Genomic DNA, 72,089 nt, shown 5'->3' on the forward strand with positions numbered 1-72,089 from the left:
AAAATGAGAACCGCTGAGAATGCGTGAATAAATGATAAAAGTAGAAAGCAAGAAAAAATTAAAACATAGGTCTAAAGTTTAAGAAAATGTGGGGAGAACCCAGAGGATGGAGGTGGCCTTGGGAGCCCTGTCTGCCTTCCTCAGAGCACCCACTGCAGGGCACTTAGGCTCTGCAGCAGACCCCAATGCTGACACCAACCCTGTGCACTGGGCCCTGCCCCTTTGTCTCACATAAGCTCAGTCAGTTGGTCCGGGGTGAGGAAACAGATGCACAGGGTAACTAAGATAAACTCACAGAAACAGAGTTCGCATTCAAACCAGGCCACTGCCTTGTCAGCACTAAGGACCATTCAAGATCTTTCATTGCCCTTCACTCAGGGCTCCAGTTCTCTCTTGAAAGGGGGCAGGAAAGTTATTAGAGGCCAGAGAACTCATAAAGCACTTTTACAAGTGGAGGATGCTCTTTCTAGGAGACACGCACACATGGTTTCTCTTTGTGATGGGCAGATGGGATCACTTGGCAGATGGGATCGCCAGGGTCAACGGAACAGTGGAGGGTACAGCTTGCTCACCTCATCTTTAGTCTTTCAGAACTGAATTTATATATATATACATATGTATATATATGTACATATATGTGTATATACATGTATATATGTACATATGTATATATATGAATTCTTATAAATATATAATATTATGTGAATGATATTTATTTATATAGTATTATAATTATAATATAATAGTTTATTATATAATAAATTATTATATTACAAATATAATAAATATATAATATATAGTAATATATGTCTATATATGGATTATATTTATTTATAAATTCATATAAATGTATAATTTATATATAAATTCATTTATATATGTATATATAATATATATTATATATATATATGCATGTGCTGTGTAAAGTGCTTACACCTGTACTACAGATCTCTACAAAAGCGACTGACAGGGACTGCACCATGCATCCCAGCACTGTTTGAGTTAGCTACACAGGGACCTATCTCTGTCAGATTTGATTCCCAACAAGGATCGTCTTCTTTTGTGCCCTGGATACCACCAGGTCCCTTTGCAGACTTCCAGCTAAAGTTAGCATCATGGGCCGGCTGGGTGGACACTTGTCCCACTGACTAGGTGGTCTGGCCCTGGAGTCTCAGCCTGTACCACCTATAACACAGCAGTGTGGTAATCACACATGGGGTCTCTCAGTGATTTTCCTGTTGCCACTCAAATTTTCTTCATTTCTGCAGTGGTGATCCATCTTCTAGAAGATGCCAACTGAATAGGTTAAAAAACAAAGAAGCCATAGTACCTTAACAACCGGTGGTATTTTATCAGAATTAACAAGCAACGCAAGGAGTCAGCTGTAATGCACAACAGGATCCCAGAGAGAGGCTCAGAGTACCCTACAGCTGCCTCCTGCATGCTCTCCTTAAAGAGACAGAGCACAGGCTTGAAGAGAGAGCCACTGTGGGGGAATCCTCATTGTTTATGGTATGGTCGGTGTTTAGAACCCTTTCTGCTTTCACAGGTTGTTTCTTTTCAAACATTTAGAAACTAATGGACAGACATACATTTTGTCCTTTTTTTTTTTTTTTGGTCAAATAGATTTGATACAAAATATCCTTTCCTAAGCTCCAGCTATTCAATTCATTTGTATTTCTCTCAAATGGCCCAAGTGCAGTAAGATTCAGGAACTGGAGGGGTGTGTTGTTTTGAGCATGGTCTTACCTCTTTCTAAAACACTCATACATTTCTGGGTCAGCTGTGGTCTGATGGGGGTGGACATGTGTCCATTTCCATCACGACACATGGCAGCTCACCAGCCCGGCACAGCACCTTGCTTGGAGTGACGAAGGGCCCGGTGACAGAGGGAGTAGACTCAGGATGCCGTTCCTGCCCAGCAATTCTGACCTAGCACCATCCTGTCATAATGATAAATTGTAGATACACGATATGGTTGGAGCAGACGAAAGACTGAAGGTTATTAAAATCTAAACCGGATTCCTGAACAAAAAGAGAATTGTTTATCTCCCAACGAAGCATAGATTTTCTTTTTATAAAGGAAAATATGATACCCCAGTTTTACTAACTAGTGCAGGTATACAAGTTAAGGACAACTGGACTCTAATACTAGCCACAGCCAGTTCAAAATGATATTAAAGAGAAGATAACTGTTCTTCTGTTCCTCCAGCTAGCCAGGTTTGCAAGAAATTGTGCTGGTAATAAGTAATATTTCCTACCCACTGAACAATTTGTGGGTAATAAACACCTTATGATATGTGGCCTGAGTCATGAAGCCACTAGCATGAAGTCTTTTTTTTTTTTTTTTTTTTTTTTTGGTTCTTTTTTTCGGAGCTGGGGACTGAACCCAGGGCCTTGTGCTTCCTAGGTAAGCGCTCTACCACTGAGCTAAATCCCCAGCCCCACTAGCATGAAGTCTTAACGTGTGCTATAGAAAACCAAGAAGGACACATTTTAGCTTTTGTAAAACTAATCACAATTTAATGCTAAATGCACCAGTCTTCTAGACGACATAAAATAAGGTCACCAGTAGTAGAAAGTTAACATAAAATGTGAAGTAAGTCCAATATTTATTGGCCCTTGAGTTTTTGTTTGTTTGTCTTGATTTTGGATTTTGTTTTTATGAGAGGGGGTTTCTCTGTATAGCCCTAGCTATTCTGAAGTCACTCTGTAGACTAATCTGGCCTCAAACCCTTGAACCCATCTCTATCTCTCATATGCCAGTATTAAACATGCACCACCACCTCATGACACTGAGCAGTAGGTTTTATTCCAGATACAATTAAACTGAAATCAGGGATTTCATATATAACTTTAATGATTTATTCCTTTATTCCTAGCTCAGGCATTAGAAATCGACCTCCAAATAACAGTATGGAAACGTCTCAAAAAACTATCACTAATGCTCCTAACTGCAAAAGTCATCTTGGTTCTAAACCTCCACTAGGCAATCAGCCTGCCCTTGTGAAGATCAATGACTCAGCCCCACTGTCTCTGCGGGCTCCAGGGAAGCTGCATTAAGAAATTAACAAATTTCCCTGCAGGTGCTGGGCCCTTGTGATTCATGGCCATCTGCCTACATAACATTCCTGATTGCTTTTCATGAGGATGAACAAACCTGTGGCTTAGGCAAGGGTTTGTGCCCAAAGTCCCACTGCTATCAAGTGGCAGGTCAGAGCCTAGAACTCAGGTTTCCCTGGGCCCACATGTTCTCATTTTATCCCACCTCAAGGTTTTTCAAGAGACCTAAGCCCCCCACCCAGACCAGAACACGGCCCAGACTCTGAGTGCCTTCCGAAGAATTGGGTGGTTCAGCTTGATGATATAGATTTTTCCTCAGTGTGTAACAGTTCAAGTATTTTGTTTCCAGAAACTGTTAACAGTGAATTCCCTGTGGACCAGCACTTGCCAGAAGTTACAAAGAAATACTTGGAGGGATGACTTAAGGTCAGTTGATTTACATAAACTTCTAGATTTTCTGAATTGTATTCCTGAAAAGCCATATCATCAAAAGTGTGAGCAACCAGATTATGTCGTCTTCGCTCGCTTATGAAAATTTGACCATGCGCAGTGAATTTACTGTACTATCTAGGAATCCAAGGAGGCTATATGCAAAGAATACATTAGAGTTTTTCACTCATTAAACATCTGTAAGCCAGCCCTGCACCTTAGATCTAGTAGAGTCAAAGCAGCCCTGGTGACTGTCCTCAGTGATTGCATTGTGGGCTGAAGGGAGTGGGTTGCTTAAGAGTCCATATTGCTCTTTCAGAGGACCTGAATTCAATTCACAGTACCCATGTTTGGGGAGATCACCATGGCAGCTCAGGAGGGATGTAACAACTTTAGCCTTCAAGGGTATCGGCACTCACTTGAACATACATATTCACACACACACACACACACACACACACACACACACAATACACTCACACTCACATACACACACACATAATTTAAAGTAACAAAAATAAAACCTCAAAAATTCATAATCATTTAGTTCAAGGCATGACAGTAATCATACACAAACTACAACCCCAATAAATTCCACACAGTAGAAAAACATGATGCAGTATAGATAGATGATAATGGGATTGACCTTGACAGGAAATTGTCCTGCAAAACAATGGTCATGTGTTTTGGGGGGATCCATATCTGATGTATACGTCATGGAATCGAGTCAATTTAAAATGTCCAGATGTAGGGGCATAGACTTGTCATCAATACTGGAGAGGTTAAGGCAGGAAGGTTGCCATCACTTTAAGGCACCTGACCTGGAGTTAGAGCTAGGAGGACCAATTTCAACATTACTTCCAGCTACACAGTGAGTTTGTACAACCCCAAATACCCCCACAATAACCAAGAAGCGGGCTTGGTGGTGAAGAGTAGCTGGTTGGAGTCCCAGTGTCCAAGTGGTAGCTCACAACCACCCAGGACTCTAGCTCCTGAGGGTCCAACGTCCTCTTTTGGCCCCCATAGATAGCAGGCATGCACATGGCACACAGACATACGTAGAACAACATGCCCATCACACAAAGAAAAAGTTTAAAAACAGTAACAATAATTGAGAGTACTTCTACTACTTTTGCCTCCTTTCACTTCATTTAACAGGATGAGTTCTCACCTAGCACAATGTAACATTTTCTAAAACCTCTGGAACGGAGTGCTGCCTGTCCCTGTTGTTGATGGTGTCTACTCTTCGCTACGTTGTATTTTCTTTAGGCTATAATTGTTACACTTTACATATAACTAAAGGGTTGATCTTCTTTGAATGTCTTTGTGAATTAATAAGTGAAAATGTATAATTAAAAAATAGTTTCCACTGTCACCTTCTACTTCCATTTCTCCCCCCCCCCCCCTTTTTTTTTTGGCTGTAAACCTACTTGAACCTCAATTAAAAGCTGCGAACTCTTTTTGATTTTTGAGACGATTTCAAAGGGGCTTTAACGGGTGACTTCCTAGAAAACCCCGGGGCAGTAAACAGTTTTTGAACCGTCAAGACAGAAGATCTTAGATACCCTTTCGGGAATGAGAGTAAAACTTCACACAGTCTACCTTTTGCTCTCCATCTTCCCCGGGACCAGAAGGAACAGAATTTAGAATTAAAGGACACATCCTCTCAGTCAGTCAGCATTCCGCCTTCAAGTAAAATGCACACAAGCATGATCAAAGCCAACTGCTGATTTATAGCTTGCCCAGGCTGTCCTAGGCAGGGAGGGGCAGAGGAAGCCAGGCCAAGGAGGCTTGTGGAGGAGGTGGGACCCTTTCAGAAGATGGAGAGTGTGGAGAGAAAGTGATATCCACATCAGCACCATCTTACATCATTAACCTGACCGAAGCCGGGGCAGAAGGTACCACTCACTGTTCATTCTTCTCAGGGCAGAGGAAGGTACTGTGAGACAAGCTGCTCAGGTCCCAAAGGTCAAACACATGGTTGGAGAGCTGCCTTCTGCACACTCAGGGGACGTAAGAGATTTACAGTGTGTCTGTATGCTATCTACCCCTACTGAGGAAATATTTTATTTACCTAATAACCTTGAAGAGTTTTTTTTCCCTTCACTACTCCATTTTAATTTTTATACCTCAATCTAAAAAAAAAGAAAAAGAAAAACAAGCAAATGAACAGACAAAAGGTCTCTGATATCCTTATACAGTGACCTTTTGTTGGCTTTATGAGACATGATGATTAAAAAAAAAAGAAATCTTTTCCTTTACATCACAAAAATCCTTTCGAAACATTTGCCCTGTTTTGTAGGTACTGTGTTTTAAAACTCAATCCTCAGATCAGAAGGGGACGAGGGCTATGTGTGAATTTTTCCAGTCTTCCTTGACATTAAAGATATTCCTATAAAAGTCCAAGGCTCTCTGGAAATGACCAGAGAAGTTTGAACAGCTGCCAGCTACCTAATTCCTCACATTCTCCCAGTAGCTTGTTAAAATTACATTTTAGCCACTGAGGTGAGCATTAAGAGTGTGTTCCCTTTCATCTAAAGAACAGGAGGGTTTCTCCATCAATGCATGCTTCTGACACAGGTAGAATTTGGCATTTTAGGAACTGCATGGAGATATTTAATTCAAGCAGATTGTTCCTATTCCAATCAAAGTTCATTGTGTTGCAAAAAATAAAAAAAAGGCCTTTCCTACCTTTATGCACTGAGCACACAGTTAAGACTAAATGGATCTCAAAAACAGTAGAAAAACGATTCTACACCAAGTTATAGACATATTTCATTTAGAACACAGCAACGTCTTCCTTGGTGCAAAGTTCATAGAAGGTTTTCAAACAATGTTAAGAAGCCGGTCTACCTCTTTCCAGGATTGCTTGTCAACAGCTGCCTTCAGGTCAGCTACCACACCAGTGAGTTCATCAGAGGGCAAGATCCAGCCCTTTATGACACAGCAAAACTCGTCTACTTTCTCTTGGGCTATGTGCCATTCCTTGTTCAGGGGTCACTTTCCCTTACAAATGCAGTTAGAGTGTATAATTTCAATGATTATAAGAGAAATGTCGAGGTGGTTTTCAGAGATTAAAACTGGTCTTCCATTCCCAAACCAAAACACAATAAATCAATCCAGACCCCCACGTCTGAGTTGATGATGATTTGAGGTCCAGGCAAGGACCATAGACGGCCTCTACAGATTAAGACTTGGTGGTCATCTTGGGAGCAGCATCAGGAAAATGGCCTTGATGTACACGTTCCTTCCATTTTTGAGCTTGCACGCTGACCATGAGTCTCACTAAGAGTCTTTCCGACCCTTCCGAATTTTCTCAGGAGGAACGACCATCATCCATTTCAGAGAGTCAACCTGATAGTGAGCCACGCTGTTTGCCCATGCCTCAGTCTTCGTGGACGTGCTTCAAGGGCCACGAAGATGAATCGGCGCCATCAGAGCAGGGATGTGGAGGCAAGGTCTCTGCTCAAGTTAGGAAAGCCATGGGACAGCTAAGAAGAAGCAGAGCTGCACCTTCGGGAACTGTCAAACACATGGAATAATACGAAATGGTAAGAGGAGAACTGAGAACAACTCACCATTGAGCTTCCTCAAGCTTTTCTCCACAGTGTGATATGATCTAGTCCTCCCAAGAAAATGGAATCCATCCTAGACAGACAGATGATAGCTCATTTGGGAAGAGAGAGTCACAACCAGTTAACAGAGAAAATAAACACAAACAGGTATGGGGATCAAAGAAGAGAGAGAGTGGCAGTGAGCAATCGAATTTAGAAAGCATCCTGGAAGACATGGTGGCTGTCAGAGGATGCAGGGGCTCCCACCCTCCTTGCTGTGGGGGTGCCCCCCCCCCAAGAAAAGTAGCAGAATCTCAAGAAAAATAAATTCAAGTCCAGGGTAACCTGTTCAAGAACCTCCTTTTCTTGTATGTGTCAAACTCCCTCACTTTAAACTTTCCTGCCCCCCTTTCGTTTAAGTATATACTTGAGCTTCGATATTTTTAAACCTTCAGCCTCTCTGGAGTGGGATTTCCAAGGAGAGGTTCCAACGGCTCTGCCTTGGCAGTCATCCTTTGTAAGTCTCCATTCTCCTGTCAGGTGCTGTGAGACTCCAAACAGCAGATGATGATCAGGAGGCAGAGGGAGGTCACCCAGAGAACAGCTGCCAGTTCATTGCGAGCAGTTATTAATGCTTGTCTTAATGTTCACTTGGAATGACCTCCAAAAACCTCAAAGCTCAATATGCACTAGCGAAATTAGGATAAATAGTGTACACCTTGGAAGTGCATGGTTGTCATGTAGAGGTCAGCATGTGTGCTGGTCTATATAGGTCTTTATGTGAGTCCGTGTCTGTGTATGTATCTGTGTGTGTCTGTATGGGAGTCTATCTCTGTGTGTAAGCCTGAGTGTATGTGTCCGTGTGTGTGAATCTGTGTAAGCCTGTGTGTATGTATGATTGTGTGTGAGTATATGTATATGTATGTGTATGTATATGTGTATATTATATATATATGTATATGCCTATGTGCATGTGTATGTGTATGTGCATGTGTATAGGATGATATATATGTATATGTATATGTATATGTATATGTATATGTATATGTATATGTATATGTATATGTATATGTATATGTATATGTATATGTATATGCATATGCATATGTATATGATGTATATGGTGATATATATGATGATGTATATGATGATTTATATGTATATGTGCATATATGCACGTTGTGTAAGTTTCCATGCATGTGTCTCTGTATGTGTGTCTGTTTGTATGACTGTGTATGAGTCTGTGTATGTGTCTGTGTGTCTATATCTGATGTTATCTATCTGTCTCTGTGTGTCTGTCTCTGTGTGTGTCTTTGTGCGTGTGTATACTCAGGATCATACAGTGCAAACAGCAGGGAGAATGGACACTGGTAACATAGTCCTTCTTCATTCTTTAATGAGTCAGGAAGTGTCTGTTAAATCCAAAATGGGAGAAGGCAGAATCCATTGCATCTGGGGACTACAGAACTTACCAAGGCTGTTTGGCAACAAATGGTGACTGTATCTAAGGGATGGATTTGAGGTTGCATTCAATTGTTTTAAAAAAAAATACAGAAAGAACGTACAATGCTAAGTGGTTAAGAAGAACATTTGCTTCTCTTTCAAAGGACCTGAGTTTGATTCCAAGCACCCGAGTTAGGCAACCCACAACTGCCTATACCTCCAGCTCCAGGGAGTCCAGAGGGCCTAATGCCCATTTCTGGACCCCAAGGGTACCTAGACTGGTAGAGAGAGAGAGAGAGAGAGAGAGAGAGAGAGAGAGAGAGAGAAACAGATACACAATACAGCAGGTGACACAAGGGGACACATTTTCCAGCAGGAAGGCTCTTCCTGAAGACAGCAAACAGAGGATGAAGCAATGCTGCTGACTCCAGTAGAGAAGACTATGCTATCCTGTGGTGTGGTGTGTGCTAACCCATGACTATGGCTTGTGGAGAGTACAACTCTATTTCCTGCTTCCATTGCTAAGCCCTCTGCTTTCACGTGGCTCCTCATAGGTAGCAGCTTTCAAGGGTGTAACAATATGGCCCATGTAACTTTCGGTGGAGCCATTTTATCTTCTTCAAAGGTTCTGCATGCTCTTTACATGTTTTGGCAATTAGTCCTCTGTCAGACGTGTGCTTGGTGAAGATCACTTCCCATTCTGTGGGCTGCCATTTTGTCACTTGACATGTGTTCTTTGCCCTACAGAAGTGTTTCTGTTTCATGAGTTTCCATATACTAATTTTTGATCTTAGTGCCTGCATTCTTGGTGTTCTGTCCAAGAAGTTGTCTCCTGTGCCAATGCATTCAAGGCTGTTCCCGCTCTGTCGTCTATCAGGTCAGTGTATCTGGTCTTTTGTTGAGGGCCTTTGATCCACTTGGACTTGAGTTTTGTGCAGGGAAATAAATAATGATCTATTTACATGCAGACATCCAGTTGGACCAGCACCATTTGTTGAAGACGCTTTCTTTTTTCCATTGTATAGTTTTGGCTTTTCTTAAAATCAAAACTTGGGTGTCCATAGGTGTGTGCATTTACATCTGGGTCTTCAATTTAATCCCCTGGATCACCCTATCCAGTTGAATCCTATGGAAGAGAGGGAGGAAGAATTGTAGGAGTCAGAGGGGTCAAGGACACCACAAGAAAACCCACAGAGTCAACTAACCTAGACTCATAGGGACTCGCAGAGACTGAACCAACTAGGAAGCCAGCATGAGACTGACCTAGGCCCTCTGCAGGCATAAATGTTATAGTTGTCTAACTTGGTCTTATTGTGGGACTCCTAACAGTAGGAGCAGGGGCCATCTCTGACTCTCCTACTTTTAGGACCCTTCTCCTCCCACTGGGTAGCCTAGTCCAGCCTTCATATAAGGGCAGGTGTTTAGTCTTATTGCAACTTCGATATGCTATGTTTGTTTGATATCCACAGGAGACCTGCTATTCATGAGAGGAAAAGTAGATGGGAGTGTATGGAGGGGCTGGGAGGAGAGTAGGGAGGGGAAACTGCAGTTAGGACATACTATGTGAGAGAAGGATAAATAACAATTTTTTTTAAAGTTCTGTGTGCTGGCTGGAGAACAGGCAAGTCAGTGGTAAAGGACGTTGGAATCGAGGGGGCTTTTGCAAGTTGGAAGGAGAGTTGTGTGAATAAACCAGTTTAATTTAAATTAAAAAGAGAGGAAAGGGGGCTGCTGGGCAGAGTCTGGGCTCTGCAAAAGTCCCATAATCAGAGAACTAAGTCTGATCAGAAAGTATGGCCGGGTTAACTTAACAAAGGGCCGGCCGGTGTGGATTGAATAGTTCTTCTCAGCTCCCATTCTGAGGCATTTTTGTTAAGTATGTTTTCAAAGAGAACACGCAGACACAAAAATAAGATGCCAATTGCTCCCAAGGGTGCTTGCATGTCTCAGAGAAGTGTAGGAGGTTTTATTCTTCTGCTTTTACACTTGCATCTTGTCCTTAAAAGCCATCCTATGTTTTACGGCTCTCCAAGGGTGAGAAGTTGAAGCTGCTTCCTCTTAACTGAGCCATCTGACTTGATTGAGTATTTGGGGCTGGTGGGGAGGCTCTTTTGTTACTTCAGCATCAGCTGAAAGCTCAACATCAAACGGAACTGTGGGGCTCTGTCTCTATGCTTTGTGGAAATCAATGCACAGACCTGGGCTACAGATACAGTTTCTAATGGGCTATAAAAAAAATGGGTAACACAATATCTTCCAACATGGAGAGTGTCTATTTAGGAAAAGTGACACTTTCTATTCTTCCGAAATGTCCAAAGTCCCTGTGTATTGGTGGAAGTTGGCCGTTGCCAGCTGTCTTTGCTTTTGATACTGTATCATGGTTTGGTTCCTGTTTACCTAATTATGGGAAAAGAAGGTTATTGTGAAGCCCGTACAGATGTTTACATAACTTGGGTCCTGATTCTGGAATGCAACTTCCAGCTCACGTCTAAAAGAAAGAAATGGGATACGCAGTGGCCACACAGCACCACCATTGCAATGTCTGTCCATGACCACTTAAGCTTGGGTTAAATGACAAATGTCATTTCCCTCTTCCTGGCTCACTTCAAACACGATCAAACTATTTATTCTTCTGTCAGCTCACTATATGTCTTCGTCTCTCGCCTGGATTGCCATTCATTTTTCTCTCTCCTCTAACAAATCAGAACCTGTCTGTTTAAAATGCAGACCATGTTGCTTCCCATCACGTCTATTACTTTCTCTGAATCTCCACTTTGCCACCACTCATCCATTGATAGCAACTGAGGAATATCAGAATTAGACATTAATGTCTCAAGTTATAGTACTGGGATTATGTTTTCTTTGGGAGAGTCTTAGACTTGTTTTTTATTTTTCTTTCTTTTTTTCAGATTTTGGCTATTTCATGTATTTACATTTCAAATGTTATCTCCTTCCCCCTTCCCATCTCCCTCCCTCTCCCCCTCCTTCTATGAAGATACTCCCACTCCCACTCATCTACTCCCACCTCAACACCCTGACATTTCCCTACACTGGGGCATCAAGCTTTCACAGGACTAAGGGCTTCTCCTCCTACTGATGCTGGACAATGCCATCCTCTGCTACATAGGCTGGAGTCATGGGTTTGTCCATGTATTCTCTGCTTGGTGGTTTAGTCCCTGGGAACTCTGGGAGGTCTGGTTAGTTGATATTCCTGGAAATTAGTGGCACAGGGACCAACGAACAGCTTGCCACTCTGCCTGTGTGTTGGACAAATGGTTGGATGAGTAGTGACTGAACCATTTCTCTGGGGCAGCGCTGTTCAATCTATCTTGCTCCAGAACGAAACCATGGCCATGTAGGATTCATATACAGCAGACAAGAATAATAAATTCAGGGAAAACCAAGCTGTGCTAGCAGGCTCCTAAGATACCTTTTAACTCTGACTTTCATTGGTACAAATGTGAGCAATCCCATGCTCCTTTGCCCATGTAGGATATAGGGAAAATGGGGGTGGGGGAGGCTGCCACACCCTCAGGTCACATCTCTCCCTTTCCTACATTCTGCAGTTGCATTCTAGATATCATGAATCAAGAAAGATAACTACACTGCAAACATATCTCGTGCAACCCGGCACGGGGCACCTTCCTCTCTATCTCATACAGCAGGCGTTATTGTGGTGCACTCTTCCTGCTTCTCTCATCCGGTCTGCCCTGTGCACTGAATGACTGTAGTCAGTTTTTAGATGGCTGTGGGAGAGTCAATCCGATGCGGACCTTGGTTGCATCTATAAACCACATTCTTCCGGGTCATCTGCAGTTTCCAAGACAACGTGTTTCAGTGGTGTCTCCTTAGGAAGGAGATTGTGACATCTTACAGGAGAAGGCTGTTACTACCAAAATGGCAGCTCTGCGGAGAAAGGGAATATGGTGGAGGTAAATGCTGTTAAGTTCTACTCTGAGATAAGAACAGGTCTGCCCGCATACTTACGAGCTCAATCAGTGTCTCACTGTAGTGGGACTATACCAGACCCCTCCTTCAAATCCCCTGCCAAAGCAATAGAGATAAGGATGGCCATTGAAACACATTTAGCCAGAAGCGTCTCTCCACGAGATGAGGCCACACTCTCTCAAAGCTCCATTAAGCAGACGGCCTAGAGAAACAACTGTTCTGATTGTGTGTGGAGTCTCTTCATGGGGAGACGATCCCCACATTCAAACATTGACTCACTTAACAAGTGGTCTATCCATGTGACTCTCTGTACAAGGGGATGCAGTTTCCTGAGGCTCATCTCCAAGCCTTGGATGCAGATGTATGTGAATATAAATGAATATAAAGACGACGTACTGGGAGCATTCAGAACAGACCCTGGTGTAAGAGCAGCCTGACAATTCATACTGTGCTGGGGCCACATCGGTGATGGTAAGAATAAACACGGGTGCCTAGTCCTAAGCCCTTTCCCTATGGTTGCTCAAGGGAGTAGAGGCACAGAAGCAGCAGCAGGACATTCTCACTATGTAAATGGTGTCAGTGCTAGAAACCACTCGAGTGTAGAGTTTCCCGCTTTCAAAAGACCGCAATATTGGTAAGCTCTCAGAACAATGTAGGAGTATTTACAAAACAATCACCATAAAGACAAACTCATCGCATGATACAGGGCTGGAGGGAAAGTGTTTTCTTGGAAATCGTGTGCATTAGCTCAAAGCATCCTCAAGGTCCATCTGACTCTTGCCTTACAAATGGGACTGCTCTGCATCCAGCTCTTTTATCGTCGAGATGTTCCCCGAGTTTAAAAGAAGAGAAGTAAAGCTCTTAGCAGCACATTGTAGCTGCTTGGGTACAAAGCTGAAAAGGCCTACTGAATTCTCACCCCAAAAGATGGTGGAAGCTGGATAAGCTCCTAAGTGAAGAGGCTCCTTTGTGGCTAGGAGGGACAAAGTCTCAAAGCAGGTCTTGCTCAAAATGCAAAGACTAAAACTTTTACCTTAATTGCATTAAAGCACTGGAAATTTCATCAACCCCCTTCCGTGCCAGCTTTTCTGCAGGTACAATGAAAGAAGTGTACTCCCCACCTGGAGGAGTAATCCCAAGGAGTTCTAGTCCCGCTACCACCACCACGAGGGGCTGCTCTCTGGGGCTCCTAACTCCAGATGGTGTGAGGATTAACCAATCGATTTGAAACACCTTGTAAAAAATGTGCCAGGCTCGCTAATGCTTTCCCATATCAGTTCTTCTTCAATCTACATGTTTACTTGTGATGGGTTTTAAGCTGCATGTCCAACGGTGGCAAGCCTGACCCAGAACTCCAAACTTCATCCAGCTTGTTCATCTTGCATCATTTTATGGCTTCAAAAGCAGGAGAAACCAGGCTCCAAATTCTACTTAAGCAAGGAACTCCCTGGGGTAAGACTGCTGGGATGTTCTGTTGAAGATCAATTTAGCATTCTGCACTCCTGTTTAGCCTTATTCATAGATATGTTACCAAAATTTCAAAGCCACACGATGCGATATAAAATCCCATTGAAAATTAAATGGTGTTGTTTCACTAATCTTCATGCCCAGAAGAGCTGAAGGGAGGGTGCTCCTGCGCTCTCTCTCTCTCTCCCTGCCTCCCTTCTTCCCTCCCCCCCTCTCATACATACACACACACATACATACATGTGCACACACACATACCTACACACATGCACACATGCACACACACACATACACATGCACATACATACACAGGCTCACACATGCACATGCTCACACATACACACACATGCACATGTGCACACACATGCACACCCACATGCTCACATGCACACACATGCACATACATGCACATGCTCACACATGCACACACACATACACATGCACATACATGCACATGCTCACACATACACACACATGCACACACATGCACACACACTTTTATGTTTTAGAAAAAAAGTTACATGCTATCATGTTTGCTCTCATGCTCTAATGGTACCCTCAGTTCTAGCTCAGAGAAGGCTGAGCTCACTAGAGTGGCTACATCCACTAATTACTTGCTCTGAGAAATCAAGCACCTACTGTGAGGATTCTCATCCCCACACCCTACAAAATGAGCACCTCCCACTAAAGATCCCCTCACACCTTACAGCAGAAGGCCTCGTGCAAAAGATGGGACGTTGCCCACAGAGTCGGTGAAAAAGCAAGGGAAGCAGGGAGCCAAGATGAAAAGTGTGGGGCAAACCCTTGCTTTCTGCCCACTGTACCCATTCCCAGTCACCACGTGACATGCTTTAGTCAGGTTTGCATTTCTGTTTATTCTAGCTTCTAGTACGAGTAGGATAAACTAGTCATGTCCAGTGCTAGGAGCTGAAGAGATGGCTCTGTGGCTAATAGCATTAGCTGCTCTTTCAGATAACCTGGGTTTAGTTCCAGGCACCCACAGGACAGCTCATCTCCAGCTCCAGGAGATCTGATGCTCTCTTCTGGCCTCCATGGGAACTGTATAGATCTGGTGCACAGACACACATGCAGGCAAGCATTCAGACACACACACACACACACACACACACACACACACACACACAACTTTTTAAAAACTTACCAATATTAACAAATGGATGATAACTTGTTTTTTTTAAATACCTGTTATGATGCTTAAGAGATAGCTCAGCAGTTAGGACCAAATACCACTCTTGGAGGACCCAAGTTCAGTTCCAGCAGTTATGTGGACAGCTCACAACTGCCTGTGACTCCAGCTCAGGAGGATCCAACATGTACCTCTAGAGCTAACAGAGCAGTGGTAACTTGTAACCTGGGCTGTTGTACATGGCAGATGACTAGAGACAGATTGCCTGTCCCTCAGTAGAGCATAGACAAGGAGGTATTGGTTGGTATTTGTCATTTAAATATAATTCCTTCCAGACTCATTTCTTTTAGCCTTTATCAAAAACATCATTCGGTGAGTAGTGATCCTGCTTGCTTTTCTGGATACAAAATCGTGACGTTATTTTATATAGAGAACTGTGTGGGTGCAACTGGTCAAAATGCAGATGCCAGATCAATATGACCACCTCAACAAGACCCACAACAGCAACAGACGCGTTAATGTGGAAGGGGAAAATATCCCTGACAGAGAACTACAGGCAACTAAGGACTCCTGAGAAAGAGCCAGCCCTATGTGATGGTACAAAGCAAAAGTCACAGACTGCTGAGGAGGAATTCTGCCTCAGAGATTTAGAGCCTCAGAGTGGTAGGGGCAAGGTGTGGTGGCCTACAGTGTAGACCCAGGCTGTGATCAAAATCATGGGCGTGGAAGACAGCTCTCTGCCTGTTTGGACGCCTTGTCTTTTAGCTTGGACACCTTGTCTCATGACTCTGCTCTGCCTGGGTCAGAACCATCCTTTGAAGGGCTTTCAAAGTCAAACAAGATGAGAAGCATCCTTTTAGGAGGCTGCGGTCTAGAGTCCTTGAGTGAGAGTGAAGTGTCGGCTCTTTCGAGAGTTCTGGGCAGAGAGCAAGCCTGGTGAGACACAGCCTTTGTGCTCCCTGTAAAGGCAGGAGCACACCCCCTGTTAAAGCTCAGGACACAAAGAGATCACAAAAGGCAGGGAAAGCAAAGAAGTGATAGAGCCCAGGATACTCAATTCATAACTAGTTATGATGTACGAAACAGGAAGAAGCTGGCCCAGAGCGAGAATTAATTGATTTTGCTAGTTACTTAAATGTAACCACAACAGGAAGCCTGCCTGCCAACTGTCTTGCAGAAAACAGACTGATGTTCGATGTAAAATGCTGTGCCCAGAGGCTGGCAAGTAAAGTTCTTACTTGCTGTGCAAGTAGCAGACTTGAGTGTCAGAGCCCACGTAATGGAGCCAGCGGTGGTGACACGAACCCGTAATCCCAGGGCTGAGGACATAGTGATGAATGGATCCTGGAGCCCACTGTCAGCCAGCCTCCATTATTTGTCCTGACCAATGGCAGACCCCATCTCAGAGAAAACAAGGCTCATGATGCCTGAGGAACCACACCCTGCATCGCCCTCTTGCCTACGCTGGTGCATGTATGTGTGCGCTCAGCTGGACACATATAAACACCTCATACATGCATAGACATGATTGTATGTAAATTGGGTATTGGAAAAAAGTTCACACCAAATTTCCAGCAGAGGGGAGGCTGAAGCTAGAGGATTTCCATGAGTTGAAGACCAAGCTGCAGTGCCTGTGAAACCTTGTCTCAATATAACTAAGTTTTAAGAGTTAAAATTCAAACTTAGACACTGGGCTTTAATGTTACTGTTGCAATCCACCACCACTTGGATTTTCCCTGTCACATACATTTAGAAAGGAAAAATAAGTGTGGAATGACTGGAGTTCCAGTCTGGGAGTAAAGTTCCCTCTCCCACACTGTGTTGGCTGCTGAGTTTTGCGAATGCTCTCTGCCCTGGGCATTCTGCCTCTGAAATAGCTAGGTACCAAGTACCAGTTGGAATAGCTGGTATATTATTACCATTCCTAGGTCCCCAGACCATGAGGGCTGCTGTGTCTTGACTGTCCTAGGTATGAGAAGATATCCACCCCTGCCTCTGAGCCATATTAATAGTGTTTGTCGAGGTTACTAATTTGGCAATTAATCTGAAATTGTAAGTGACATTTCCCTACAGCTGCACACACAGAGACCCATTTCTTACAAGTGTACAGTAAAGAGATGGTGAACATATTTCCAATAAAAATTAGCATAGCAATTAAAAGGTTGTTTTCCTAATTAGTCTCTCAAATAGCTACTTAGAACTAATTAGCAGTCTACCTCACCTATTACACCACATTAGCCTTACTGTTGAACTGACCACCTGTTTGATTGATTGTGGATGTTGTTTCTGTGTGACCACATTGTCTGAACTTCAGTTAGGAATGTAGAATCACAGCATCCTCAACAGAGGCCGGAGCTACCTTCCTTAATTGACCCTGACAGCTTCTTGGAGGATTTGGGTTTTGGTTAAAAAGATGAAGGATGCCTCGGGTCGCCAAGTGTTTCTGGAGTTCTGAAGTAGGTTTTTCTAAGGTGAATGAAGATTATGCACACAAGAAAATCCATAAGCATCCTTATCACAGGAAGTATCCATACTACACTTCATAAATGTCGACTTCTGGAGTTAATCTGTATCTTGCCTTACTTCACCTCTGTCAGTGTTCAGCACTCACGGAAACTCCATCCATGCCCGGTTCCATGGACCTAGATGGATATGATTTTCACTTGAATCTCATTGTTGGAGTGGGAGATGTCATCGGAGTTCTGGTTTTTATCGGGTGATTAAATAACTGAGGCGAGCATGCTGAGCAGCACCCCAAGTATGTCTCTGTCTCATAGAGTCTAGGCTATCATCCAGGCCAATTACAGAAGCAAATAGCTGTGGCCCCCAGTGGCTACCTACTCCTCACAGGGCCAACATTGCTCATCTGCAAGAAGGAGGAAGGTGTCACCGAGAGCTTAGTATGCGATGACGTTTGGAGCTGTGCTACAGTGGCTCTGAGGGTGGGAACAGGCATTGTATTGGAGCTGAGGACATGGGCCAGTGGTTCAGTGTTTCTCTGTCATGTGCTGGTCAAGGAGTCAACCATAAATAGGATGGCTATGTGCACTTCATCTGCCCTTTGTCACCTGGCTTGGTGGTGGCTGTCAAGCCTGTTGCTGTGCTCACCTTCTAGTCAAGCACACACCTTTCTCCTCACAGTTACGTTTATCCAAGTCATGAGGCATGGAGGGAAATCTGTATGGCGCACAGTGGGGCTGACACTCACCAGGTACAACTGGAGCTGCTGACAGGATTGCGATTCTATTTTCATGGGAAGGTCAGCCAACCCTTTATCACCTTGAAAGACCACGAAGTCCAGGTGGGAGACAACATTTAAAAATGTTCTTAGATGTTTGGATCCTGAATGTACTCTTTGATTATTATTTTTCCATGGGAGTAAATGTTTTAGAGTATGTGGAATTTTTTAATTATTTTATTTTATGTGTCTGAGAGTTTTCTCACATCTATGTCTGTGCACCATATGGGCAGTAGAGGAAGTGTCAGATCCACTGAAACTGGAGTTACAGATGGTTGTGATCTGCCCTGCATGGGTGCTGGGAATCAGACCCAGAAACCCTGGAAGAGCAGCCAAAGATCTTAACCACTAAGCCACCTCTCCAACCCCAGGGGTAAATGCTTTTAATTTGAACAGAAAGAGACATGATAAAATTTTGAATCCTCTAAAGATTATGGAAAATCTTGTAAGGCTATAGGACACGAAGTTCTCCGGTGGGGTAATACAATTACGGAAAAATACAGGATGGTGTACTATCTTTGGTCTTGCCTGAAACATTATAAACATGAGCCTGCAAAATGTTATTTATATGAGCTTGGTAATCAGCCCTGATTCTTGAGCAAATATCTGTACAGGAGACAATAAACGCGGTTCAGTTACACGCAAAGATTTCTATGTTTCCTGGCAGTAATGTCTGGCCTGGTTTGGTCCCATAGTTCACTATTAACCTTTTTTCCCCCCTAAACTTCTGTCCCCTCTCATGAGCTTTGTTTGACATTTGAATAATTTAGGTATCACGGCAGAAACATGGCGGAAGCCTCGAAGCTGTGCATCACCTTGGCATCGAAGTCCATCTGTACAGAAATGTGTGTGCTAAAGAAGCCCCTCCCCTCTCTGTCTCTGGCATACATAGACTAACCAGGCTGTCATCAAAGCCAATTACACAATGGCGGAACACACTCATCCACCCAACCCCCACGCCTTGCCCACGTGCAGGGGGAGCAGGAAGGGGACCCCGGTGATCTGTGCATCATATTAAAATTGGGCTCTGCATTTAGTGGCTGTGCCCGTGGGGACCCCTTTGTTGATGCCACAGGCATGAAAGCCCAGGAGATTAAGAAGCAATGACCCACCTCTACAAGTAGGACCATTATTACACACAATCCAGACAGGGGGCACCCACGGGAAACCAGAAAACAAAGCATAACTAATGAATGATTAGTTGATTAATTCGTGGATTTCAAAAAAAATTGCTTATGTAGGACAATTAACTAAAACGTTAATATAAAGGGAGAGGAGATGGCTGGCAAAAGCATGGATGTCCGCCTGTCCCCTGTAGAACCTTCTGATTAGAATCGCCGGCTGAGCAGGGAGAAGAGGAAAGAGGGAAAACAAAGGGGAGGGGCTACGGCTGCCCAGGCTTTCGAGCAAATGGTCCACTCTGACATGGGAAATGCCTCCATCCCGCACCATCTTAGAACCCTCTGGTTCCCCTGTGCTTCAGCGTCTCTCCTCCTAGCACCCCACTGTCTGCCCGCTCCTCCTAGCACCGGCTGCCTACTGCAGAGCACAGGGACAGGGAAGTCACGTCCATGGATATCCCTGCTCACCCGTGCCATTCATCTCTCCAGCACAGATAATGGGAAGCAGGTGTCACAGCCAGGTACATTAGGCACTGGGCAGGAGGTCAAGGCCCCTGGGCAGCCACCAGAGCAGCAGCTCAACAGATACTAGCTCTCTTGGCAGGCCATCCTCCTCCCTGAGAGATGCGAATGGTGAGGTACATGACTTAATACACAATTAAAGATCCTGGGGCAGGAGGGGTTCCACACTCCAAACATGCTAAATATGAGTCCAGATGTTTGAGAAAGATGGCCTGTCATTTTAATTAGTAGCCTCGTTTAAGGGTTCTGCACATCTCTGGTATCCCCCCACTTAAAATTCTTTCACTGGAAGAGTGACAGTTGGCAGTGACATGCTTGATGACCATAGGAAGAGGGGATTGAGAAAAGACCCAACCTTGTCCAAATCCACTCAATGGTACTGAGTGGAACTGTTAGGAGGTGCTGTCTGTCTATCTGTCTGCTTGCTTGCTTTGCTTTTCTGAGAGCAGCAAGGCCTTGCCATCGTCCTCCACCCCTAACTGAGTGTAAGTACTAAACTCACATTGGTGTAACTCAGCCCCTGTGCCCCGGCCCTGGGGTGCTGATCTCTGTTGGATGCATTCAGAGCAAGGACCAAGAACCAAAGGTTGCTACCACCTATAGCTCCTAGCAGGATCATCAACGATGAGGGAAAGAAAGGACTTCCAGGGACATAGGGTGTAACTAGGGAGACGGGCATGTGTGGAGGTGCTATGAGCCCTGGGCTGGCTGCCTTGAGGAAGTCAGCCGGCCTCCAGAGGCTCATGCTTACTTCCCTGGCCTTCCAGCTTATCAACCACAGACTGTACTTGCCAGGAGTCAATTTAATGACGTCTCTGCATACTGTAATTCATTCTACTGAAAGTGGGTCATTTACGATCAGCAATTTATTCTCTTTGTAGTGTATTCTTTCAATTGTCTTCTTTCCTTTGCCTTTCCTATTTAAAATTTCAAAGCTACCAGGTCAATATTAAGACTTTAATATAGTTTCCCCAATTTAAAGCAAAATTTCCTTCATTTTTACATACATATGTAAAAATACAGACATGCATGTGTGCATATGCCATTCATACAGGGTTTTCAAGTAGGTCTGTAAAACCCAAGCCAGTTAAGAAATTGATAGATATTTTAGAACTTGGTTAATCAGTTTTGTCTTTCTCTGAATCAAATGTCCGTTTTCTGAGTAAAGAAAAATGTATTTCAATTATAAAGCTTTAATAATGAGCAAGTTTAATCCCTATAAATACTCTGACCCAATCTTCATCCTTACTCATGCTGTTGCAACTTTGAATTCAGGAATATTTATGCTTTCTGTAATTACTTAAAATGAATTTCTAAGAGTTTGTAAATAAGAAGCCAAGTCACACTACTAAAAGGAGCCTTTAAATCATCACAAACGTCCAAGCATGCAATGGGCACTGTTGGTTGTCAGAATAAGGAAGCTGACGTAATAGAATAATCAAAATGCTTGAGGCTGAAGAGATGAGTCATCTGATGAGAGTTTGCTGTGTGAGCATGAAGGCATGAGTTCCAATTCCTGCACTTGCATGGAAGGCCAGGTGTGACCGACCTCATACACGTGCTTGACAACTCAGAGCTGTAAGGGGCAAAGACAGGAGACACACAGGGCCCTTGCTGGTCACCAGCTTTGCTCTGGTTCAGTGTGAGACAATCCCAAAGGAATCATGTAGAGAGTTACATAGTAGGGCATGTATATGCTCCTTGGGTCTCTGCAATGAACACATATGTATCTGTGCACACATACATGGGTATAAAATAGGTATTAGGATGCTGTGGCCATACACACATGCACACACAAGCACAAACATGCACACACATGCACCTGTGCACACATACATAGACATAAAATAAGTATGAGGATTCTGTGACCATGCACACATGCACACACATGCACAAACATGCACAAACATGTACACATATGCACCTGTGCACACATACATAGATATAAAATAGGTAAGAGGATGTTGTGGCCATGCACACATGCACACACACACACACACACACACACACACACATGCTCCTGTGCACACATACATAGACATAACATAGGTAAGAGGATTTTGTGGCCATGCACATCTGACACAGGGATCAGGATTTGATAACATAGAACCTAAGCACACGGCTACAGAGTGATAGAAAAAGTTAAAAACATGTCCCTATATGTTTATACTTGAATGTGTTGAAACGGTTTTAAAAGATCCTAGCATTGACAGTGCTCTCTCTGATCAGTGCAAGTTACTCATGCCATGTTCTTATGATTTCCCAACCTTCTCACAATGAGCCCATATTGTCATCACACAGTCAGCATTGTGCACTGTTCTAAGGAAATGACTCATGAGGCAGAAGTGGCTCAAATGCTGCTCAAGGCTCGGGAGCTGATACTGTAGGCTCACTTCCTTTGCAGATGGGATGTAGTACCAGATGAAGATGAGGATGAGGGGGAGTGAATGGTTTCTGGGCAGCAGGTGACTGTCCTAGGTGAGCCCATCTCATCTGACGGTGACCTCATGTCCCAGTGGTTACTGTGACCCTTCCAGAGTCTCAGAGAACCTGGCACAGTTCCCACTGAATAAAACATTGAAAAGCGCCTATCTCTGCATATTTAAGTGGTGTAGCATAATGCCCAGCCTTAGTACAGTGCTTAGGGTGCTTGAACATGGCTGAAACCTGATTTTAAACTCTAATTCTCCAGTTGGTGGCACCAGTCTTTGACAGGTCCTGGAAATTCACACTGCTGAAAAGCTCTCAGGTGGTCCTGTGCACTGAACTTCTAAGAAGGACACGCCATGCCAAAACTGTTGCTGTAACATGGCAGGCGCTTGCTCAGTATCCCTAAATCGACACAAAAGTCGAAAGGCTTTGAGCAGGGCCCGGAAAGCACCTGAGAGATATGTATATTGTTGCAAATGAATATCTAACAAGACTGAAGGAGGGAAAGCAAGCAAGTTTTCCTCCTAAGCTTATGTCTGTTTTAAAACTATTAGGAAAATTCATTTATGTAGAACACTGCAGTCCTTGGGGAGGCTGGCTGAAGGAAGCCTGTGCTAATATTTGTTTGCACGTGAAGGTGTAATTTTACCCACTGTCTCATAAAACCCGCAAATTATATTTGATTTGCTTCAATAAAGAGTTGATAGCGCCCCTATTTTCTAAGCTAGAGAAATGTTATGCTGAGCCATAGTCAAGGAAATTTGTGAGCTTTTAAATTAAAAGGAATATCCTCAGGCTTGGCCTACTGTTATTTATTCTCTGCCCCTTATAAGTGATTTTTAGAATAATGGAAATACCCAAGAAGCAACCATAGCAGCTTTCCCTCTCTGTGTATTTGCAAAGCGTGTTCTCTCTTCTAAAACTAGCCCCCATGTCTGGGTTTCTCTCTTGAACTCATGTGAGGGCAGCGGTTGACCTCACACTTGGGCCTTACCACCAACTGAGGAGTGCAGGTCTGGAACACACTCCACACAGTTTCAGCCAAAGGGACAAAAGTGTACAGTGTGAAGCTTATCTCTAAACAGATACTGTAATTGCAATCAGTCGGATTTCTACTTGGAAATCAGGCCTGCGCCGTGCTAAAAGCTTCTTTGTAAAGTATCTTCTTCACTTCGGTAAACCTTATCAAGCCTGTCTTCCATGTCAAGCTGAGGTTATAAAATTTTTATTATTTCTAAAACCTTATTAGCAAATTAGTCCAATCTGTGGAATTCACCTTTTTGTAGAAGATGGTTTTGTCTAGGTATCCCCAAAATAAGCGAGGAATTGGGGAGATGCTGATATCCTCAATTATGCTAAAAAAGACAACCATTTATTTTAAGTGTGTGACATTCTGTTATTTTTAGCTCCTGCTAAAATCAAAAGATTCAAACAGCTGAAGAAGCGAGCGCTAGTTTAACTTGGGGAGGATCAAGGGAGCAGGCTTGTGAGGCTTACAGGTGTCTCAGGCCCTAGCAGGAGTTACTCATATGGCCCCCCTGACCTGAACGTCTCAGATGTTCATTAAACACACCTGCCACTTCAGTCAGTGCCTCGAGTGACCGTTACTTTAATGTTCAGCACAGCAGCCTTCAAGTTCTCTTGCATTGGTCAGGGGTGCCATTCTGTTCCCCAAGGAAACCCCCCCTTTTAGTGGTCAGTTGTCAATGCTGCCAGTCCTGTGTTTAGCATAGAGTATTCCTTCAGCCACTCACCGCCATCTGCTTCATCCAAGTAAATCTCTCACTGCTCAGGTTCCTCACGTCAAGCTGTGCAGTATGTGCCTAAGTAAGAACTTGGGTTTAAATTGTTATAAAATAATTTTTTTCTTTTTTTTTTTTTTTTTTTTTTTTTTTTTTTTTTTTTTTTTTTTTTGGAGCTGGGGACCGAACCCAGGGCCTTGCGCATGCTAGGCAAGCACTCTACCACTGAGCTAAATCCCCAACCCCCAAAATAATTTTTTTAAAGAACGTGACTGAACAGTAGTATTGTGATAGACTCCTGGCTCGCCTTGGGACAGACCACACCCGGCCAATGCAGTTCCACATGAGGGAGGTTTATTGTGAGAGAAGGGGACAAAAGCAGGTGGGGGACAGAGACAAGGGGAAAAAGAGAGAGAGAAGGGGCGAAGGTCAGGAAGGGTCTGCCTCTTATTTGGGCTGTGACGTAACCACTCACAGATAAATCAAATGGATGCTGGGAATGTATCACGATTGCCATGGCAACAGATGCAGGGGTCCCTGTCGCCTATGAATGACATCACCATCATTGCTGGGTTCGGAGGCAATCTGCGACCAACAGTAAAGCCAGTTCCTGATACCAACAAGTAGAGGGTGGTTCCCTCCTCTGTTTTTCTAGGTTTCTTGAAACAGTGAGGATTTTGTATGACACTAAGCCCTTCAATTACACTAGAGAGACTAACATATGGAGTTTATGGGGATTTGTGAGTTGGAGGGGGTGATTACATGTGCCCCCTAGAAAGGAACCTTTATTTATCTTTATCTATTTATCTATCTTCGTGTATGCATGGCATATGTACAAGTTTGTAAGGCACACACATGTGCAAGTTTGCATAGGCACACACGTGTGCAAGTTTGCACAGGCACACAGGTGTGGCATAGAGGACAGCTTCTGCTGTTGGTTGTATTTTCCACATTATTTGAAATAAAATCTCTTCTGTGGTTCTCCAAGTTTTTTCTTGTCTTGAGGTCTTCCAGGGACGATCCTGGACGATCCCACCTCATGGTGAGAGCTCTGAGATCACAGACACATACTTCCACACTTGGCTTTACACAGGGTTGCAGGATCTGGTCTCAGATCCTCACCCTTCCGTGAAGCGCTTTACCCACTGAGCCAAGTCGTCTTTGTCTGGTGTTCTTTTATAAGAGATGTAGCCATTATGGCATAGTAGTGTTCTCTTTATCATTGTAACTTCCAGGAGCTAAACAAGCAGGCGGATAAACAGATGAGTGGGATAGCCTTTGGCAGATGTCAGGAAGGCTTTATACTACATGGTGTTTCATTTTAATAGGTCCTGTTTACCTAAAACGTCTTGTCTTACCATCATTTTCATTTCACTTGCATGTGATAAAATCTCACAATCAAACAGTACAGATTTGTAAATAAAAGAGATTTGCTTCTTGCTAGTAACATTGTGCTTACTCAACTGCCGTCTTACATTCACCCATCCCTGCCAAAGAGGTTAAAGGGAAGAGTTCTCAGTTCGACTCTTGCAGTGCAGGAGCAACAGCAAAGCAAGCTCTGGAACAAGGCGGCCTCAGGAACCTTATCTTTCCCCAGCATAGATTAGATTGGCTAATAGATTCTCCATCCCTTAAAGGCTCAGCTCGAAGAGAATGGGTAAGAGTAAGTTCCTACTCTCCCAGGAAGGCAGGTAAACTCCTTTCCTCCTGCAGGGAACCACGCAACCTCAGCGGAGACCCACACACTCCAGGATCCCATCTGCTCCACCCCGGAAGTGACGACACTCACACGCCTTTGTGCAGTTCCAGAGTCACATTTTTTTTAAATGGATCTGCAGTTCTTACATGGCATTCTCCGCAGGACTGCATTGAGGCTCTGTAGGAAAATCATTACATCCTCTGCTCTGTTACTGCTGCACCCTCTTCCCTCAGCCGTGTAGACTCATGAATTCTTCCCGTCAGGGTCCACTCTCCCTCTCCGTGTTCAAGAGCCACATAGATTTGCTAACGTTTCAGAAAGATCTCTTGCTATCCAAATCTTGGTTCCTTTTAGGAAACACAAACACTGAATCCTGTTTTAGGGTTTCGCCATTTGGCAGGGAGCCTGCTTCTAGTTTATATCGCTACACTGTAGGATGTTGGAGTTGCTGAGCGTGTCATTTAACCTGACTGGGTCTCAGCTGCTTCCTTTAATCGACCCAACAAACACTGCCTGCTTGCTCTCTGTCAGCCAAGCACCTTGCCAACTCCAGCAGGAACCTACGAAGTCTGCCCTTGGGGTCTGAGCTGTCTACAGCACCGCCGTGGAGTACTTGAACTATGGCTAGCAGCTACTGGGACTTCGATGTAAAGTTTAATTGAACTGTCATTAATTTAAAATTTAAAACTGAAGTGTCAGGTCTGAAGGGATGGCTCAGCAGTAACAGGCCCTCACTGCTCTTCCAGAGGACACAGGTTTGATTTTCAACACTCGGAGAATGACTCAAAACTGTCAGTCCTAGCTCTGTGCTGGCCCCTGTAGGCACCGCATACATGTACTGCATACATACAAAAGCAAAAACAATACACAAAATAAAGGTTAAAAAAAATAGCTGAAACTTCATTTAGTTATTGGAAAACTTTTGGCATGTCTAGAACAACCCAAATGAAGAATCCTTTAATTTTGAGACATCTAAAATTAGTTATTTACACACACACACACACACACACACACACACACACACACACACACACACACATTAAACGAATTGATATGTGTTGATGTGTTATGCATTTGGGAGACCCAGTTAGACATGCCTATTAGGGATCTTCTACATGGGTCATATTGACTGGGTATATAGTCATTCCTTGGTAGTTTTGGAGGAATTGTTCCCAGTAGCAGCCCCACTCCCAAATGTCATTCAAAAAAATTTTAGTACTCATATCTCTTCTATCAAACCATGAACATGACCCATGCTGTAGCAACTCAACCGTGAATGACCTATAACCATTGGTTCAACCCTGTTATTTATGGAGTAATTGCACGAAAAGAATCTATACATAGTCAATAGTGATGCACTTTTCCCCCAAATAGTTTCGAATTACACTTGCTTGAACTCGAAAAGATTAAAACACTGAATAAGACAGGTTTTGCCATTATTCATCTCTTATGAAGATTTTTATTTATTCTCTCAAAATTACATACATATCACAAGACTTTGTTATCCAAATATGAAAAAAATTGACTCCGGAGGTCTAAAAGTAGTTCCTAAAGGTTGCTTACACTATGGCTGCCTGGGGAGATGGCTCAGTTCAACAAATGAAATGGTGCTGAAACAAAGAGGGTTGGAGGTATGGCTGGCTGGAGGCTGGGGGCGTGGCTGGCTGTAAGGCTGAAGGCGTGGCTAGCTGGAGGGTTGGAGGCATGGCTAGCTGGAGGGCTGGAGGCGTGGCTGGCTGTAGAATACTTGCTGAAGGGTGTGCCAGCCCTGGGCTCAACCCACAGTGCTTCTCCATCAAGAGAAGAAAAATGAAGGAAAATCAAAAAATGAAGGGAGAGAATGTATAGACAATTCTCAACAATTCCAAGGTGCTGCTGGATTTCAAGGAGGGGTGCTTTTTAAAACTATGAAAAGGTTCAGAAAAGGCCTGAGAAGACCCCAAAATCTTACAGCTTGGGGGATCTGGGAGCTTCTGAAAGTTAGGAAGTAAACTTTATTTGTTGTCCTGCGTTTCACAACAGGACAACAAATCCTGGGGCAGAGGAGCTGACCTCTGTGCTGGCCATACTATATTACTCTAAATGTCTGATGTTTAACAACAACACGAAGACATGAAAAGGATTGAAAATGACATAGCAAACAAGACAGTAAACGTGCACAAACTTTTCATAGCACCTACATGAAAGACGAAATCATATCAGCCCCCGATGGTGAAGAGAGAACTCGAGGCCTCAGGTGAGAAACTCTTGCCACTTTAAGTGGCTTTGCATGGGAGGTTCTAGCCATCAAGGTTACTTCTAGCAAGAAAAAAAAAGCACAAAGGGGTAGAGAGTTGACTCAGTGGTTGAGAGCACATGCTGATAATTCAGAGTACTGGTTCACCCCAACCCCACATTGCACAGTTCACAACAGCCCGTAACTACAGCCTCGGGAGAACCTAATGCCCACTTCTGATCTCTACAGGCATATGCAACCATATGCAGACACACACACACACACACACACACACACACACACACACACACACATTGTTAAAAATATAATAATTTAAGTACAAAGTATTAGATTAGAGAGAGGAAAAAGTAAAACTGCTTCTATTGTTAGATGGTGGTGGTGGTGGTGGTGGTGATGATGATGATGATGATGATGATGATGATGATATACTGGCTAGAGAAAGGAGAGGTTGTCCAAGGTTATGCCCACAGAGAAGAAAAAAAAGAGAAATGGGGGATAGGCAAAGGGGGAGTATTAGAACTACAGAGATCAATATGAAAGTATTGATTCTATTTTATACACCAACAATGAGCAATACAAAAGCAGTATCAAGAACTTGATTCCACTTAAACACAATGTCAAAATGAATAAAATATTGAGGAGAAAAATTGAACGAAATACATGCAAGACAGACACTGAAAAACCACAGAACACCACTGAAGGAAATCAAAGAATATATAAATAAATGGGAAAACATCTCATGTTTTTTAAATGAGGACAACAATGTAAAGATGTCAAATCCTGTGTTGATCTACAGATTTAAGACATTGCCCATCAGAACTCCAGCTGGCTTTCTCCTTCTTTTATTTTTATTTTTTGGCAGAAATTGACAAACTGATCCCAAAATTCATATGCAAGGGAATGCAAGGCAACCACAAGAGCCTGAATAATCTTACAAATAAAGAACAAAGTTAGGGACGTCGCATTTCCCAGATTCACAATTTACTGCAGTGGGATAGTAATGAAAACCTCGCTCCTCAAGGTTCCGTAAGGTTGGGGGCACAGGGAACCAGACCAGTCTGTGAGTCCAGCCACTCACTTATAGTCATCAGTTGGTCAATGACACACAACACAAGGGTGCCAAGAAGACTCAGTGTGGAAAGAACAGTATTTTCATTAAATTATTCTGGGGTAGCTAGGTACCTGCATATCACATATCTTCAAATAATGTAGAAAAATTAAGTCAAAATTGATCTAATACTTAACAGGATATAAATCATGGAACTCTTAATGGGAACCTTCGACATCTTTCTGAGCTTGAATTAGGCCACAAAAGAAGAGAAAGGTAAACAAAGTTTCTTTAAAACTAACCACTGGCATGTTTCAGAAGATGGTAGAGTAAGAAGATACATCTGCCGTGCAGGTGCCCCCTCATCACAGCTAAGGGAGCTGAGGCAGGAGCTGGTGTGCAAATACACCAACCTGGGAAACTATCAAGTCTCAAAGTGAATAGCTTTTTATAAGGGCTGTGGGTGTAGCTCTGGTCAAAGGAAAAGTGTTTGTCTGGCAAGGTCCTAAGTTCAATCCCTAGTACTGTACAAATGAAAGGAAAAGGGTGAGAAGAGATGGAGAGGGGAGGAAAGATATAGGCAAGGAGAACAGAGTGAGCAGAAGGAGAAAGGGGAGGGCAAAGAAATGGGGGGAGAAGAGGAGGGCAAAGGAAGAGGAGGAGAGGAGGGCAAGAGGAGGAGAGGGAGGGCAATGAAGTGAGGAGGAAAGGGGAGGGCAGAGGAGGGGAAGATAGGAGAGGGGAGGGGAGGACAAAGAAGTGGGGAGAGATGGGGAAGACAGAGGAGGAGGAAGGGAGGGGAGGGGACAGGAAGGGAGTAGAGTAGACATCCCATGGTGTTGACAATGCTGGTGTCTCCGCTGCCACTGGAGCTGCATCTGCACCAATGGTCTAGTGACCTCACCTAGGGGACTCAGATCCTGCTATACAGTGTCAAGCCTTAGCTTCTTTTCATGACCCTTCAATCTTGGGGTTCCCATGGCAACTGAGACTGTACAGACCTTCACCAATGGCTTCTCCTGGCTCTCATGAAGCCTCAGTGGCTCTACACAGCCTCTTCAATCCTGCACCCTTCATGCCACCAAAACCAGTGTCGCAAACATATTACCGAGCTTGACTGGCTGCTTGAGAGGCATCCTCAGCCCTCTCTGGATCACAGCTTCTGTGTGCTGACTCCAAGGAAACACTTTCTAAAAAGATTTCACTTCAGTGATGAAGGTCTCTTGTTAATCACACCCAACTCTCCAGTTCCAGTCGAGCAGAAACTACCGATTCTCAGTTCAAAAGATCACACACACAGTTTGATTGTAATCTCTGCTTCCCCTTGAAACATCCCAATCCAAGCCTCCATTGTCTGCCTTGCTCTCAGCCTTATCCATCAAGTTCCCACAGAACAACACTTTAGGCTCTGAGCATTTGATGACTTTTCTAGCCCAAAGTTCTGAGTGCCACTACAATCCTCCCAAAGGCAACACAGTCAGATATGTCATGGAAATACCCAGTTTATGGTGTCAATTTCTGTTGGGTTTCTATAAAGGGTTTACTTCAGCTTATGGTTATGAGCTAAGTCAGGGTAGGAAATTCAAGGCAAGAACCTAGAGGTAAACAATGAAGGAAAGGCCACCGAGGAATGTTGCTTGCTGACTCACAACCTGTGGCTTGTCAGCCTGCCTGCCTTCTTAGATAATCCGGGATCACCTGTCCAGAGATAACGCCAGCCACAATACGCTGAGCCTCCTCATGTCAATCATTAGGCAAAAAAATGTCCCCACAGACTTGCCCACAGGCCAATACGATGGAGGTATTTTTCAATGTAGATTCCCTCTGCCCAGCTGGTGAATGGAAAGTGTTTACTAGTGAGACCACGATTACTTTAGTGGTTTGTGGGAAACACTCTGGAAACTGGCTGGGATGATGTTTGAAGGACACTGTCAGCACACTGAAAACTCCTGGGTTGTTTTGCACAAAACAATAAGCAGGCAAAAGTGAAGCAAGGCAAATGATAGCAAATCATGTAGGATGCATACCATTATAAAAACAACAAAGTAGCAACGAAGATCTAAACCAAAAAGTAAGTATCAACTGCATTCCACTATAAAAACAACAAAGTATCAACGAAGGTCTAAACCAGAAAGTAACAAAGTATCAACCCCATACCATTATAAAAACAACAAAGTAACAACAAAGCTCTAAACCAGAAAGTAACAAAGTATCAATGAAGATCTAAACCAGAAAGTAACAAAGTATCAATGAAGATCTAAACCAGAAAGTAACAAAGTATCAACTGCATACCATTATAAAAACAACAAAGTATCAATGAAGGTCTAAACCAGAAAGTAAATATCAGGGAAGGTCTAAACCCGAAAGTACAGTTTATGTGGAAGCTAGAGCTGGTCAGGTTTAGCTGAGTTGCAGAGTCATCTGGGAAGATGAAATTACAGAACAATGAAATAAGTTGTCAGTAAACCTCAGATGCCCTTGCAGAATTACAGGGTGACCAAGCTGCCCTTGGAATCACAGAAACTAAACTGATTCTGCCTCCTGAATGCTGGGACCGGATAAAGGTATGCATCACCACCACCTAGCTCAGTTTAGAATTCTTCAGCAGCAGCACCATCGTCATCATTGTCGTTGTCATTAGCAGCAGCAGGAGGAGGAGCATGATGTATTTATTAACTTTACAGCCCCATTGCGGTGGGACTACTAACAATGGAGGGGCTCTGACTCTGACTCTGTTACCAGTCTTCGGACCCTTTTCCCCTAACTCGGCTGCTTGTCTAGACATTCTTACTTAGTGAATTTCTAGTCCATGGTTATGCCTGGGAATTGTATGAGTTGAGTAATTGAAGAGTGATGGAATCTAGTCTTGAGGAGTGACGCTTAGGAATTACATAAAACAAGGAAAGCGAAAATAGCTTGGTCAGCAAAAGTCTCCACACAATCGCTCTGACCACTCTTGGGACATCCAGAGGGGTCACAGCCTCAGCAGGGAGACACCCTCATCTTAGAGAGCCATGCCGTGAAGGTGCCCTTCACAAGAATGCACAATGGCTTCTTGGCCAAGTGTGTCCCAGGTCTAGAAGAGGAAAACAAAGGCAGAGCCAGGGTGCCAGGCAGAAAATGTTCAAGAAAAGAGTCATGTAATATAATAGGATCCAAGACAATGGCCTTTCTGTGATGAAGTCATTTAGACCTTGTGTGTGCTTAAATCTGGCGGTGATGTAACCTTAATGTGTGGGAGTGTGTCTTAAACACATCTGCCTCTTTCACAATGCTCTGCTCATAGTAAATATTTATGGAGCCCATGAATGTCTCTGTGTTTCATTTTAGTTCCAGGGCAGCCCACAGGGTGGCCCCGGTGTCTGTCTGGCAGGGTGGATCAGATGTACCTCTTCTAAGCTGGATGGATCCTCTTCTCCTACTAAGTCCCCAGGAAGCATTGTGAGTGAGCTGTCTAAGCCCCTCCTTCCTCTTAGTTTCCAAACATTCTCCGGTTACAGAACAAAAATAAGGATTCACTCTAGACTCTCTTACTCTCTGTCTCTCACTGACTCAATTTGTCTCCTTCTCTCTCTCCTGAGGGATAGAACCCAGTCCTTGACACATATTAGACCAATGCCCCATGACTGAGCTAGACTTCAACTCCAAGCTCTTACTCTGCACACTCTGGTGACTATATAAAGTCCACATCTTGCCCCAAGTCCCTTCTTCCCCAGTTTTAGTCTTCTTGACCAACCACAGATGTCCCTTGAACCAGTCCATTCTATGACAACAAATGGGCATTTCCAAAGGGTCTCTCCACTGGCCAGTCTAACCATTAGTGCCCTGTTCAGGGGTGGCCACCGGAGCTTAGTCAGCGCCTCGGTTGTATGGGGAAAACAATCTATGAACTTATCTGAGGAACAACAAAGAATAGTGAGAAAGAGCCTTCAGTCCTGGAGGCCAGAACAGCCCTTTGTCAAGACACTTCCCAGTTTTCAATGCCTCATAAAGACATACACAATGGAGACAGCCCAGTCGGAAATCCATTTATTTGTTCTTTATTGTTCCCTATATTAGGTCACCCCCAAAGGAAGTGCTGTGCGACTGCACAGAGGCTGATCTCAGGCACCATGGCTGGGACCTGATGCTGAATGATCTCTGGCAATAACGCTCATGTGCTGTATTGGATCCTTAATGCCTCTCTGTGGTTCTACTACCTGGGTGACAGCAAGTAGCTCTCGGCTGAAATTCTGGAGCGTTTCACAGGATTACAAAATTAATGCTTACTTTAAAAATATCCAAGGATCGAGGCTCTAGAAAATGTTTGTCTGTGGTTGTAGAGTTTCCTGGCTGGTTTTTTTTTTTTTTCAATATGCATAAGATAGCACTCCTGGAGTGTTTCTAAAGACAGTATTTTGGTGTTTATTCAGTTTTAACTCTGCTGTAATTAACTTTGAGGAAAATCTTTCTTTGGATTAAATATCCCTCTATAGAACATGATCCTTACAAAGATGGGGACAGCGTCACCCAGGGTGAGGGTGCTTCCCAATTAGGTAGGACATACTTTGTTCTCTTTATCACAATGTAGGTCATTGCCTATAAACTTTAGGAGACGATACAGAAAGACCCTCATTGGGGGAAATAACCCATATTCCCCGAGTGACTATCTCTACCAGGCACCAGTGTACTAGAGGATGACAATGCTTGATCAAGGCCAGAGGCAGTGGTCCGCACCTCCAGCACGAGGAGTCAGAGGTGACCCTCAGAAGGAAATAGAGCTGCTTCCTTTTCGCCAAGCACCCTGACCCAGTGCCACCCTGGCTCCCTGACCTCCGACCTCTGTTCGCTTCCTCGAGTGCCCTGGGTGTTTTTGGATCTGTTTCCCACTGCATTTTAGAACAGTTTTGAAGACCTCCATTCTAGATCCTCCACCCTATTTTGCACGTTCCTTTCACCTCCCTCTGCCAAAAGCAAGGCTCTCCTATTTCTGGAGGGTGAGAAGAGACCTTATAAATGACTCCTTTGGTACAGGAAGAGCCCAAGCGTGTCCTCTCTCTGCTACCCTCCAAGAGGGGTCATGATGAATTAAAGCATGGTTCCTGTGTTCAAAGAAAAGGCCCAGCTTTGCCAGCTCTGGTGACTTTAATTTTCCCCTCTGAGCCTCTGGTGGAATAATAGTTTCCTCTCTATCCTAACTAACTCAATACCACAAAGCTGCAGCATGAGACAGCTCAGCCATGTCGCTCTGAGGCAAAGGGTTTGTTTTATAGTAGCCTGCTTCTAGCACTCATGAATCAGTGCCAAGGAGGAAAACGGACTCCATATATAAACCTTACTATGATGTTACAGTGAGATGCCCCGGCCAGCCCATTAGTCTTCAAAGCATTCGGCTCTTTTGTTTTTCCTTTTCTTTTTTTTTATTTAGAGGAATTGCATGCCAAAATGGGGTGCTTGACTTTCTGCTAAATGGAATTAAAAGAAATAAATAAATTGGAGTGTGGGGGTACAGTCCTACCCTGTGACTTCTATTCAATTCGTTGTATTGCCTAACTTTTTCTCATTAAAAGAAGAAAGAAAGAAAAAAAAAGAGCCAGCCTGTGAGAGAAAAGTCATTGCTACTGAGTGACTTGATAAATCCACTGGGCAGAGACCAACTGAACATCATACTTTCAAAAGTGGAGAAAAACAATTTTCACTATCATTTTCCATTTAACAGAAATCAGTTCTTTTCGGCAGGAAACAAAACAGAGCAACAACAGCAAACCCAAATTTTTTAAAACAAATCAGATATCCCAGGACTGTTCTCTAAACCAGTGATTCTCAACCTTCCTAATGCTGAAATCCTTTAAAAAATACATTTAGTCATGTTGTGGTGACCCCAACTCTTAAACTATTTCATCTCTACCCATAACTAGTTTTGTCACCCTTATGAAATGTAATGTAAATATCTGATGTGCAGGATATCTGATATTCGCCACCCCCCCATGAAAGGATGTTTTGATCCCCTCCCAAGGGATTGCAACCCACAGGTTGAGAACCACTGCTCTCACCTCTGAAAAACGCTTTCTTCTATACATATTGGAAATGGAAAGACGTTTTTTTCTTTACTCTCATGTTTCATTATTTAAAACAAGGTCCTGTGTAGCCAAAGATGGTCTTGAACTTCTGATCTTCTTGTCTCTGCCTTCCAACTGCAGGGATTATGGATACCATCCCACCAGGTTAGTCCTTACTCTCTGTATGTTATGTTCTTTGTCCCTCCAAACCAGAAGGGGCTCTTTAATTTAGGTATTCATTCTTCAGCCAAGATAACTCACACTGTGCTGTAGGGTTCAAAGCAGTGTTTCCACTGCTTATGAGGAGCTCAACAGAAGCAAACAGAGGAGAGCAAATCAGTGCTGTGCGGAGACCTGGGGCCCAGAAAAACCGAGGAGAGGTACATCATGATGGCGACATTGACAATTACAACAACGATGATGACATCGATGATAATGATGATGGTGGTGATGATGATGGTGGTGGTGGTGATGGTGGTGGTGGTGGTGATGGTGGTGGTGGTGGTGGTGGTGGTGGTGGTGGTGGTGATGATGATGATGATGATGATGATGATGATGATGATGATGATTATGGAGTGGATCCTTTCTCTGCCTCTTTTCACAGGGACACCAATCAGGGAGCCGATGGGAAAGGGCATGGCTATGGGTGGCAGAGAACCTGAGCTGCATCTTGCACCCATAACTCCCTGGTTCTGAGTCAGACCCTGGGGCCAAAGACACGAATAGAAGAGCCTCAGTTGCAGACTCACAAAATGAGGCAAACTTAACTTTAGATCTTGTCCCAAGGGTTAAATTAAATGACACATTTAAAGACCAACTTTATTGAATAAGCATTTAATCTTTGCATCGAGTTTTACATGTGGATTTTTTTATTATGTTTTAAATGTTACATGTTTGAGCATTTCGCCTGCATGCATGCCTGTGTATTGCATACATGCAGGACCCATAGAGGCTGGATGCCCCAGGAATGGAGTTACAGGTGATCTGAGCCACTGTGAGGATGCTGGGGACCAAATCTGGGTCCTCTGAAATGGCAGCCAGTGCTGGTGACCACTGAGCCATTTCTCTAGCCCCTTCAATTAAATTCTTAGGTCAACACAGAGATACCTTTTGAGACTACAGAGAAAGGATTATGCTGTTTTAAATTAAATGTGTTCTTTTATGTATGGGGTGGGGTACATGCATGCCATCTAGCATGGCATGAGGGGCAGTGAAACAAAAGCTTGTGGTATAAGAATTGGCTTTTCTGCTACCAAGTGAGTCCCAGGAATGGAGCACCGGGGGACCGGCTTGGCAGTAGGTGGCTTTACCCACTGTGCTAGCCTCTCTCCACATCCCTGGCACACCACATTGACCACAGCAGGGCCTCCCTGGTAGTTTGACCAGCTTCTCCTGTGATTTCAAAATTCAGCTAAGTGCATTCTGTCTTTACCGAGCCACATCAATAAAGCCTTCCTCCTTCCCTGCATCTCTGTGTTCCCAAGGACTACAGGAACCACCGTAGACGCCAGTGCTGTCTGTTGCATCAGTGGCTCACTGGGCCAGTATTTAAAACAAACTCTGGAAGCAACACAGCCTTTCCCTTTTGTAAGTGTAACGTAGTTAAGAAGCCTGGGAGTGTGCAAGGGATGCCAAATCTGGAGTGGACAGCCCCGATGACTTCAGCCCATTCTCAGTTTCTGATTACAATTAGATTTCCTTTGGCATCGAAAGACTGTTCATTTTAGTAAACAGTGCTCTTCCCTAGTAAGAGTGATATCTAGCTCCTTGGACCGGGACCTGCTCACTGGTGAGGCAGTGTGCCCAGGCTTCTTCAGAAAGAGCTGAAACGCTGACTTTTGAAGATGGACACAAGGTAAGAACAACAGAGTTTTGATAGCTCCACAAAATGCCCATGTAGGATGTCTGTGGGAATCTCCTCTGTCCACTCAGATAATCCTCCTTACATGGTCCCGTTTACAACAGAGAGTCATGCCTTTGAATGGGTGTCCTATAACCAGATGTGTGTTGGTGTATTTCAAAATAACCTACTTTATTCGAGTCCTGTTATTTACCCATGGTGTTCTCCCAGGGTGGGCAGATATCTACACCCACCCCTCTGGCACCAATCTCACCCCCTCATGGTTTATCATTAGGAATCACTCTTCTTTTCGTCACCCCAACCCCACCCCCCCTGTACACTTCATACTCTAAGGGTGCTCCCACCCCCCACCCACCGTGCACACTTCATACTCTAAGGGTGCTCCCACCCCCCACCCCCCGTGCACACTTCACACTCTAAGGGTGCTCCCACCCCCCCCCATGCACATTTCATACTCTAAGGGTGCTCCCACAGACTTCAGCTTCACTCGGCCTGTGAACATCTTTCCTTGGGAGTTCATCTGAGGTTCCAATTTGCTCGTATCACCTTACCTAATTACTCAGGGAGTACTCATAATACTGCTGCTCACTTCGTATTAGCATATTGGCTCACCTCCCATTCTCCAAGGGAGGATTGTCCTTGTGCGTGAGGCAAAGGGCATGTACTACTGTTCTCTTGCCAGACAGAGAGAGGCCATGGGCCTCAGGGACTTCTCAGTGCTTCTATTAACCTCGTGCATGCCTTGGGCTGAAGATTGCTGACCACGTACACTGTGCACTGTGGACCAGTCCTGACAAAACACCTCTAATGGTGTGAGAGCCTCAGTTACAAGGAAGACATATTTGCAAACACTTTCAAGCCTGAAAAGAATCGGGATGCCCCTCACCCAGAAAATCACTTAAGGAATTCCTAACTCATCCTGCTGAAGTCCTGGATTGATGCCTGGCTTCCAAGATACTCCAGTCACCGCTGCCTAATTGTCTCCTTTCTATTCCCAAGCCCCCCCACCCCTTTGACCAGCGTAACAAGGTGTTTGGGGTTTTACATTCTCATGGATGGCTGTTCTGTGCATCAAGTCTGAGGCCCTCAATTCTGTCATTGACATCATATTTTCATTTTAACAGAAACCTATTACAGACGATGAGCTTAAGATCACGGATGTTGCTTGATTTTTGGAGGGATTTCCACAGCAAGCCGGACCCTCAAGGGGCAAGAACTTCTGGAGATAGTTGTGGCGTTTGGCACTGAATCAGTTCTATCATACATGCCCACGTCCAAGTGGTATCCAGCAGTAGCACAGGAGGAAAATTGCCTGTGTTAAGGGCGCAAAACGCCGGAACTGTTTATATTTGGGTTTAATCAAGGGGAAGTTGCTTCTTTTTCACGTAAAACTTTTCTTACATCAGTACTGCCACATTAACAATCCAATAAGAGCTTGGTCAGAGTGGACTTCATAAATTTGATATGTAACAGTGAACTGTAAATTTGATGGGGAAGGGGAAGTATCACTTATTAGTCTCTGCTCATTTTCTCTCTATTGTCAGTCGAGTGGCTCACTGGCAATAGTTGAGTATCATTTTAGACAGGGAGAACTCAACAATGGAAGACTCCATGCCTGACCTTGAGTCATTTCTAATCTATCAAATATATATATATATATATATATATATATATATATATATATAAAACCTTACTCATGCAAAGAACCTTCATGTTATGCAGAACGTGGCCCAGGGATATAACTTTAACTAATGTAGGCATGGTTGAATCATTTGAGAAATCAGATCTTTGTAGAATTGCATTGTTCACCAACATTCGTGAATGTTCACTATAGGAAACGTAGAAAACACTGCATAGCTTCGGAAGGGCACAGTGAATACTCACAACTCCACCCAACAACAATGCAGTGAGTCAAACAACAATGCAATGAGTCAAATCTACTCAAATGGCAAATTTGCCGAGTACTTTTGAATGCTTGTGGAAGGAAGCACTAACTTTGTCATGGGCAAAGGATACCCTCATATTTTCCCCCTGACTGTTAAATCAAGAATGTGTCCCTCAGACATAGGACTTCTTTTAGCAACCAGTGCCTCACGAGTCTGTTAGCGTCCATCATGGTGGATGAAGAAAGAAAAGCAAGAGTGACCTGTATTTAATGTTGGCAATACCAGGTAGAGTTAAAGTCCTTCTTTATGAAACAGTTGAAAACACACACACACACACACACACACACACACACATACATACATATACATATACATATATATGTATATATTGTATATATATATTAAAATAAAAAGGGCGCACCAGAGGGATCTATAAAGTACTCGAGATAGACAGCATATTGGATCATCATCTGAGGATACAGAGAGAGGCAATATCTCGGAGCATTATTAAACAGAGACCATAAGAAATGCTTTCAAGTTTCTGAAACTCTTTATAACAACGATATTGTTTACAGCTGTTGTTTCTGAACATTTTGTTAGCAAGAGTCTTAATTTTCAAATCAGAGACTCCAAAGTAGAAAATTCCATGAAGGGTAGGCTCGGGGCTGGGTGACTCAGAATGGTCAGCAGGAAGCTCAGCTGGGCTTCAGGCCAGTGGTTGTAATAGTGACATCAGTCCTGCATCTTCATTCCCCAGAGATTGGAACTGATCATCAACCTCCCTGGTCCTCCCTGCCTTGAGCTACAGACCCCTTGGTGTTATATATGCATCAGGTGGGTAGGATTTATTTTTTTGAGCTACTCCTAAAGTTAGAGTCAACCACATATTTGGAAATGCTTTCCCAAGATTCCCTCTAAGACTTGGAACAGCAAGGCAAGAGGATGGGAGGAAAGATTCTCTCAGCTAACAAACTGTAAGCTGAGTAGGCTTTCTCAGAGCCCCAGGTAGAGAAGGATGGTTAAAAAATAAATAAAAAGCTAATCCAGACCAAGGCTCTCAGGATACAGTTTTGTGACTGGTGCACTTACTGCTTTGATCCGTATGTGTTATGATCCCATTTCTCTCATAGGAAAGCTGAGCCTTGAGACTTAAACACTGAAAAATCACACAACTGGTTCCAAGAACAAGTTCTCACTGCTTTACAAAAGGTTGATTTCGAGGACTGGTATAAATCTCAGTGATAGAGTCCCTGCCTGGTATGGGCAAAGTCCTGGGATCCTTTCCTAGCTGCACACATACACACACACACACACACACACACACACACACACACACACACTCACACAGATAGATAGATAGATAGATAGATAGATAGATAGATAGATAGATAGACAGACAGACAGATACATAGAGACAGACACACAGATACACATACACAGATACAGACACAGACAGATAGACAGACAGACACACACACAGACATAGATAGATAGATAGATACATACATACATACATACACACACAGACACACAGATACACACACAGACACACACATACACAGATACACACAGACACAGACACACACACACAGACATAGATAGATAGATAGACACACAGACACACAGACACACAGATACACACACATACACAGATACACACACACAGACACACACACACAGACATAGATAGATAGATAGATAGATAGATAGATAGATAGATAGATACACACAGAGAGACAAGACACACGCAGACACACAGACACAAACAGATACACAGAGAGACAGACAGACACACACACAGACATAGATGATAGATAGATAGATAGATAGATAGATAGATAGATAGATAGATAGATACACACACAGAGAGACAAGACACACGCAGACACACAGATACACACAGACACACACAGACACAAACAGATACACAGACAGACAGACACACACACAGAAAGACAGACAGGCAGACAAGGCAGAAATACATATACAAACACATGGGAAAGGAAGAGGTTTATTTCATCTATGGAGTCATTCTACATCAGTTTCTATATGTATGTTGCCCACTTCAAGTTTTTAATTTCTTTTATAATTAAATTTTTCAGAATATGAAATTAGATTTTAGAACGGATTCCAAAATCTTATGTGAGAAATTTTCTGAAAAGAAGTTTAATATGCTGAAGGTGTTGTCTGGAAACAGTGGGGCAGAACACTCGATCTTACATTCTTTTGTATGAGCGTGTGTACGCTGGCTTCACAAGAATAGCTAATTCTTATTAAAACATAATGAAATTAGTTTGTTTCAAAGGAGGTAAGCATAGATCCCCCTTTCCTCTGCGTGCGCACGTGTACACACACACACACACACACACACACACACACACAAGCTGAAGATTTATAACTTTTTTCCTTTATGATTTTCCCAAATTTCCACCATAAATATTTATGCAAATGAATGTCCTAAGTATTATATAAATGAGAAAACAAGTTATTCTTCCACAGTTCCTTTTTTTCAATTTTCCTGCCTAGACTGCACCAGAATTGAGTCCAGCGAAACCAGGAAGCCTCCCGTGCCAGTGTTCTCAGTGTTTCCTTACATTGGAAGAGGGATAACACTGCAGTCACACAAGACCAGCAGGCGTGGGAGGCTTCTGAGAGCCAGAAGCCATCCCGTGACTTCCTGTGAGCGTTCTCATTTAATCAACCAAACAACTCCACATTTAACATAACATGTCCACAAGTAACGTGTGTCTATGGACTGAGGCTGAGCCACGGTGAGGGATGCTCCTCGAGGTGCCAGCCAGTGAGAGTGGAGCTGTACTTGAGCCCAGGTTGTCTGGTTTATAGATACTGACCCTGAACACAAAGACACATTCCCTTCAACATAACGAGACTGACACAAGGATGATCACTGCTTGAAGACCCTCCATCAGACACCTGTTCACATGACGCATCATAGTCTGCCTGCAACCACTCATTTCTGGGAAGCCCCAGAGTTGCTTGTGAGTACAGAATCCTTCCTCAGCCAGGACGTATATCCAGTGCTGCTCAGCATGGGTATTTCTGGCACATTTTAGTCTAGCTCGCGTCCCAGTTTATATCCGAGGAACTATCTCAGTAAGAAAAAAAGAAGAAAAGAGACAAATTGATTTTACATATTTTAAATTAAGGAAAAAAAAAAAGAACCTTGACTTTGAGTCAGGCACAAAGCCATTGGTTGAACTCCTAGCTTCACTTCCTTGGCATTTTGATAGCTCCTTAGCAAAGGGAAGGGGAACAATAGCCTCACAATGTCCTTTTCCACGGGAAAGGAAAATTAAGTTCCAAGGACCTATTCAACTTGCATATGAGAGCTATCACTTTTTTATAACCCTTCCATGGTGGGAAGAATCTGTAGCATTAAATAATCACAAATGAAGGAAGAGCAAAGGATTTGTGGTCAGTCTGCCATGGCCCTGAGAGGAGTCCTCCCATCTGCTTCTCCCCAGCGAACTGTTCTCGATTCTGGACTTGCCTGTAACAGGGCAGATCCCTGACATCACTCACAGACAAGACTTGTCTGGATAGAACACATCAATGAGCAAACCCAACTCTTAGCTCCACTGGATTTTAAATTCTAGTGAGTGAGGACAAACACAAAGCAGTTGACCAGTGCGAACTGGTCAGGAGGGAATTCGTGCTACAAAGTGAGGCAGTAAGGAGGAGGAGGTGCTGGACCTGTGAGTGGAGTGACATCGGGGTATGGTGCTGTGGAGACCTCAGGAAGGCCCATGCAGGATGAAGATGCCATCCGATTTGTCACACTGAGGTAAAGTGGAACTGAGAAGACATTACTGTTGCTGCCACAAGAACTGAAGTGGGAACTTCTCAGGCTTGAGGAAGACCAGGCAAAGTCTGGAGGAGGTATATGAGTCACACGTGTGCATTTTCCGGGCATCGATACATAGAGGTTAGGGTGCTTCTAAGCAGCCTACAATGCATGGGGCCGTCCTCCATCAAGAGGCAGGCAGTATAAGATACTACCCATTCCCACCATGAGAAATCCTGCCCCACAATATCGTGTCCACTTTCTCACACAGCTCCATCTCCTCCAGTAACTATGGCAGTCTGTGACTAAGAGAAGTTTGGGAAAGAAGGAGGAGGGGGGAGAGGAGGAGGAGGAGGAAGAAGAAGAAGAAAAGAAGAAGAAGAAAAAGAAGAAGAAGAAAAGAAGAAGAAGAAGAAGAAGAAGAAGAAGAAGAAGAAGAAGAAGAAGAAGAAGAAGAAGAAGAAGACGACGACAAGGAGGAGGAGGAGAAGAAGAAGAAGACGATGAGGAGGAGGAGAAGGAGAAGGAGAAAGAAGAAGAAGGAGAAAGAAGAAGAAGAAGGAGGAGGAGGAGGAGGAGGAGGAGGAGGAGGAGGAGAAGAAGAAGAAGAAGAAGAAGAAGAAGAAGAAGAAGAAGAAGAAGAAGAAGAAGAAGAAGAAGAAGAAGAAGAAGTAGAAGACAAGGAGGAGGAGGAGAAAGAAGAAGAAGGAGGAAGAAGAAGAAGAAGAAGAAGAAGAAGAAGAAGAAGAAGAAGAAGAAGAAGAAGAAGAAGAAGAAGAAGTAGAAGACAAGGAGGAGGAGGAGAAAGAAGAAGAAGGAGGAGGAAGAAGAAGAAGAAGAAGAAGAAGAAGAAGAAGAAGAAGAAGAAGAAGAAGAAGAAGAAGAAGAAGAAGAAGAAGAAGACGACAAGGAGGAGGAGGAGGAGGAGAAGGAGGAGGAGAAGGAGGAGGAGGAGAAGGAGGAGGAGGAGGAGAAGGAGGAGGAGGAGAAGGAGAAGGAGGAGGAGAAGGAGGAGGAGGAGGAGGAGAAGGAGGAGGAGGAGGAAGTTTTTACTAGTAATTGTGAGGATGGCGCTTACCTAGAAGTCACAGTAGTAAGAAGGTACAGCATACCGAAGGAGTGCGCAATAACCCATTCAGTAGAGTTCACCACCACCTCCCTAACACCTTAATAGTCTAATTGGGTTGCAAACACCCCTCGCCTACACTGAAGCTCCTCTATGTCATATTCCCTAAACCAGACACACAGCACAGGTTCGTCTGCTCTCATGTAGCATCATTACTCCCAGTTTGCAAACAGCTGGCAGCAAACAGCATGGCAGTAACTAAAGGGGCCGATAAGAACCCTAAGAGATAAAAATGACAGGGTGAAAGGAAGAAGGGTTGGTGTTGGGGCTGGAGATGTTGGACACATTCTAGATGCCAGGCACCACTATTAAGATAGCTCTGAGCCATCCTGGCAAGATGATGCTGAGTTAGCACATAATACAAGGTGCATGGAGGAGAAAGCTATAGAGAAATTCAGAAGTCAAAAGTCTGGTGTTCTCTCTCTCTCTCTCTCTCTCTCTCTCTCTCTCTCTCTCTCTCTCTCTCTGTGTGTGTGTGTGTGTGTGTGTGTGTGTGTGTGTGTGTGTGTGTGTAATATACCTGTCAAGTGAAAGTACCCTGTTTTATTGAAAAACATGTCTAGGATGGATTTTGGTGGGGTTCTGTTATTTTTTGTAAGGACTGCAAAGTTGTTTGTACTTCATGAGATTATAGAAGTTTCATATAAATGACTGTGTCTTTTCATGTTTCCATGTCTCCCCGTTAAACCGTTTTATACACGGTCACTGTGGGCTTGTTGGCCATTAGCCAGCTGTATTTTTCTTTGGGAATAAGTGGCAAGGTTGCCCATTCTCAGCCCTGTCTCCCAAGTTACATCTTCAACAGTGTGCTCCTAAGTGTTGCTTGCTTTTCTTGCCTCTGCCATGTTCTCTTTCTTCTGTTTGAGAAGGGGATGTTTAAGGAAAGAAATACTGCAGGGAAATCCTCCCGCATCAGGAACGGAAGCTAAGGGGAGGGCTTGCAGGCTTAGAAAACAGCCCTCAGGTTGTTGTATCCACTTAACTGGATAAGTAAAGTGTATTGGTACATACGCATGTCCAAATAACTATGTCCAATTTGCATGCACAGAAATGTCATGAGTTTCTTACATTTGCATGGAAAAACTGCAAAATGTGCTTATGCTAATGTCATATATTCATAAGCTATAACTCCTACTCAGTATGTTTATAATCACGGAAGACACTGAAAACCAGGAGACAGTGATGACAAACCAGGAGACCTGCCAGGGGCACAGCAGAGGACCTCGAGCCTGCATTATTTCCTGGTGACATAGTGCTATGTGTTTTGGATTGTATCCATCTAGTTTCACAGTTCATTAACAAGACAGCCCACAAAGAGATTGCACTTATTATCTGGGCCACTGCAGCAGACACACACAGATCCTGACACAAATAGAGCAGCATTTAGATACTTTCAGACTCTGTTACCCACCTTAGATGTTGATAAATGCCTCTCCACACCACTGGGTCAATTTACATTGTCTAGAATTAGGGGGAGCAGAGAGTACACAAATGGCTGGGATGGAGCTGGAGGAAGCTGTTGGCTCTGAAGGAGAATGACTGAAGGACATTGATAAAGACCTTCACAGACCATGGGGGGCCCAGAATAATGGAGTCAGAAAGACTTTCCCTGCGAAGGGAAAGCAGTTGATGAGAATCAAATCCAGGGAGATTAACTTTAGGCTAGCTGCAACTGTTCTGCTGTGTGTGTGTATGTGTGTGTGTGTGTGTGTGTGTGTGTGTGTGTGTGTGTACATATGGGCATTGTGTGTATGAGTGTGTGTGTGTATGTGCATTGTATGTGCTGGTGTATACATGTGCATGTGTGTGCATATGGACATATGTGTGTATGTGGTGTGTGTGTGTACATGTGTGTGTGTAGGTGTGCATATGGGCAAATGTGGTGTGTGTGCGTGTGTGTGCATGTGTGTGTATATGGGTATGTGTGTCTATATGAGTGTGTGTGTGTACATATGGGCATGTGTGTGTGTGTGAGTGTCTGTGTGTGTGCATTGTATGTGCTGATGTATACATGTGCATGTGTGTGCATATGGACATATATGTTTATGTGGTATGTGTGTGTGCATGTGTAGGTGTGCATATGGGCAAATGTGGTATGTGTGCGTGTGTGTGTGTGTGCATGTGTGTGTGTGTGCGCGTGCATGCACATGCATGCTGGCATATAATGTGCATGTGTGTGCATATGGGAGTGTGTGTTGTGCTGGTGTATACATGTGCATGTATGTGCACACGGGTATATGTGTGTATGTGGTGTGTTTGTGTATATGTAGGTGTACATATGAGTATGTGTGCCTGTACGTGTGCTTGTGGGGGGAGTTGTGTTTTTGTTTTGTTTTGTTGTTTTAGAGAAGGGATGTGTGGCACATAAACTTACCATGGAAGGCAGGCGTGAGTCCTAAGTTAATCATCTGTCTGCCTTGGCTCAGAGGAGCTACTCTGTTGGCTGGGGATCCCTGGGAAGGTCAGAGGAAACAGCCTGCTGCTGGGTGTGGCTTCAAAGGGTGGACAGTGAGAAGTTTGACTTTTCCCATCAGTGTCTAAATTTATCTCCATTGTTTCTTTCCTTTCTATTTTTTTTTCTCTTTTGCACTAAAATGGGACTTGGGCCCAGGGAAGGACAACAATATCTTGACAGAAAACTGTGTGCATCGAAGACAGGGTCATCTACATTGTCTGAACTCCATGTGCCACAGAGATTACACTTGGGGAGAACAAAAGAACTACGCAACAGAAATGTCCCCTGCCAGTAAACAAGAGAAACGTGACTCTCTGTAACAGGCGGCTTCCTGAAGCAAAGCAGTTTATGAAAATAATTGTTCCATTCCCACCCCTCCCCCAGTGTTTCTCCCTGAGAAGGTGGCTTCAGTTGGAAGGGGTTTCCTAAGGCTTGAACGGCTCCTCAGGAGAAGCTTGAAGGCCTACAGAAGCCGAATGAGGGGGAATTCAATCGGCAGGCTCTTGTTGCACCAAAGGGTACCACAGCAGTTACATAGGACTGGAAGAAGCATGACTCAGCACTATGCTGAATAGAGTGGGGTCCAGTCCCCTCCTTTAAATAGAAGGCAGACTGTGTGGTTCAGCGACCTGCTTGATGCAGTTACTGTTGCTTGGTTTCTTTTTCTTTCCTTCTTTCTTTTCCCCACCCCCTGTTGCTTGGCTTCTCAAAGGGCTTCCCATCCACTCACTGAAGATTCTTTTAGAGCACGCTTTTAACTCAACAGTGGATGTGCCTTCTAGAGTAAGTCTCCTCAATGCCTTTGCAATATGAACACTTTTGATTATAACAGCTCTGCCCTTAATAACTGATATTCACAACAGTTTAAAACACACACACACACACACACACACACACACACACACACACATTACAACAGTTAAAAAAAACAAACAAACATGCAGAGTGTGGACAGCATTCCAAGATGCATACTGAAAGCATCCTCGTCCCAGAAGACATTACGGACAACAATGATTTGTCAAGATCTACATGGCCACAGCCCTGAGAAACTGGACCAAGTCTCCATTGAAGAGGACTATTCACTGGCTTTAAAAGAACTTTGGGACACAGGGGCCCCAGAAATGAAGGAGGTACAGTCACACCAACTGAAACTCTTGATGTCCTAGCATCCTCATAGCCACCAGCATGCCCTGCTGACTGTCCTGTGTTGGCTGATGCTATCGTCCCTGAAAGCAAGTTCTGTGTGGTAGGCTGACTCAAAAGAGCTGATTTTAAGTAGATAAAGTCAAAGAAGATGTCTAGACTCCTCTCTGAAGTGGATTCATAAAAGTTTTACTGTTGTTTTTCGCTGCAATTCAGCTTAGTTCACTTACATCGCTGTAAGCTGTGCTCCTTGAACTTAACCACTGAGGGCTATGTGCAGCCCATCCGGAAATGGGAAGAGAAGGGGATCGTGTAATCAGCAGGTGGTGATCAGTGAGAGGATCCCATCTGTCCGGGGGTGCTGCTGCTACGGCTCATTTCTGAACCCCGTAAACAAACTTCCACTCAGCACCGTTAGGTTGCCTTTGCAGTAAACGGCCAAGGCATGTTTTGCATGTGTTTTCATGCCTGCAGCAACACTAAGCCCCTCGGAAGTCTGCAGACGTACATTGGACTTGCAGGTAACATACATTTGGAAAGCAGTTTACAGTGACTTGGTTTAGATTTGGGGGATCTGGAGAAGTACCCAAATGAGCATGGGCCACTAAAGCTCAAGCTGTTCTGACATCAAAACCATGGCCAGATGTGCCTCAAGACCACCTTGTCTGGGTGTGGGAAGGCAGGGGATAGCATCAGAAGACAAATTTTACTGGAGCCCTGAGATTAGACATAAGCAGTTTCAGTGGAATGTGGAGCTAGGAAAACTGTACTCCATCACCCTATTCAGAGGTCCTGATGGAGCTGACTCTTCCTTCTACATCGGCTTCATCCCTGATTCTTACAATGTACTAGGTACCAGCTTTGTACTTTACAGTTATCAGTCAACTCAGTACCTCTAATGAAGGCACCAGGTCAATGCCTGACCTAACTCTAAAGCCAGAGCCACATGGCCAAAACTGCTGAGTTCTGCTGCTTGCTGGGGCTGGAACATGGCCCCTTTGTTCTACTACATTATCACCAGCTTTCTGTTTTCCAACTCCTTCACTGCCTAAGCTTGGCTGTCCTGGATCTTGCTCTGTAGACTGACTTTGAATTCAGAAATCTCCATGTCTCTCTCCTAAGCACTGGGATTAAAGGTATGGTCCATCAAGCCTGGATTTAAGTTTTTCATTCATATATATATATATATATATATATATATATATATATATCATTTATACTTATATATGTGTTCTAATTAACAAAAAGATAATGGCTAAAGAAATGGCTCAATTGTTTAGAATATTTGCTACACTTGTAAAAGACTCGGTTTCAGTTTCTAACACCCACATCTAGTGGCTAACAACTACTGGTAACCCCAGTTCCAGGACATCCAACACTGGAAAGGCACGGTGCTTACAAACACAAACCCCTCCCCCCTCAATACATGAGACTCTGTGCTCACAAGCACCCTCCATTCCCCCCAACACACAAGACAATGTGCTCATAAGCACACATCATCTCCCCCACATACGTGGCAACAAGCTCACAAGCATGTGTCATTCCCCCAAACACACATACAATCAAAAATAATAAAAACAACCTTTTTTAAAAAGAAGCATCAACAAACTGACCATAGAAAACTTTCAGACGGATAACAGCCACTAGATTTTCTCACTTGTAAAGAGAGAGATGCTGTTGACAAACTGGGGCATGAGTGGGTGTTTTTCATCTCTTGATTGGTGCCCTGAGAGCACTGAAGGGTCGCAACCAAGGCCCAAGGGTCTAGAGGTAAATACGTGCTACAGAATTATACTTCTGTCTTTTATCTTTCTTTGTGTTTTCACATAGTTAACAAAATTATTTAAGTTGTTTAGAATGATAAAACACCTTGTGTTAGCTTAAATAACCAGTGCACATCCCTAGCTTAAATTTTCTTAGAATCCCTTTAAGTCACAGTGAACTTGGACTGAGGACCCAACCTGTGGGACACCATTCATCAGAGGACACAAAGTCACTCTTTCTGCTCCGTATCACAATGATCCACCAAATGAACTCATAACCCGCAGGCAGAGATAGGATCCATCTTGCTGAGGCCCCTACTGGGCCCTAAACTTCCTGCTTGCTGTGCGTTTGGCTTGCAGGATGCAGTTATGCATATCTGTTTACTGGTGTTCTCTTAGCATGAAACAACCACTTTCAGGTATGTGTCGGGGACGTAAATCCACGTTATCAAATCACTCCACCAAGTGGATTTTTAACAAGCCAATTCAAGCTGTACATGGGAGCCAATGTTGATCTATGTGCAGGTACTACCTCTAAAAGAGCTTACAGACGGATGCCGCTTGGCAATTCTGTGGTTTCACGATAACCCAAGCCTTTGTAGGCATGTTGTCCTTATTGAAGACCTCCGCCTTCATGATGTTAATGCTTCTTCAATTCTCTAAGCGCATCCCTGTAACTCCAACCTGAAGCCTGCATGTATCTCCCAGAGTCCAACTACAAGCAAGCAGAGAGAAATAGAAAGTGTTCCTGAGCTCAGGAAATAAGGAAATAGAATAATGAAATGCGGCATATACTTCGTCTATTCGTTTTACGAAACACTTATGTCAACAAATCTCTCACGCTTTTCGCTAAAATTTATCATTTCATAAAATCTTTTCTGCTGAAGCCACCCTTCCTTGCCCAAACCTGCTCAGCCTGTCAGACCAGCCAATCAACATTAACCAAAGGTCACTCAACATAATTCAGTATACTGGCCCTAGATACTGACTTTCATGGTATGAATGAAATCCTCCCTCTTCCTTAAGAGCCCAAGGCAAACATAGTAAGCAAGAACCTCCATTTTAGGCTTCTTCCCATATGGAGAACTTAAGGTCACAGGTAGACAGACTAGCTGACCTGTTGGACCCTGAACTTACTACACAGATTCGTAATGGCTCTACCCTGTTCCTTGTGTTTTAACTATAAACAAGGTGCTTAAAGGGACCATGACACAGCTTTAGAAGGTCCTGAAGAGCAGGGGTGAGGTCAGGGCCTATGTCATTGCTGTAGGGATAAGAATAGAGCGATCTTCCCACTTGGGCGAATTAACCAAACTGAGAGCAAGTCTATTTCAGCCATGAAGTGTGGGCACGTGTCTGGAGACACGGCTTTGATACAGTGAAGCCCGTAATAGTTCCCAGCTGTGGGATGCTGAGACGCACGACCGTGGAAATATCTGTTAATGGTGTTTGGGGAACCTGGCTCCTTAGTGAAAGGTGCCATGCACGTGGCCTGTGAGTAGTTCCTCAGGTAGCACAGCCCCAACCGTGTGAGTCAGTTCGAGCACCACAGTTAGATCAAGTTTGGGTGAAGACTCCTTGGAGGATTAAATCCCCACTTTGTATATTCAGATATCACATATTAACCTCCACATTCACAAGCGAGTTCTGCACAGACAAACAACACTCACAGCCGTACAGGGACCTGGGCAGTTTCCACAGCCATTGTTTCTGTCTCAAGAAAAAGTATTTGTCAATCTTCTGTTTGCAACTAGTCTACTCACTATGCCATGAGCACATGCAAATGAACCAGGCTTGCTCACCTACTGGCCTCTTTCCTTCTGTGTCCAACCTCTTACTCCCTCTACTAGGTCTCTGCTCTCACACAGTAAGAGTTACATTCCTGCTGCCCCTTCCTCAACCCCACAGTACATTCTTACCACTCTGTTTCTCTTCTTTTTATAGTTAGATACTTGAAACATCAACGTTTGCTTGCCTTGTGTATCTTGCCCAGTCTGGAACCTCAGACAACCCCTCTGTGTCTCCCACCAGCTCACCAATCTGCCTCTGCAAAGTGACCCGGCCAGTTGCCAAGCTGAATGGCCTCTGCTGAGCTGACTGGCTTCGTACTGAGCATGCCAGGTGTCTTATATCCTTACTTTGGACACTCATCACCTGTAGCCTCAGGGTTGCCTCAGATGCCAATTGGTTCATGGGATGCCTGTTTATGTACTTCTGGAATCTCTCTCAGGACTCTGCCAAAACCCCCAAACAGCGTCCAAAAGGCCACATCTTTTACTGGTCATCCACGAATTGAATGCAAACTATGAAAATAACACAGAACCCTCTAGCAAGAGAATGAAGCTTCGGGTGGGTGGGCATAGCAGAGAGAGCTCACATACTTGAGGAGTAAATGAGGAGAGGGAGTTCACAATAAGACACAGAGAACATTCAAGGAGAGAAAGCTTCCAGGGCTGGTAAACAGGCTAAGTGGAGAAAATGCTGTAAGGAAAAAGAACAACCAAGTGTGTGAGGTGGGGATTAAAAGCCGGTCCCAAAGCGATCGAGGGAGGGCAGTAATGAAACACATCTGGGAAAGAGGAGATCGGGAATGGATATCCCAAGGGGCGGAGCTGCGACCAGCAAGTCTACACACGAAACGCGCAGGCCCAAGAACAGTCAGCCACACAAAGATTAAAGAGGCATTTTCACTAAGAGACGGATAAATTGGCTTCTCAACTGACAATAACAAGACATCAGCCAAAGTGTGGTAGATCTGTGTTTCATGTGTTGCTCTTAACATTAAAACGGACGCATCCTTTTAAAAGGAAAAGCTAATTTTGCAGAAGATGTAGCCAGAGCTTTGATCTGTTACATATATATATATATATATATATACATATATATATATATATATATATATGGGAATCTAGCCTAAGAAACTAACCAAAAATATCTGTAGTCCCAAAACTGTTTATTTTAGCATTGTTTATAATTATTAAAGGGGGGAGGGAAACCCTTGGGGGTAAAAAAAAAAGGAATCAAAGGAATTAAATTACGTTGTATTCACTTAAGAGGAATTGTGCAAACCAGAAATAATATAATGTGTTTATGATAAAAAGAAATAATAAATAAAAGTGCTTGGCATGTGTTTGCGCTTAAGGAGAGAGGCAGAAACACAGACCGGGCGAAGACGCACAGGGAGATGAAACCGAGATACTGTTTCCACTTCTTCCTACGCTCGCTGTGATATGGTTTGTATTACTTTTATAATAAAAGTATTTTATTGAAATTTTTGGTGATACAATTCTCTTTGGGCTGCATGAATAACAATTCTGCCCTAGGCACTGTTTTGAGTGAGAAGGGGCCTATTAATATGTATGAAATTTAAGTCATGCTCATGTCAAGTCTGTGCTGAGGTCCGCTGGACTCTCCAAGTGAGCCATACGTGGTTGAGAGATGTGTTCTTGCGTTTTGTTCAGCATTCAGTATGCAGCTCCATGAGCTGGTTATGAGGGAGTGGGCAAGCTTGGCTAGTGATGGGTCAACTCTCAAAAGAGCTTCCCTGTGACTCCCCTTCCTGTTTTGCCTGTCCTTGAGACAGCTGCCTCCTCCTGGAAGCCCTACAGTGACCCAAAGCCAGGACCCCAGACTCTAAAGTGTGAGCATAGTCCTCACTAGAAAACTACTTTAGGATGGCCAGGCAGAGCAACTGCCATCTGTACTTTACCAGGTCAAGGATAAGGTGACAGTAAGATGCCAGGCAGAGGCTCAGTGACAGACAGAAGGGTGTGGTTTTACTTGTATTTATTGATTTTGCAGTTTTGATGAAGGGTTGGGGCTGGCAGACTATACGGGGTGCTTTTTACATCATATTCGAAGGATAGCACAAAAACTGTTTCTGACATTTTTCTGTCTGTCTATCCAGTGTGCTAACGAATGCTAATTTTAATTCTGGACAAAAACTTTTACCGGATTCACATAAAATTCGCCATATTGATCTGACAGGAAACTGGAGATGGGGAAGAAGAAAAAGGAGCAGAAAGCCCCCAAACTAACGTTTTCCATTTCTTAGGTAAATTATTCGGGGCAGGGAGAAGTCAGCAGAAGGCAGGAAGACAAGGCAGGACAGGCCAGCAGAGGTAAGGGGATCAATTCTGTCAAACCTGAGCTTCGCAGAGGACAAAAGGCTTCTTCTCTGGTCTCTTTACAATGTGGTGCCCTATTGAAAACCCTTGTGTACCTTCCTTCTAAGGATAAAAACACGAGAACGCGGTTTTGAAAACAGCCTTTCTCCAAGGCGAAGGCTGACTGACTCAGTGAACAGACTACCCTCCCGTAGAAGCTAAAGATGACATGAGTCGCAGAGGACCATAATTTGCAAAAAAAAAAATCATCGTATGAAGTAATTAATGTAAGCATGGGTAAGTTTCCAGGATTAAGACTTTGATCTGACAAGCAGAAGAAGTGGAGTAAGGCTGGCACGGGTGTGCTGTGGCCTTAAGACTTCAAATGTTTTTCCATGCTAGTCAAAATTTAATTACTTCTCCCCCACCCTCCGCCACTGACAGTTCCAAATTAAAATAAATGGACCATGTCGAGACAAATCTCGGATGCATGTAGTGCTTGAGAAAATGCTGCTGCTCGCCCATGGACAGCCTGAGACTCTCCTAATAAATTCCCTTCCTTCTTCTTGGGATGGTAAGGGAATTGAGGGGCAGGGCTTGGTGTTGAAATAAAGAAACAGGCTCGGATCTAGTGTGTTTTGCAGGGTTGTTCCCACAGGAATGCTCTTCTCCTATATGTTCTCTGTGCACTGATCTTACAAGGTTTGGGGGAAGTGGGATAGACAAATGCCCTGTGGTCACCCAATGTATTAAGCTAATTCCTTTCTAAGTGCAGGTAGATTGGTTTTTACTTAGTGACAACCATCAACTCTGTTATAGATTAATGAGGGTTTGATAGCCCAGTTGGACCTCGTACGGCCACACATTTGCTATCATTGTAACAGAGGCGGCTCCTTGTCACCTGAGGCAAGGAAGCAATTCACTCGACATGAGTCTGTCCTCTTCAAGACGAGGCCTGGGGAGTCCCGGAGACCTGCCTTCTCATCTCTGCAGCTCTGAAGCATTTGCTGAGCATTCCCACCTTCCCAAAACCCATCGTTTAGAGAACTCGCTTGTCATTGGCTTCTTGTTTTGAAGTCCCAGTTCCTGGTATTTTCCTCAGACTCATTGTACCTCTCAAGACTGAGTGGGAAAGTATCAGGCAGGCACCATGGCAGTAAACAGGAAGCCAGTGGCCCCTTGGAACCATGAATGCTGCCCTCTGTGTTTGGTCTTGGGAAGTAGAGATAAGAAGGTACACAAATTCGGTCATGTGTCTGTGGCAATTCAAACAAATAATGAGTCTCACAAATAGGAAACCATAAGCACTCAGACACACTGGAATTAATGAAGAACTCTTTTCCTAGTGATGCCACTCTGGCTTGAGAAAATTACCTGGAAGCTTCCGGTAGTCACAGCGAACCAACAGTGAGGAGCGTCTCTGCTGTTCTTGTCATCAGTTCCTTCTCCATCCAGAGCTGTTTCAGAAAATCCGCTCTAGCCTCCTCCAACCTGTCTGTACAGAGGCCAATTCTACCTTCATGCTGAGGATCAAAGCAAGAATGGGGGAGAAGAAGCCGGACGGTTCCTCACAACTGGAGCCTTCCTTTTGTCCTTGCCTAGACTCCCGAGAAGGCAGGGAGCCACAGGTCCTTCCATCCCTTGGCTTCTCATTCCATCCCTCACAAGCCACTGCCACCCTCCCCTGAGCTCTGAGAGCACAGCTTTGCATGTCTTCACGACTGGCTGAGTCACCTTTGGACACCAGCAAGGCTGTACCATGTCTGAGTCGATCCTGCGTGCTTCTCCACAGGTCCCTTCAATACACTCTGGAGCACCGCCGCTATCAGCAGCACGGCAGTTCCTTCCAACTCTAGTGTGAGACACGGTCTGTCCCCATACCTTTCTAGAAGACCTAGGTGACCTTGTTTCCATCTATTCAGTGGACAGTTTGCCTAGTCTTGTGGCATTGTCAACGTAATCCTAAATGCTCTGACACTAGACCTCGATGAAAACCAAGGTCTCTGTGCTTCGTCACAACATTGGCTAATCTCACGACTCCTTGTCTTCTCCCTCATGTGTTGGGAATTCTAGTAATTTGTCCTTCTCTGTGGTTTCTGGAATTACAGCAACAATTTCTAAATCAAATAAGACATACTATGTTGAGATTTTGACTACATTCGTATTGAATTTAGAGATTCAATATCGTTTCATTTTTTTTTGTAATGTTAGCCCAACGACCTAAAACCATCCTTTCCGTGGACTTCCCAGCTTCCTCTCTGAGCTCTCTTCCGAGACAATCTTCGAAAGCATCGCTGTTGCGCCCTCCATACCTGGGCACGCTGGGCACCCAGGATCTTCTTTCTGACTCGTGAACCACAATAAGGCTGTAAGACAGGAACTGAGCTCTTACCTCATGGTGGAGCTAGCAGGACAGGGTGGAGGCAGTGGAGATCAGGCATGGCAGCCACTGAGGTGGCAGGGAGATGCAGATCATGGGGCCAGGCTCGTGGGATATCACTAAGTTGGATGGCCAGCATGACCAGGTAGCAAGGACGCCAACACCTTATCTTCACCAACCACTGCCCATAAGAGCTAACAACAACAGGAAGAGAGCAGGATACACGGAGAACTCTTAAAACACTGTCCTAAGACCCAACAGCTCTCTGCTAAGCCTATAAATGATGAGTGTGTGGTGCTCACAGCCTCAGGCTGTCTGCCCTTACCCAGGCTGCATGACTTTCCTTCCTCCAAAGCAGCAAGCCGTTCCTGCAAGCAAACGGCAAATGTGGGACCTGGGTGTGCACCAGTGAAGAAGGTATTGTTCGTGGTCACAGTATCACCCGGAGACGCCTGGGAACCAAACAGCGATGCTGGTTTGTATAGAGGGAGCAGAGATGCTGGTTTGTATAGAGGGAGCAGAGATGCTAGGGAGGCCTGTGGGAGGTAAGGGGGTGCCGAGCAATGCAGGTTATTTGGTTTTATTTGTTAGCTTCCTGTCTAAACTGTTGGCTGCAAAAATTCCCCAATTACATTACGTGTCAGGGAACCTTGATACACCTTATGATATCCCTGGCAGCGTCTAGCTTTACTTAGCTTTTAAGTTGCTTTCCCCAGAAAAGTTTTCTTCATGGCCTGCAGCACCATGTCATTTTGAGGACCAAAATCTACAGAGTTTGCACTGAGAGGGAGCACACGAATAGAGAAAGTGACTCCAAGCAGCCTGAGTGAAGACAAGCCCTACAGTGAGCTCCTCTCGGTTCGAGTATTTTAGAATTGTTTCTACAAAGAAAATGTCTCTCAGATCGTCTGGGGGGGGGGGGGAATCAAGATAAAACAACCCTTCATTAAAAAAACAGGGGTGTGGGGGTGGGCTGGAAAGATGACTCGGTGGTTAGGAGTACTGGCTGTTCTTACTGAGATCCTGAGTTCAATTCCCAGCAACCACATGGCGGCTGGCAACCCTTTGTAATTGGATCCGATGCCCCCTTCTGGTGTGCATGGAAACAGCATGCTCATATACATTAAATGAATAAATAAATCTTTAAAAAAAAAAACTATCCTTCATCATAGGCCTTGGAGACTGCCATACTTTAAGAAGTGGGGGGGGGGGAATAGCACCTCACAAGGTGAAGCTAAAGGAAGATGGCCGATCGCAAACTGAAGACAGGCTCGAACTGCATCTGGAGAGGGGGCGAATCGAACGCCATGCACTCCGGCAACCGAATTCTGCAACTTCCTAACCCAGTTTGTGTCAGTGCTTCTGCTCCTCGGAGAAAAAGCTACTTGAGGAAAAGTTTCTTACTGTTGGCTTGGCTATTCCCAGTGCCAATGCCAGTTAGGTGTAAATGAAAAATGTCTTTGTTTAAATGCTATAAATTGGCAGGGGAAGTTGGGGATGAGACCGGTAACCTGACAAGAGAGAATGAGTGGGTCCCGGGGAGAAAATGCCGGAGTCTGAGCAGAGCCCATTTGTCACGTTGCCCTAGTGCTTCCATACGGAGCTATTAAAAGAGGACAACACGGAGACGCCGAATCAAGCTGGATGGGAGGCCCAGGCTACAAAGAGACGCACTTTGACTAAAGAGACAAGTGTGCTCAAATCTCTTCCCAGCCTGCTTCTGGTTGCATCAGTGAGGAGTTCTAGACAGAACCTGAACACTTTATCAAAACGACTGCTCACAGGGCTGGAGAGATGGCTCAGTGGTTAAGAGCACTGATTGTTCTTCCAGAGGAGCCAGAGGACCCAGGTTCAAGTCCCAGCACCCACATTAACAGTTCACAACTGTCTATAACTCCAAGACCTGCCTGTCAGCCTCACCCTCATGCATACCAAAACACCAATACACATAGAAATAAATTTTTAAAAATATTACGGTTTACCCTGGGCATCTTTGATGGGCCACTCTGTTCCTTCTCAGGAGCTCCTTAATTCCCATTTGCTGTCCCCTGTGAAAAAGCATCCAAAAAAAAAAAAGCGTTCTATTGCTGTCTGCGGGATTTGCTCTTCTAGCTGGGCTGGGGCTGGGCTGGGCTGCCCTGTCTGACCTCAGTGAATGAGGGTGGGGCTAGCCTCGAAGAAACTTGATGTGTCAGAGTAGGGACATACCCAAGGGGGGCCCACCCTCACAGAGGAGAAGGGGGCATAGAGGAAGGATTATGGGAGGGGGTGACTGGGAGGGGGCAGTGAGTGGGATGTGAAGTGAATCAAAAAAAAAAAAAAGGAAAAGAAAAAGTTTTCAAGCCAGAGACAAACACGAAAAGATGCCTTATTTTCCTTAGACTCAGAGACAAAGATCTGAGGCACATCTGTGGATGAGATAAGCAGGTTTGGCTGAGTGTGCACACAAATGCTGCCTGGACCAACATAATATAATGTCTTCTAAATATTGAACTGGCGTCGGCGTTTTGAAGCCATATCTAGAGCGTTGTTGACAGGGGAACCACCACCTGTACAGTACTGCGACCCACCCTGACACCGTTTTAAAGCCCTCTCCAGAACACTCCGGGGGAACTCGTGCCTTACGAGGCAGCAGGTTGACCTGACAGCCACAAATAACCTGCCTGACTTTGCTCTCTGACATCACTGCCTTCTTAACTGAATTGATCTACAGTCTCCTGTTTACAGGAAGGCGCCAAAGCCAGCCCTGCGGTTCTGGTGGCCTCTAAAACCCTCCCTCTGTGTCCTCTGGAGGAACTGCAGACATTTCCAGAACAAATCAATACCTATATCTAACATGCATTGCAAAACATTTTCCTCCCTAATTTATTTCATGAATTTTTTTTTGTTGTTGTTGTTGTTCTTTTCTCAGAAGCAGTCTCTTCTCTCCCTCCATATCTGCTTTGGAGAGGTGAGACTATCTTTCAGAAACATGGGGATTTGTTCATTTCCAACACAGAGTTAGAAACTTCCCATTAAAGATAAAAAAAATTTTTAAAAATTTTAAAAACCATGGAGCAAAATCAATGCACTTTTAAAAGTCGGTTGGGTGCAGGTTCTGTCCCCACTCGATGTCACATAGGGACAGATTTGACAGATTTGATAAGGGGTCTCCTGAAAGACCGATGAAATGGAGCTGGACAGGCAGCTCAGTCAGTAAAGTGCTTGCAGCACACACAGAGACAATAGGCTCACCCCCAGAACCCTTACAAAAGCCAAGTTGTACATGTGATGCCTGTGTGTAAGCCCAGAGCTTTGGAGGAAGAGACATGAGGACCCCTTGACTCCCTGGCTAGCAGGTCTACCTGAATCAACAAGCCCCAGGCCCCAGTGAGAGGGACCCTGACTGGAAAGATAAAGTTACCAAGGAATGACATCTGAAGTTGACCTCTGACCTCCACATCCATGCAAAAACATGTGGATAAGTATACACGTGTACCTACACATGTGTACCTACACATGTACATGTACACACACATACACACACACACACACACACACACACACACACACACACACACACATACCCACACACTTTTTGTAAACTGTAGGTCTGCTGTACCCACTGAGATTGTGCCTGTGTATGAAACTGATGCCCTCAGCTACAGTGGAAAGACCTACCAGCTACAGTACTATCTATAGTACTAGAATCAACATGACCCTGGTGCATGGGAGCCTCCCAGGAGATAGGACTCGAGTTACTGGCCACAGTCAGCCTCCCATAGGATACTGTCTACACAGGCAGAGGAGATGTGCTTTTCTCAACTTCCTACAGACTCCAAAGGATGAAAAGAGGCCCTTTCAGACCCCTCTAGAGCTGGCAGCCAGTAACACTGATGGCTGCCACAGAAGTACCTCTCAGTTTCTTTGTGAGAAGCAAGAGGAGTCCTAGAGCTGACCAACCTGCACTGCACACAAGAGCCGAGTGTTAGCGGTTTTATGAAGCCGGGATAGTCAGGAACGTTGGGAACTTCAGAAGTGTCTATAACGATGACAGTGTGGTCAACGTGACTTCCTCGTGGGGGAAAAAATGGTGGAGTCAAATTTAAAAAAATTAAGCACTGTACAAGGTCTTTGGCAAAATCCCCTGGGGGTTTGAAAAGAATCCCCTTACAAATGCTTGTCAATACTTAACAAGGTTGTAAAGTTGCATGAGAGCCAGTGTATGCAATCTAAAATCATTTCGGAAATGAAGAAGGGCCCTGTCTGATCCAGGGTTTCCAGTGCAGATAGCAAAGACAGTGGACATGTGATAAGGCCAGGGTGGGCGGCCTGGTGTCTTGCTTTGCTGATTCGACAAGCTTGTGTGATGTCAGCACCTGTAGCCCTTGGTGGTCTGAGATGCAGATGAGCGATGTGTCTTGGAGATGGCTGGCAGCTTCACACAGCAGAACGTACTGCTGACTGCCTTAAAGTCTTGTGTTTCCTTTTATGCATCTGGGGTATTTCAAAAGCATGGTTTCATGAGGTTCATTCTTATAGAGGTTTTTAATAATTGTTTAAACGTCCTCCTTTAATACCATGCACTCGTTCTGGCAGGGTGCAAGCCCGTGACTTGTCTTTCCTTCCTTTTCTTTGTTTTCTCTTTTTTAATTTTAATGATGCTCTGCATTCTGCCGTGAAACCCAGCCTCTCAGAACCAAGCCGTTTCTGTCCCCATATCTCTCCCCTCATTCTATAAATCTGTGTCTCAGATAATTCATTCATAACCTGGTTATTACAGTATTTATTTCAGAGAGAGATGAAGGGGCCTAGTTAATGTCTTTAGAACATGTAGAAAGTCCTGATTGTAAGGCTGAATGGAAGTGAGTACTCCGTTCATATATTACGAGTAATCAAAACGCAGGAGCAAGCGGGATGATTGATTCCAAACCTTTCCATTATTTCTTCTTGGAGGGAAGTGGGGAGATTTTAATAAGCAAGCTCCTGCTGACATTTTCATTCTGGAAAGATAGTCTTTCCATTAGAATAATAATTTGCAAAGGGAAAATCTCTGCACATTCTTCTTTCTGAATAAGGCAGGAAGTTCTGCGAACCTGTCACTGAGAGGGTCGTCTGCAACCGTAGGACATGTGAGACCCGGTCATCACAGAGGCGGGATACGTGCTGACCACATGTTCAGTTTTCCTGAAGGGGACCCCTTGAGACTTCCAGCCCAAGCTTGGCTCCGGGACCACGTTAACAGCTCGCTTTGAATCCGAGTGAGTCCCAAGCGCTGAATCTGCCAACGCCGTCTCCATAAAGGTTACACACTCACTGTAAGTGTAGCATCTATTCAGAAGGATAGCCATATTGGTTGCTAGGAGATGGAGGGATCCTCTCAGAGAAAAGTCAGTCCTGACAAAAAAAATTTTTTTCACATAAAAACCTTTTAAATATAAATACCTTTGACAGCAGCTATTATTATTCACTGATTTCTCTCACATCTGAATAAACGGCAGGAAAAGATGGAATTATTCATTATACAGTAAAGTGTTAAAATAGAAAAGTCTTTTTCTCCTCTCTCTCTCCTCTCTCTCTCTCTCCCCCTCCCTCCCTGTCTCTCTCTCCCCTCTCTCTCCCCCTCCCTCTCTCTCTCTCCCCCTCCCTCCCTGTCTCTCTCTCTCCCTCCCTCCCTGTCTCTCTCTCTCCCTCCCTGTCTCTCTCTCCCCCTCCCTCCCTGTCTCTCTCTCCCCCTCCCTCCCTGTCTCTCTCTCTCTCTCCCTGTCTCTCACTCTCTCCCTCTCTCTCTCTCTCTCTCTCTCTCTCTCTCCCTGTCTCTCACTCTCTCCCTCTCTCTCTCTCTCTCTCCCCCTCTCTCTCTCTCTCTCCCCCTGTCTCTCACTCTCTCTCTCTCTCCCTGTCTCTCACTCTCTCTCTCTCTCTCCCCCCCCCTCCCTCCCTGTAGAAAGCTGCTGCTTTTGTTTCTTTCAATCGAATTTCTCTGCTTTCCTCTTCAGAGTCCCAGGATGGGGGGAACTGAGACCTGAGACCACGGATACGGATACGGATTGCTGCATATTCCTGCAGACCCTGGTGTCTGCTCTTCACAGTCAGGACACAGAAGCGAGAGCATGGCCAACTTCCCTGCTGGGTGGCTGGGAAGAGCGGGTGGGATTCTGTGCCCCTTGAAGGGAACCATCCATTGTATTGCATTTTCAATCGTGCCTGCAATTTTCTCCCTACAGGGTTCACTGGAAGCACAGCAGCCTTGTATGTGGGTCTACAGACCCAGCTTTTGAGAAAAAAAAGAAAACAAAACAAAACCTTAACAAATAAAATGTGAGCTGAGTAACATGGTCACTGTGTATAAATTGCACAGAACATAAATGATTCAGCACCGGGCCTTAATTCCGTGGTGGGCCTCCCTGCCTTTGAGGAGCTGAGAACTTCGCAGCTGCGCCACATGGTGTGTGCCAAGCGGCCAGCTTCCTTTGGATGAGATCTGGAGAGAGGTAGCCCCCATTTACAGATAGAGACCGCTGTGGATACACGCTCGACATTGGTATGAGAATGAACACCCGAGCCCGAGTACGGTATAAAGTCTCTTGGGAATTTTTGCCTGTGGGGCACCTTGGAATCCGACTGAGACATGCTTCCTTACCCAAATATTGACACGGAGCCCTCCATTGACGGAGCGCTTTCCTGTGGAAGCCTCGGGTGGCAATGCTCCTCCATCCCATTTCACACATTTGTTCTGACTCCTGGCACCAGGAAGCTCTCATTGTTCCCGTCAGCACTTACAGGGCCGGTGACATTATTCCCTCTGTTGGTGACAGACAGAGTGCGTTTCCTTTCTAGAAGTTCTCATGAGACTTTTCTTGCACTGTGCTCGGAATGCACCAAAAAAGGCAGCCTATGAGCAGGTCTCCGCTTCCTGCCTCTCAGGTCAGCGCCAATTTAACATTGTGACCACTCACTGGACACTGTGACCACTCACTGGAGTGGTGGAGGAAAGATTCGGGTGCGGCGGAGGAGAGTCCCGAGTCCCTGCTCTAATTCTCTATCCTTACACCTGCACCATGGGTGCAGAAACCCCTTGAGGATGTGTTGGGTATCTCGTTCCGCTTTTCCTGTGTGTCAGCAAGGCCCTAGTGCTGCATCCAAGCGCCTAGCCTTTGGAGTGTTGCATCTCAGACTCTGCCGGTGCAGTCGCCTAATCGACATGACCCGTGCACAGCAATCCTTCTGCCCGGGGTAGGCAGGGTTTGGATTTTAAGGGCTGGTTATCACGTTTCGTGGGGTGGGGGTGGGGGACAGACTTCTGTCAATGAATTCTACACTCACACATGTGGTAAGTGCCACTGGGAGCAATGGTGGCAGAGCGCTTCGACGTCTGCGGTACATGGTACACTGTGCACATCCAGATGGCTCTGGACTCAGCTGTAGAGAATCCATCAAGTGTCGCACTCTCCAGTTGGACCTAGGTACTGCCTGATGCTTAGTAACTGTGGAGGGACCCGATGAAAAGACCCCAAGGGAGAAAGGACACGAGGGAGAACCTTCACAAACAGCTTTCATTTAGGCCCTTTCTCTTCATGTTCATGGGTGTTCTGCCTGCACGCACATCTGTGCAGTGCCCAGAGGCCAGAAGAAGGTGTTGAGTCCCCTGGACTGGAGTTAGAGGCATTTGAGAGCTACTATGTAGGTGCTGTGAATTGAACCAGGGTCTCTGGAAGAACAACTAAGCCATCTTCCAGCCTCTCTCTCTCTCTCTCTCTCTCTCTCTCTCTCTCTCTCTCTCTCTCTCTCTCTCTCCCTCTCTCTCTCTCTCTCTCTCTCTCTCTCTCTGTGTGTGTGTGTGTGTGTGTGTGTGTGTGTGTGTGTGGTCAGATCATAACCTAAGGTATCATCCACTTCTTTGTTTTTGTTGTTGTTGTTGTTGTTGAGTGAGGGTCCATCACTAGCCTGGAGTTCACCAAACAGACTAGGCTGGCAAGCTACCAAGCCATAGGGATCCTTTATTCTCCCTCCCCAGTACTAGGACTACAATCATATATCAGTGTCCTTCTCACCCCATGGGTTCCTGGTACCAAGCTCAAATCCTCATGCATGGTGAGGACTTTATTAGCCAGGCTAACTCCAAGGACCTTGTCTTCTCCCCTTGACACTCACTGTCACAAAAAAACATTAGCTAATTTAAATTCCTGTTTCCTCAGAGCAGCTCTCTGGGAGTGAAGGTTTGAACTGTCACAATTCTGGAAAGATTGATGGATTCAGAGACTTCTTCCATGAGCTGTGAACAACGCATCCTGCTAGGAACACAGTGATTCTTATGGACGTGAGACCAAACCCCAGAGGAATAGGCCTGGCCTCGGCATCTAGCCCATCTCCCCAGCCCTGGAAATGTGGCCTGGAGCCAGCCTAAGGTGCACAGGGACACTGGGGGAGGACAAAGGAAAGGTAGGTTTTCCACATTCTCCAGCAGCAGGATTGGCCCTCTACCTACCTTCACTGTCCCCGCCCCCATCTCCCCACCTAAACAATGGACGGTATAGCAGCTGTTCTTATGCCAGAGTGCAAGTGTCCAGGCACCCGTCTTTCCCTTCTGCTACGTTCCTCTGTGAAACACACTCCAGGTTATGATTTATTTCTGGTTCATTTCCTGTGACTCAGTTACATGGGATGCAAAATTAGGATGATAATGCTTGTCTCCAGATAATGAGTAAGGGGTTCCTATTTCTCTTCGTGGAGATGTCATACAAACCCACAGCGTCGTCGCTGCTAAAAATCCATGACTGGAGAAATTGAATTTCCTGGAATGTTTTGTATCTCACAGGGATGTTTGGAATCCTCTGTATTTACTGCTAAACGAGGTGGACTGCAAGAAAGGGGGCGTTCAAAAGGCAGAAACGAACTCGACAGGAAAAATTAACAAATGGGAAAATTGCAGTCCTGCGTCCTGTGCTTTATGGGGAAGGAGGCTCGGTAAACATGCAACAGGAAACCGTGTTTGGTTTCTGCAAGCAAGGCTTAACGCACAACAGACTCGGGGAGAGCCTTCAAAGAGATGTCTGCCCTTGTTTACCTTCTGAGATGCGGCCGAAGAGAACATTACGCCTCGGTTTAGAGAAAAGCGGTGCGGTGGAATGCCTTTCCCAGTTCTGTCATGAGCTGGCTGATCTGGACATACAGAAAATAGAAGGATCCGTTAGAACGCTGGAAAGGAAAGGCGCTCGAGTCTTCGGGGTGGGGGGTTAAGACTGACACGCCTTTAATAATTTCTTAGGCTTAGTTCTCTATATTGTTTCCTGAACATACGAGCATCTAATTCAGGTAAATTTTCATTAAGTCCACGTACTTTCTTAATACATTCGAGCATGAACTTTCTATGCTGGCTTCCACCACCACTTTTACCACAAGACGCCATTTCTAGCCTTGGGAAGTCAGAACAAAGAATTGGCACTTTGAAAGTTCATTGTCCTTTTAGAGATGGAAATACAAATTCACTGGTGCTCCTTTCTGCAGGCAGCACCTCAGTTATCAACCTGAGGAGACCACACCACACTATGCTGCTCCACCCACATCCAGACCCCTCTTCACTGGAACTAAGTGTGTCCTTTGATCTTCTTAGGTGATGTGGCTGTCATTACCCACAGCCCTTCAGCCTGTGACTTAGAATTTTGACTGAAGAGATGACATGAGCTGGGAGAGGGAAAAGTGTCCTCAAACTTTACCCTGTTCCAAAGTCAGGCACTCATCCCCTCCCAAGCACCTATTTTCCAGTCCAGGAAACAGCCTTGCCTTAGTCCTGATGGCCTCTGGCTGTTCTCATTGGAGGTGCCACCTGCTGTCTGTAAACAGCTACCCTGGGCCTGGTTTCAGTGGAGATCTGTTTATGGATCCAGGTTCCAGGCCCCCCCAAAGAAGAGGTTCACTCACTCCCTCAGGAACTACTTACTTATAACATACTTCAAGCCTGTAGGAAAGTACCAAGGAATGTCACACAACCAAGATGTGCCAAAGAGCCAAGAATCCTCACTTTGCAGTGTCTGCCCCCTGTCTCGTTTTTCTGGAGATTAAGTGGAAGCAAAGGCAACCCTCCTCTCCTCCTGTCTGCAGAGGTTTTATTCTTCATCTGACAGTGGTTGGGGTCCTTCCCACGCCTGCTCCGAGCTATCCGTATGCACATGCACACAGGAAGTGTGCGCACCCAAGCTTCAGAACAACAGAACTCACAGAAATGACCTCCTGATGCTTGCAGCCTGATTTTTGCACTCCATTACAGACTAGAAGCCATGCTTTTAGATCAAAAGCATACAGGTCCCCCTCCCCAGCTTTGTGTGACATTATTTAGTTTTCCTTTATGGATGAGCCATTGTTTTCGACGTATCCACATTCCAGCCTTTCCGTCATCTCACTGGCTGGCAGAATAATTGTGGAACTGTTGTTTTAGTTTACATGTCCCCAAACCCAGGATAGTTGGATAGTCCTTGACTCATTACTTCTTCTCTCAAATCCTTTTCCAACTTCTCTACCCCTCCTGCAGGCAGAATTTAGACACGTCTCATTGATTTTCAAGAATTCTTTATATATTCTGTACAATTGCAAATGTCTTCTCCCAGGCTGCTTCTACGATCAACACTAGCCATAACCAAGAATTGGGAAGACAGTTTACAGGTAATGCTTGTAGTACATGCATGAAGACCTGGTTTCAGATCTCCAGAACCCACATAAGAAAGCTGGGCATAGCAGTGCCATCCTTGAGCCCTGAGATAGCAATGACAAGAAGATTCCTAGGGCTTGATGATCAATCGTTCTAGCAGAACCCATGTGTTCTGGCTTCAGCGAGAGACCCTGGCTAAAGCAGTAAGCTGAAAATCAAATATAGGAAAGCACCCAGTGTCAACCTCTGACCTTCATACACACACACACACACACACACACACACACACACACACACACAACATAGACACATCACATGCAAACACCACACACACATACACATACATGCACCAGTACACAGGGCACTCTTAAAACAACCTCAGGAGCTTATTAATACGGCTTGAGGCACTTCTAGGATTTGCTCTGTTTTAGGTCTGTGACTGGGGGTGAGGCTGGTTTTGCTCACCTGAAACACATTTCGTATTCTTCTACATATCTCAAAAGATGTAACAGTCTTTACTCTTCAGAATTTGGTACCCTCGTACAGTACCAAATATTGCTAAAATCAATTTGTGTAATGAAAAGCAGATTCTGGGTCTGCCGAGTCTGAGTCTGGGAACCAGAAAGCTGGGGCAATGTCCTCCAGCAATGGCTTGACTTGGCTGTCATTCCATTAAACCGGTCCCAAAGCTGGTGACCCCACATCCTATGCCCACGGTGCCTGGGAGCATCCTGAGAGATAAATGCATGCCCAGGCACACATGGTATATTTGTATATGTCCAAGGAGTATCTTTATTTTAATCTAGCAGCCTAATTGATGAATTGAATGCCAAGGAAGCCGTTTTATGGCACCAACCCCCTCCCCCATGTGCATCATGGAAAAGTCATTTAGTCACTTTTTACTTCGCCACTCATTTCCACTAAAATAAACACAGAGCAGACTCAGAAAGCCCGTGCTGAGGGCAGGCTCAGTGAATCTGTGAGCCTGTGGCTGGAAGCCTAAAATATTATTTTGAATTAACCTATTAACTCATTTGAGATAATTCTGTCCAGATTTTAGTCTGTATTTGTTCAACTGATTTATTGTCTGTTTTTCTTTCTCTCGAATGGGACTCATTAGATTTCCCCGAAGCAGTGTTTTCCATGTTTTCTTTTACTACTTTTATTTTTTAGAGTTACTTTATCTCCTAATTATTGAGTTAGGAATCATGTAGTCCTAATTACAAAACCCAGATTTACCGTGTGCCCATTTCAGTGGACAAGTCTGTAGGGGGATGCATGCCTAGGCATCAGACAGCCCTTTAAAAGGATGTCGGTTACACTTTGAGCAGTATTGTGCTCATTTAAATATTTCTGTAAGGCTCTAGAGATTGATGACCTGAGATTGGATTTCTCCTCACAGCTGGACATGCAGCAACAGTGGGAGGCTATAGAGCAAGGCCCCCCATCTCATAGGCAGCCAGCAGCAGAAGCAGAACCTCATTGGAAAGTAGCAACAGATGAAGGAACTTCAGCTTCCAAGTTGGACAGTCTTGGGTTGGGGTCTTGTTGGCCTCAGTAACTTGGTTAGGATCCTGGTACAGCCATTTGGGTCATTTCTCGTGAAAGCTAGAGTGACTGTCCTGAAGTTGTGATGACTATCTGCACTGGCTACAGCAATGCCAAGAAAGCCGGAGGTGCAGAGGAAACCTGAAGTGGGTCTTTGCACCCGCCTCCCTGTAATAGTTCCTGCCTGACTTCTAAGCATACCATTGTGGGTGTATCTGAGGTTTCCCACAAACTGGAAACTGTCCTAAGGAGAGAAAGCTTACACTTTGATCACTTGTCGATGAAGAGGGAGAAAGAGTAGAGGGAACACAGAAAGAAAGAGAGCCAGGAATGAGAAGGGGGGTTGTAAGGGAGTAAAAGAGAAAAAGAAAGAAAGAACAAGGAGAGGGAGGAAGAGAGAGGAAAGGGGGAAGAGAAATACTAAGAGGAAGAGTTGGGAGAAAAAACAGAGAAAGAAAAAAGAAAAGAGGGAGGGAAAAGAGGGAGAAGAAGGAAAGGGGACAGAGAGAAAGGAGAGGAAGGAAGAGAGCGGAAAGAGAGAGGATGGGGATGAGAAAGAAAAGGAAGAAGGTAAGAGCTGGGAGAAGGAGAGAAAGATAAAGAGAGAGTTGAAAGAGGGAGGGAGGAAGGAAGAGAGGGGAGAGAGAGAGAGAGAGAGAGGGAGAGAGGGGGGGGAAGGAGTGACAGGGAGGGGAGGAGAGCTGCCAACCTTAACCTTGAAGAACTGACAGCTTATCTTGAACAGGTGACCATGGTGACTGTTAACTGCAGAGAGTGCCTGAAGACCTCATCGATGGGAAAAGTAGTTCACTCTGCAGGCTCCCTGAAGTCCTTATACCACTCAATTTTGCTAGAAGTACGCTTAAAAAATTAAATTGTCTTCTTTTAATTTTTAAAATTTGTTTATTTTATGTATGAGTGTATATGGACATATATGTCACATGTATGTCCATGTATTATGTGTGGCCTGGAACTGAATTTAAGGGTGGCTGGAAGCTACCACACAGGTGCCGGTAATCAGACCTGGGTCCTCTGTGGAAACAAGTACTCTTAGCCACTGAGTCATCTCTCTGGCCTCCTTTTAACTTTTAATAAATCCTCCAAAGGACTTCCGCAACAGCAAATCCTCATTCTCTCAAACCATATTACTAAGATGAACTTTGTATTCCAACTGCATTTGGATAAAACTGATATTCCCACATTTTATAGGGGTACACTAAAGAAAAATTTCCAGTAAAATAAATATTGACAAATTTTAAGGAGCAGCTCAGTAGGCGAAGGTGCTTGCCAGGAAGCCTGACAATCTGAGTTCAGTCTCTAAGACCCAGGTGGTGAAAGAGAGGAACTGACCCCTCGAGTTGCCCTCTGGCTTCCACACGTGCCGTGACAGGTGTAATGAACACGTGTGAACACAGGAAACATAAATAAAGATGTAGTTTAAGAACTTTTTTTTAAGGAATCCAAATCCATTGTTTTTGTAATGGCTCCATAAAATCTGAAAACCATTTAAAAACATTCTACTTGTCTCGAGGTGAACAAAATTCACTATCTTAAGAGCAGCTGTGGGGATTTTGTTGTTTTTGTTTTATCTTATAGGTGATATCTTTGAGAAACAAGAGAGCCACAACTAGCTACAGCTGGTAGCATTTGAGGACTCTGCAGAACAGCGGCAACGGTACTCTGCATAATGGAGTGATGTCAGATGACTCCAGATCTCAACTGTGTGTAGCATTGAAGTCACAGAGTATTTAAGTACAATTATGCAAATATAAACGGCTTCACCAGGCCTTATTTGGAGATGTTTTTCCCACAAAATATTATTTGTTAAACGACAGTGTGAATACCGGGAGTTTTAGACATAGTTGCAAGGGCCATTTTATCAACTGAGTTACTTTGACTCTCATCATGAATATACAGTTGGGTCTGTAGAAGACAGTATTTCCAGGGCCCAGGGAACAAGTGGAGAACACCACTGACAGCATGAGTTCTATTTTAGGAATCAATTACAAGTGAAGCACGAGAAAACAGCCCAAAGCGGGCCATTCTGAAGGCCCATGTGTTCCAGAGACATCCATCATCCACCTCTTCAGACCATCAGTCACGGCATCAAAAGATGAAAGTCCCATTTGCCAATCAAATCCCCTCCACAGGAAAGCACGTTAACTGCCAGGCAGGAGCCAGTGCGTAAACGTTCAGATGTACACCAGATCATGCTCCTGGGGAGTGTAAGCTTCGTGTTCTTCTGAGGGAAATCTTAAAAGGAATAATTACTAAAATGGGAGCGGCTTGAGTTCTTCCAGACTTCTAGGCATGAAAGATCCTCCCACGAATGTGGATTACTTCTCACATACAGCTGATGACTTACTGTTGGCCCGTTGATTTTTCCTGACATCTAAGTTGCCTGAATTGTCAAACGTGTTTCTTTTGTTCTTTACGTCACCTTTGCACTGAATAGCTGCCCAGCATTTGGTTACCTCTAAACAAAGAATAGTGACCCCATACACTAAGGACCGTTAATCACATCTATGAGGAAGAGGTTGAAGAACTAGGAAATGAAATTGGAAATACTCACGGAGATCATTCGTTATCTCCAAATATTTCAGAAACTGTTATTTATAATTATTTCGTTAATTTATAATTAATGTTGATTTATAATAAATTCATAATTATAATACATTTTAACTTATAATTAATTAATTTATAATAAATAACATTTATTTATAATTGATGTTAATTTATAATTAATTATTATAGTAAAATAATTTATAATTATTTCCAGAAAACTTGGCTAAGCTGATAGGGGGCAATGTTTGAAAGGAAAATTCTGCACAGCCACAGTGGGACAGAAACACAGTGGAGTGTCTGGTGAAGAATTATGTGAAGGCCTGGCATTTGTTGGGAAATAATACAAGAACAAGAACATGCCAGCTGGGAAAGGTAGGAACTGTGTAGACATATGTGGAATCTCTTGAGTTCCAAGAGCCTTGGGGATGGTTTGCTGTTTGTTTTCTGGGACGAGTCCTTACTGTGCTACCCAGGATGGCCACATGTCGTCCATATTGTAGCAATCCTGTCATTCTCAGCATCCCAAATCCTGGGGTATCAGACATGAGCCACCATGGCCAGCTCAACTCCAAGGGTCTTTACCTCAGGAGTTTTTGCCTCCTGGAGCCATCTCCCAGCATGCCCTTATTTGACAGGCCAGCTGGTGTACTGCTGTTTAGTCTGCAAACCACCAAACCATCCTGCTTCAGGCTTTTGTACCCTGCAAACCACGTACCCAAAAGCAAACTGCTTAGCCTTCGGGTCTGCACGTTCTTACCTATCTGAGTGGTGGTTATGAAGAACAGATTAGATAATTTATGTAAGAAGTAAGCACGGGGCTGCAGAGATGGCTCAGCGGTTAAGAGCACTGACTGCTCTTCCAGAGGTCATGAGTTCAAATCCCAGCAACCACATGGTGGCTCACAACCATCTGTAATGAGATCCGATGCCCTCTTCTGGTGCGTCTGTAGACAGTGACAGTGTACTTGTCATATATAAAATGAATAAATAAAATCTTTAAAAAAAAAGAAGTAAGCACAACCCCTGGTATATAAAACACATAGCAATTGCTAAATAATGGTCATGATTATTAGTCATTATGACCAAATGCCAGCTCTGAAGTCACTGTCTCCACAAGGCACCCACTCGCACCCAAATCAGACCCAGGTGTGGTTGGTTCGCCACAGTCATTTCTCACTCTCTGTGGTGCAGTTACTTCCAGCTGCTTTGAATTTGCTTAGAGATACTTGGATTAAATAGTAGAACTGCAATAAAGTTGTGTAAACCGGTATCCTGGGATGGTAGGGGTATATAGAAGTAAGAGTCGCCCTCTCTGGTCGAAGATTCCCAAATGCCCTGGTCTTTTGATTGCCCAATCCTCAGTTGTAGCTAAGTTTTAAGGCAAGTTGGAAAGTGACACAGAAACTGGGGGCGGGGGAGACACACAGAAAACAAGAGTCGGTAGAAAAGCTGGTGGGTTCCAACACGCTCTCTGTTTCAGCTGATAGTGCTATGCAATTGTGAGTTTCCTCTGCTGGGTCCCTGCCCAAGGTTATACACGACGCCAACAAACAGGAAGCTGGTGGGAGAGCATAGGAGATTCCATAGGAGTGGGCTGTATAAAGTGACTTTGGTCTTTAGATAAAGGAGTTAAAATGTTAAACCCCCAAAAGTTTTCCATTGGGCTAATTTTTAATTTGTGGTGCTCTACCACTGAGATGCA

The 72,089-nt window shown here is 44.4% G+C and overlaps 1 long non-coding RNA gene across 1 annotated transcript; it reads left to right on the plus strand.

Annotated features, from left to right (window-relative positions):
* Positions 1-36,755: 36,755 nt before the first annotated feature.
* On the plus strand, positions 36,756-57,958 carry LOC102546303 (uncharacterized). The gene is made up of 5 exons (XR_015640124.1): positions 36,756-36,980; positions 52,307-52,397; positions 53,219-53,285; positions 53,399-53,567; positions 54,617-57,958. It is a non-coding gene; the product is annotated as an uncharacterized LOC102546303 (long non-coding RNA).
* The last annotated feature ends 14,131 nt before the right edge of the window (positions 57,959-72,089 follow it).

This window comes from Rattus norvegicus, chromosome 16 (assembly GCF_021556685.1).
Source record: "Rattus norvegicus strain SHRSP/BbbUtx chromosome 16, alternate assembly SHRSP_T2T, whole genome shotgun sequence".
Lineage (NCBI taxonomy): Eukaryota > Metazoa > Chordata > Mammalia > Rodentia > Muridae > Rattus > Rattus norvegicus.